General features: G+C 40.3%; 1 long non-coding RNA gene across 1 annotated transcript; it reads left to right on the top strand.

Annotated features, from left to right (window-relative positions):
* The first annotated feature begins 2,670 nt into the window (after positions 1–2,670).
* Positions 2,671–20,114, top strand: LOC144375817 (uncharacterized). Its single transcript, XR_013435682.1, has 2 exons — positions 2,671–2,946; positions 19,959–20,114. It is a non-coding gene; the product is annotated as an uncharacterized LOC144375817 (long non-coding RNA).
* The last annotated feature ends 40,834 nt before the right edge of the window (positions 20,115–60,948 follow it).

The raw sequence follows: 60,948 nt of genomic DNA, 5'->3' as shown, positions 1-60,948 counted from the left end.
GTTTGTGTGCTTGTCTGTGCTTAGAGACATAGAACTGGGTAATTTCCGAGGGCTTTTGTAACCTTAGTTATTTTATGATGAACATTTCCATGGATAACCATATTCTAATAGGAATTCTGGATTTCATTATGCCTTCACTCTGCCATGAGTTAAGGGCATGATAAGACAGGTAAGAGGAATAGGATTTATCTCCTGGCCCCTTTCAAATCAGATCATAAAAATGACTACCAGGCTTACCTATAAACTGACACAATCCCGACGGGTGGGGGGTGGGAGTGGGGGAAGCTGTAGACCTTTATGGTGGACTTTGCAAGACTGAATATTCTGACATACCAATGTTGTCTTCTCTATTGCTACTGGGACTTCTCCAAGCCACACACATACCAGTGTTATCAGCAGAAAAATGTCAAGAGGGATAGCCTGACAATGTGGCATTGTCCTGTGGGATTTATGATAAGGTTCCAACAAATGACCTTTTATCTCATTTGTTTTTCCCTAGGTGGGTGGATATGCCCCCCCCCAACGCAGGTTCACAGGGAACGTGGGGAACACCTGCTTTCAGATTGCTTTTCTGTCTCGACTCCAAGATTTCCGTGCACTTCTTTCCACCCTTGATTGGCACCGTCTTGGCAGTGTCCTGCCGCGGGAATGTTATTTTAGGGAAGTCTTGGGGGTTAGGGAACTTGGCTGTGGAAGTCCTTGTGAGTGGCTGTGATTTGTGGCAAAGAATGTTTTATAGTTGAATTTTTCCCCCAGCACAACTCCTTCTGCAACTCAGCATGGGATGGAATAATGTTATTAAAGCCCAGAGAAAAGAGAAGAGGATATTATATGTCAGCCAGGGTTAAGAGAAAAAGATTTTTCAAAGTTTACAAAAACATTCTTGATGAAATACATCATTGGCTCACATGTGATTTTTCAGAGAACCTGAGTTCAAACCCTCATGTCTTATGCTCTGGGAACTTAGTCGGGACACGAAATCTATATGTTTTCTCATCTATTAAATGGCAATTAACATCTTTCTTTACATCCCAGAGTTGCTGTGAGAGTCAGATAGAAGTTTTCCTTATTTCAAGGTACTTTGGAACACATCAGCAGATACAGGGTGGAGGTTATGTGGTGAGAGACGCGGTACTGCAACCAGCCAGCTCTAGATTCAAATCTAGATTCTGCAATTAGCAATGGTTTCATCACATGCTTCTCAGACATCAGTGTATGCACTGATCACATAGAAATTGTGTTAGGATTCTGGCTCAGTATGTCAGGTGAGAGGCCTGAGAGGCAGGGTTTCCAGGTGACACCTGTGATCCAGACCCATAGTTTGAAGAACAAGAAGAATTTATTCAATAGTTCTCTACCCCCATGGGCCATCAAGTCCACCTGGGAATTCTGTTTTAAAAAGCCTACAATAGATCTTAGATCAATCAAACCAAAATTTCTGGGGATGGAATGCAGCATCAATAGTTTAGTACTAGGACTTAGTTTATTCATCTGTAAAATAAGAAAAGAGAGTTGGTCCTCTGCATCTGTGAGTTCTGCATCTATGGATTCAACGAGCTGCAAATTAAAAATATCCAGAAAAGAATTTTGCATTGATAGTGAACATGTACAGACTTTTTTTTCCCGTGTCATTATTCTCTAAATAAGACAGTATAACATGTATTTACATGGTATTGGGAATTATAAGTAATCTAGAGATTATTTAAAGTATAATATGAAAAGATGTGTGCAGGTTCCATATAAATATTACATCATTTCCTGTAAGGGACTTGAGCATCTGCAGACTTTGGTATCCACAGCAGGTCCTGAACCACTTCCCTGTAGGTACCAAGGGATGACTGTAATCATCTTTCCCTCACAACCCTCTATTGGTATTCAGAATTTATAAGGCTCTTGATACAATGTTTTTGATTCATAAAAGAGCTGCCAAGCCTTTCATAGAGATACTATCATGCTTTTGAATTTACTGGGCACTTGTTCATGTATTATCTCACCTAATTCTCAAAAACAAAACAAAAAAATCTGTGAAATGGTTGTATTTTGGTGCATAGCTCGAATCAATTCACGGCTAGGAGGCAGGATAAGTGGGACGGGGAATATAAGTCTCCTCACTCATTTCATAGAACAACTTTGTGGCCTCTGCAGATGTTTCCAATAATGTACGGTATGACCCATAAACTTCGTTCATGGGACGTAAAACCTGCCTGGACGTATCATCGCCACAGAGGGAGGCATCCACTGCTGGCGTTCATTCACTTGGCGTCACCCTCTCTGACATGTTGAAGTATGGGCCAGAGATGGGGTTGACTTTCTTCACCACCAAAAGAGATGAGAAGACTCTGAACAGAACAACAATGGAAACAGTGTCTGTCCCACTAGTTCCAAGGCATGGATCTCATTTTATTTCAGAAGAAAGAGGCATTAGAGGGCTCAATGTCGGATGAGGCAAAGAGGAATGATGCTTTTTTGCAGGGTGGGAGGCTTTGCTGTTGCCCCTTGGTTTTTGTGTGGTACCAGGGATTGAACCCAGGGCTTTGTGCATGCTGGGTAAGCGCTCTACATCCCTGCTCCTTTCCTAGAAATTTATTTTGACATAGGTCCTACTGAGTTGCTCAGGCTGGCCTCAAATTTGCCATCCTCTTGCTTCAGCCTCCCGAGTCACTGGGATTACACGTGTGCACCATCACACTCCGCTACTCCTCCGTTTTAGAGCAAGCCCACAGCCATTTGGGACCAACCAATCACCCTTTGATTCCCTCTGATTTGCTTCTTCCCTTTCTCCACCCATTTTCCCTTCAAGCAGGGGGTAGAGACAAGCATCCGAGAAGCAGGTGAAAAGTTTGCATCTTACCTGGATGTCGGTCATCCATCTTTCCTGGACCTCTGAAAAGAACTTTCCTTTCATTCCTAAAAGAAGATGTGGTGTCCATTGGTTCCAGAACGGAGGTTAGTCGTGGGATTCATGACTAAGAAGTGCCCATATTGTAAAACACCATGACAGCAGTCTAACCGGGATGGAATAATTTCTATTTGAAATTTTAAAAGAGCCTGAGCGTTGCATGTAAAGATCTCGTTGGATCCCACCAGAGGCAGGCATGGCCCACTTTAAGAGGCTCTTAGGGGATTTAAGGATTTCTCTTCTGGAATGTTCCTCTTTCCTGTTTCCAGCCTGATGAGTGAGTGAGATGGCTCTGGGGAAGAAAAAAATCTTCCGTTTGGCAACTATAACAAGTAATGGATAGAAAATAGTGTTTTGGATGTAATTGATGCTTTTTAAGAATTAATAGAGACTAAGGGAGTTCTTATTTATTTTGAAAGGAAAAAAAAAAGGAATTATATGGAAATACCTTGGTTACTTAAGAAGCCATTGGAACACACAGTGGAATTCACCTTCTACTTGCTAACATCCTAATGTGTGTTTACTTTCCTGTCATAGGCTTAGGATAATGAATCCAGAGCTGGAGGGGGCTGCTAATTTCTGCTTGGAGATCATCTTTACAATGAGAATAACATTTCCTTTTTCCAAGTGGGGAGAGCAATGAGGACACTTTGGGATGTTCTCTTTTGTTCTGGCGAGGTCACCAGAGTCCCTGTGTCATCAATGACCGAATACATGATTATATCAGGAGTAGATGCTAGTACCGTCCCTCTTCCTCTAGTAGCAAGAACTTCTAACAAGCAAGAGAGGAACACTTCACTCCTTTGATGTCCAATTCAAAATTATTACAACCTCTGAAGTTCTGAGGTGACCCCACTGAGGACCATGGCCCACAAATGAGCTTATTGGTCCCTGACAGGAATCTTTCTAAGAGTCAGGGTATACTTGCCTGCTGATACCTGGCTTCAGAGTAGGAATGCACATCATCACACAGCCTTTTTTCTTTGAGAAGACATACACCTTCTTTTCTTTCTCCCTTGTTTGCATTTGTGCCTATTTTATAGAAGAGCTGTAGAGTTGGTATCCCCGACATTTTATGAGCATCATCCACAGTGAGAACAGCCTCTCTTCAGTCTGAGCCTGGCAGCTGCTATAGATGAAATATCCCCTCCAAAAGTTGAGTGGAAGCCTAATGGTTTCATAATAGGTATTGAGGTCATGAGGACTTGGCCCTCATGTATGGACTGATTCTGTTTTTATGAGATAGTTAGTGATAACCTCTTCTACTTTCTTACTTGCAATAATTTTCCTATACTCCCATGTTCTCTCACCATGTGTTGGCTTCTGCCATGTGATGATGCAGGAAGAAGGTCCTCACCAGAAGCAGTCCTGTGATCTTTCACGTCTTAGCCCCCCAAAACTGTGAGAAATAAGTTTCTGTTCTTTACTTTCTAAATTATCCCAGTCTCAGGTAGTATGTCATAGCAGCAAGAAGACGGTTGCAAGCATCTAAACACTAACTAAACACAAGACCCTTTTAGTGGACCTGCCAGGCTTTTACTGGTGAGGCAATTTTGAGTGGCACAGATTCTTTTGTACTAAGCAGATTAGCTCATGGGTTTTGGACTTATTTGGGAAAGGAGAGAAAAAAATACCATTCTTCCAATTTGTGGGATAAGGCCTGGGAGTCGTGATGTAAACATCTAAGAAATATGATCTTCATTTGCTCCTTAAGCAAGTAAAAGGGGAGATATCAATTATCTTTCATTAGGGAGTAACCAGACATCCCAAAGGCATCTCTCTTAATCAAGAGAAAGCAGTTCGTTTTCACACCAGTCCTCTGACATCTTTTTCTTTGCAAAATTTTCCATCAGGGGTGATTTTTCAAATATTTACCAATAAACAAATATTGTGTGCCAGCCATTTCAATGTTTGGGAGAATTCTGTGAATAAAAAAGATCATAATTTCTGCCTCTGTGGAGCTAAGCATCTACTGGAAAGAAACGGATAGTAAATAATTAACACAACAAATCAGTAAATTTTATGCAGTAGTCTCCCCTTTTCTGAAGGGGCTGCATTCCAAAATCCACAGAGAGTAGATAAACTGTAGATAACACTGAACCCTGTGCATACTATATGTTTTTTGTATAAATACATACCTATGACAAAATTTAATTTAAAAATTAGTCACTGAATGAGATTAACAATAGTTAATAATAAAATAGAACAATTGTAATGATTGTAATAAATATTAATTGAGTTGGATCTTTCTCTCTGAAAATAGCTAATTGTACTGTGCTTACCCTTCTTCTTGTGGTTTGAGATGATCTAACACTTGCATGATGAGGTGAATGGAAGTGAATGATATATGCACTGTGGCACATTATAACAGTGATAGACTACTACATAAGAGTTGCTTGAATACAAGCCTTGCAATAGCTCAACAGTCAATCTAACAACTGATATGTCTGCTGAGTGACTAAAAGGCACACCAAAGGTTTCTTTCTAGATGATTCTGATGCACATTGAACTACAAGACACATTGCATCATGTGGCGCCAGATCTGCAATAGATAAAACCCAGAAAGCCAGGAATCAAAGAGCATAAAAAGAATGGCCCATCTCATCAATCCCCCCCATGACCCACTTTGGGAATTTGTACTATTGTCCCTGCAACTTTAGGTTTTGTTGGATTACTGGCCCTAGTTCTCAAGAAAGGGATGACTCTACTAAGGGGCCCAAGGAAGAATCCTTCTATAGATATAGGCACCACCTAGTAATAATGGTATTTTTCAATAAAGTTTTATTTTTGATGACATATTAATTTTTACATATATAGGGAGCACCATGTGATATTTTAATACAAATATAAATTGCATGAGGATTGAATCAGGGTAATTAGCACACACACATACCCACGCCATAGAATACTATTCAGCCATAAAAAGATGAAATCTTGTCCTTTGCAAAGTGGATGAACTGGAGGACATTATGTTATAGTGAAATAATCCATGCACAGAAAGACAGATGCTGCATGATCTCACTCATAAGTGGAGTCTAAAATAGATGTTCTCATAGGAGTTAAGAATAGAATAGTGGTTACAAGCATCTGGGGAGGGAAGGGGTAGGCTGGGCAGAGGTTTGTCAACATAAAAAGTTACAGTGTGATGGAGAATAGATTCTGGTGTTGTATTGCACAATAAGGTGACTATTGTTTACAATAATAATGTTACAATAATGTTTCATGAGATTTCCCCATCCTGCTAATTTAATAATTTAACTCTAGTTCATTTTTTCATTTTCTAGCTGTATCATCATACTATCTTTGAAAAGTGGCAATTTTTCTCTTCCTTTATAATCCTCAAGGTTTTTTTTTTTTTTCCTTGCTCTTTCTTGTGTAAGGTAATAGTACATCCACGGTGGTGTTAGATATAAGTGGAAAGTATATCCCTATTTTACTCCCAAACTAAAAAAAAAAAAAAGAAAACTCTCATCACTTTGTTATTAAATATGATAATATCTAATCCTCCCTTGCGGTAAGCTTAAAGTGCTTCCTCTTTATCGTATTACATACCATATCCCACTCCTGGTTTGCTAGGATTGTTTTCATCTTGGATGACTTGCTTTATCAAATGTTTGTTCTGTCTCTTATTGGGATGATTGTCTGATTTCTCTCTTTGGTTAATTTTCTGCCCAGGATTGTGCTACATATGATCTGGTGTTCTATTGCACAGTAGGGGGACTATTAGGTCACCTTAGGTACCTTGAAATACTCCTAGGATAGACCCTAGAAAGTGATGCATACTGCATACTGGAATCTTCCTGAAATTATATGGAGTTTCTATCATTTGCCTGCTCTTTTTATTGCAAGGTGAGCAATCTCACCTTGCCGCCCCTGATTCTTTATTTTCGTGTCTTTTGGGAGGGTGCTTAGTTCTTACACACATGGCTCTTCCTACCTCTAAGATGACAGCAGGAACTTTATGCTCTAAGTTCTTCAGGCTCTTAGCCTTTGAGGATTTAAAACTCTTTTTCATTCAACAAAAGTCCTTGCATATAAACAGAATTTTAGACTAAGCAATTATCATATAATTTTAGTTTGTGAGTCATTTTTAGGATGAAAAGTGGAATTTTTGACTTTTCACTTTCAAAATGTGGTCCTTTAAAAAATGTTCTTTTTAGATAAATGATATAGTAGAATGTATTTTGATATGTGAAACATGCACGGAGTCTAACTTATTCTAATTAGAATCCCATTCTTGTGGTTGTACATGATCTGGAATTTTACTGGTTGCATATTCATATATAAACATAGGAAAGTTATGTCCAATTCATTCAACTGTCTTTCCTATTCCCATCCCCACTCCCTTTATTCTCCTTTGTCTAATCCAATGAATTACTAATCTTCCCTCTGCTCCCCCTTATTGTGTGTTAACATCTGCATATCAGAGAAAACATTTGGCCTTTGTTTTTTTGGGATTGGCTAACTTCACTTAGCATTATCTTCTCCAACTTCATCCATTTACCTGCAAATGCCATGATTTTATTCTCTTTTATTGCTGAGTAATATGCCATTGTGTATATAGGCCACATTTTCTTTATTCATCTGTTGAAGGGCATCCAGGTTGGTTCCATAGCTTAGCTATTGTGATTAGCGCTTCCATAAGTATTGATGTGGCTGTGTCACTGTAGTACGCTGATTTTATGTCCTTTGGTTATAGACCGAGGAGTGGGATAACTAGGTCAAATGGTAGTTCCATTCCAAGTTTTCTGCGGAATCTCCGTACTGCTTTCCAGAGTGGTAGCTCCAATTTGCAGGCCCACCGACAATGTATGTGTGTACCTTTTCCCCCACATCTTCACCAACATTTATTGTTACATGTATTCTTAATAATTGTCATTCTGACTGAAGTGAGATAATCAAGAATCCATAATTGGGATGGTATCAAACTAAAAAGCTTCTTCTCAATAACGGTAACAATTAAGAATATGAAGAGAGAGTGTAGGGAATGGGGGAAAATCTTTGTCAGCTGTACCTCAGATAGAGTATTAATCTCCAGGATACATAAAGAACTCAAAAAATGTTAACGCCAAAAAAAATTAATAAACCAATCAATTAATAGTCAAAGGAACTGAACAGGTACTTCATAGAAGAAGAAATATGAATGGTCAAAAAATAAATGAAAAAAAGATTCAACATCTCTAGCAACTAGAGAAATGCAAAATTTGGTCCTTTCTGGGAGCTACAAGCCTAATTCCATGTGCAGTATTTCTCATATAAGTGTTAGGAAGCACAGGTGAGCACGTGACAGCCAAGCTTAAAAGTTTTAAATATTATTTTGCTATTTGTTCTTTCTGACCTTCATGAGAATGAAGATAGCAGGAGGTCCCAGGTGGGAAATGTACAAGTGACAAATGAGGGTGGCTTGATCTAGAGAGAATGCAGTGGACACAATGAAAAGGGTTGTGTTCAAGGGATGTTTAGGAATGAAATCCATCCATCTTGCTCACTGGTGAGTTATGGGTGCTGAGGATGAAGAGGGAGTCAAGAATCTTGTTGGAAATTCTGCGTGGATTTGGGTGCCATTTTCTCAAGAGTTGAAAGAAGAACATCATGAGTTCAGTCTTGGATATATTAAGATTGAAGTACCTGGAAGGACATTCACATGGAGATATCTGATTGATAGCTTCGTAGAGAGGGCTAATGCCTCAAAAAAGAAAATTGTGCAAGAGGTAAAATCTGACAGTGAACATATAGATGTTTATTGAAGCCACGAGAATAAATGGAATGGTCAAGGAAAATATAGAAAGCAAAAAGAGAGAAAGTGAGCATTGGTCCCTCTGACTGCTGACTTTTAAATGAAAAACATGTTTAAGCTAAAAAAATTAGATCACTAAACTGCATATATCATGTTGTATAATTTATATAAAAATCACATGATTTTCTTAGGGTTGATTTTCAGCTCAATTATACCCAATGGTGCAGCAGTCAACAAAACTTGATTAATGCTCATGCTATCACAGTATTTAGAATATCACACATTTGTCTGTGTTTAAAGATCAGAAGGACAGGTAGTAATTCTGGAAGGAAAAAACAGTGTTTCTCTCCCATTGATGAGGTGAAGGATAATATTTTGTTTCTCTGTATTTTCTAGAATTTCTGTTAAGAGTATGTTCTTGGTTTTAAGTACTTTAATACTAGGCATGATGTGTGCATAAAATACAAGGATTTGGAGTTAGAGCCATGCTGGAAGGAAAGAAAACATTTCTTTTTCTTTCAATTCTTCTTTACTCACCAGAAAGCCAAAGGTAGAGCGTGTCAGTAAAAATATGCAGGTACCAAGAAGTGACATGAAAACAGTTGAGGTACTTTACTTCAGGTATCCACTGTAGCATATGCATGGACCAGCTACTGGTATAACTGTGAAATTTGGGTGATTCTGCATGGTAGTCAAACGCCCTTATATTTGCATTTAAAAACTGACATTGCTCCATATAAAGACAAATGTTAAAATGTATGCTTATAATAAATAATAACTTTTAAATAGTAAATTTTAAAATCATGACAAATTGAAACTACAGGAGGAAAGAAAAGGTAAATTTTTTTCCCACTTTTTGAGCTAAGGATCCGACATATTCACTTTGTACCAAGTCCCCCAAATGATGTAGTTTGTTCTAGTCAGAAGACTGTAGGAAGTCAACTGTGAATCAAAGTGCCCCCTTTCCTTGGTCCTCACCTACTCACCCCTCCCTCAAGCTCCAAGGAGCCCCAAAGTGTGAGGGTCCAGACACACACAGCTCCCCAAGAGCTGACTGCTGCTTCTGGTGGAGAATTGAGCCAGTGGGGGAAAAAAAATGGCGGGACTTCATTTCCATTGCTGCCGGAATCCTGCCTGCCTGACTGTTTGCAGACAGTTCAGGCTGCAGTCAAGAGAATGATAATGAGCAGTTCCTTCCGAGGATGAGCTAAGTACGGGGAGGAAGGGTAATCATTAGCAGCTCTCTTGTGGATACACGAAGGCCAGCAAAAATGTCTGCAGACAAGTAATTTGGCTGGGCGTGTTTTGACAATAAACTCAAACCAGACAGAAAGCGGGTGGGGAGGGAGAATGTGGAGGGAGAAGCCATGAACTTGACAGGAGAAAATAACTAGGCTTCTTTAAGCTCATCGCCCCAAGCATCCAGCAGCAAAGAGTAAACATCCCCATAGAGAGACAGTGTGGGCTAGTGCTCAAAGACCTGGTCCACTGGGCTACTCTGGGTAGTTCAATCTGTCCTGCTGAGTCTCTGTTAGCATCCTTATAAAATGACATCCATAAGTCTGGATCTAGTCAAATGCCTAGGATGGAGTAATTCAAAGGAATAGGCAAGCTCTTGCCATTCCACTTCTGCCTTATCTCAGACTGGAGGGTCACCGGGGTAACAGCCCTAACTTTGGGCATCAATGGGTGACTGCTCCAGAGGACGATCTTCCCCTAGGTTTGGGCAGTAGTGGGTCATATTGGAGTTACAGACCCCTCAGACACCTGCTGTAGTTCCTGAAGACTTTAAGCTCATTTCACTGTGAGCTATAGCTGTCTGGACTAATTATCTGCTTTGAGAAATCCGCAGATTAGCAAGTGTGGCAAAACACGTTGCTCAGACATAATAAGGTCAGTCCACAGGGAACTCAAGAATGTAAACTAATATTTTCCATCAGTTACTGACAGGTGGTATCCATGTCCGCCCACCCTAGACCCTCATCCTCAAGAGTATTATTCACAGGGCTGCTTCTGTCTTCAGTCTGAGCAGGAGACTTAGTTTCCTGTGGATCCTGGAGCATCCTTTAGTTTGTGTCATTTATTTATTTCTGTAGGTATCATTTTCAAAGTAGAGATCTGAAACTCACAGACCAGAATCTATTGATCCAATAGTCCTAACCAAGCATGAACTTTTCATTAGAAATTTTCTTTAAGATCATGGACCCTAAAGAAGTCTGAAATGGGTCTTTGTCATAAAGCAATGTTTACCATTTAGTTCTCATTATTGCTTCCTTAAAAAGAGAAATTTAATTTAAATTCTCCCTAATAAAAGAAATTAGATAACTAGAAATAAAATTTTTTCAGGAAGGATTGAACTGGAGAGGGTTATGATCATTGTATAATTTAGGTCCCCCCCCCCCACCACACCACACACACACCTTTCAAGAACTACCTAGTTTTCACTCTCTTGGGGCAACAGTGTCCCCAATAAGAAAGCATACCATAAAGGACCCATTGTGTGATCCCACAGAGAGACATGAACAAGGAGACTGAATATCAGGATGATAAAAGCCCCAAGTTCACAATCAGATTTCCGGGGCTTGATTTGGTCTAAGTACTTCTAGTCTTCATTTTCCTCACTGGTCCAATCATGGTTCTTTCCTCCTAATGTAACATGAGAATTAAATAGGCTGATAGTTACACAGCACTTTGTAAAATGCCTGGCATGAAATAAGCACTACATAAATGCCACTTTTAATAAATGGTAGTTGGGGACCAAAATCTGTGTTAGTTATGTATTGCTGCATACTGAGCTCCCCAAACACAACAGTTGATACAACCAACATCATCTCACCCAGTGTCTCAGGATAAGGAATTCAGGATAAGCCTAGTTTGTGGTTCTGGCTCGGGATTTCTCATAAGGTTGGAGTCAAATATAACAGCTTCTACCATGGCCATTCTTTATTTTTACGTGATCTAAGGGAAAAAAAACACCCTGAAAACTCAATATACCTTCAACATAGTTGAATACCTTCTATGTTATGTTAAATTCTATAATACAATATACCTGGATTTTGAGGACCTGCTAGAGAAAAGTACGAGAAGTAATTGTGCTTTTTTAGAGAAGTATTTTATTTGTCACTGAAAGCAGCCCTGAATTATTTACAGTCCAATGTCACTTTTCACATTGTCATCAAGGAAGGAGGTGATGGACCATATAAAATATGTGTGTATTCGCTTCGTGCCTGGGTCTACTAGAAGTCCCTTTCCTTTTTATTTTCTTTAATTTCTTTCTCTTCTTCTAATTTTTTTAATTTTAAATGTTTTTATAAACTTTTCAAATCCATCTGGTACAATATAATTTGTAAATAATATGCAAAACAAAATCTATAATCCTATATCCATAAATACATTTAAATATGACAATCTAAGAATACATTTTTTAAACTTAGTCACACTGGAAATTAAAATAAAATCAATGCCCTTTACCATAGAATAAAAATGTGAGAGAGTTTCGTTAAATTTTATTAAATGTACACAATATCTGCACATTACAAATGACAAAACATTGCTATGAGAGTATGAAGAAGACATGGATTAGAATACATATTATTAAGGTAGCAATTATCATAAAATTGATAAAAAGTGTCTGCACAATCCTATCAAAATGATGCGAACTTAGCAAGACCCTGTCTCCAAATGAAAAAAATAAAAAGGATTGGAGATGTGGCTCTGTAGCTAAGCATCCCTAGGTTCAATGGCTGATATAAAAGAAAAAGAAAATGAGATCAGGCATTTATTTGTAGAATTTGACAGACTAGTTTTAAATTTTATATTAAATTGCAAAACACCTGGAATAGTCAAAGGAACGTTGAAAAATAACAAAACTGGAGAATACGTACTACCTGATTTCAGTATTTACTCCAAAGCTGCAGTGATCCTGAAAGCTGTGGTAACTGTCCAAAGGCAGAAACATAGACCCAGAAAGCAGAGTCCAGAAATAGACACAAGCATAGGTGATAGATTAAGGAAAATTACTAATATAGTTCGTGGAGGAAAGATAGTGTTTTCAATAAATGGTGCTAGACCCACTGGCTATTCATTTTTGCCAATAGATAGATAAACAATTATAGGTGATAAAGATTGATTCATCTCAAACCTGTTTCACACCCCCATGAAAAATCAACTCAAAATGGATCACAGAACTAAATTAAAGAGTTAAAACTAAAACCTTAAGGGGAAAAATGAGAAGATAATCTTTGACACTCTTGGGGAGGCATAGATTTCTCAAAGCACAACTCCCGCCATCCCCCTGAATCATATGAGAAAATACACAGATGATTGGCTCTTCTTTTTTTTTTTTTTAGAATGATGTGCATTTTATTTTTTTTTATTATTGTTGGTCGTTCAAAACATTACATCTTTCTTGATATATCATATTTCACAGTTTGATTCAAAAGGGTTATGAACTCCCACCTTTACCCCGTATACAGATTGCTGAATCACATCAGTTACATCAGTTACATTTCCATTGATTTACATATTGCCATTCTAGTGTCTGATGAATTCTGCTCTCTATCCTATTCTCTACTATCCCCCCTCCCCTCCCCTCCCCTCCCCTCTTCTCTCTCGACCCCCTCTACTGCAAAACATTTCTTCCACTTGTATTATTCTTCCCTTACCCCTCACTTCCTCTTGTATATAATTTTGTATAACCCTGAGGATCACCTTCCCTTTCCATGCAATTTCCCTGAAGACATTGCTTGCTTTCTTCGTGGAAGCCTTTGGACACTCCTACGTTACTGGTGGGAATATAAAGAAGTTTGGAAATCAGTGTGAGAAACAGACTCACCATTCCGCCCAGCAGTTGCTCTCCTAGGTCTCTCCCTAGGAGAATCAAAAACAAGGACACACAAATACATGAATTACCTAAAGCAGCTTGACACATAGTAACCCCAAACTGGGAACAACTAACTGTCCACCACCCAACTGGTGCATGGATGGAGAGTTGGGAGAAAGAATACCTGAGTGCAGGGCAAGCTGGAGGTTCTTGGTGGGAGGAAGCCCAGTTTGGGACAGTAGGAGCCTACTTATCAGCCCCCTTCCATCTGGCCTCCTCCCTTCCTTGTCCCTTCCTCTCTTTCCTGCCAATTCATCCTGGATCTCACCCAAAGGAACAACTTGAACTTAGATCCTCATCTCGGGATCTGGACCGATTCTGCTTAAGGCGGTTCTGCCTGGTTGGGAGTTTTCATTGAATTTCAAAGCATTATTCATCATTCAAAATTTCCCCTTAGGAAATTTTGTGGTTGGGATTCCCCAGTAGCTTTTCAAATGGTGTGTGTGTGCTTTGTTCACGATAAAGACTAAAATGGCGAGATAACAAATGGGAGCAGTAGTTTGTAGACTTCCCCTTAAACAGAATCTGACACTGTAACTAGGACCTTAGAACCATTCCTTTTTTACCCTCATTAGATAGTTAAAGGCTAACACTGGGAAGAATTAAGCTGTATACTTCATCCTGAGAAAAATGGGCTTCTCTTTCGTTGCATGTAATTGTAGACAGATTTCCATCAGGAAGCATTTAAATATCTAAAATTGGTTGAGCATCTACTATGTGCCTGATATTCTGAGACCATAGATAAAAAGAGGAGATGAGGAGATGGAGGGCATGAGTCAAAAGGAATAAAACCAAAACCTTGCAACATTCTGAGAGGCACCAGGTACTGTTGAGTTTTGAAGGACCAATAGGAGCTCATTGGGTAGAGAAAAGGAAGTAAGAGCATTCTAGGTTGAGAGAATAATGTGTGCAAAGGCTCAGAGTGCTTAAAAGCATGACACATTCAGCCATACAAATCCTGCAGAGTGGAGAAAACTTTGCTACTACCTACAAGTGGGAGGGGAGAAGGGTGGTAACAATGGTACCCAGCTAAGGTGACCCAGACTTTACTCAGAAACAATCCTGTGCAGATGGGTGACTTCCATGCTCACCCAAGAGGCCAAGCAAACATATGAATTCTTCCAAACTGGAAAGTGAGCTCTATTCTCATATCCGATGATATGTTATCAGATGCTCAGTAGATGCCAGGAATAGCAAATGTACTGAAGCCCATATATTCTGTTTTTTTTTCTATAATACCTACTTCTGATGAAGCTTAATTTAGGAACTAAGCATAATAAGAGATTCACAAACATAAATTACTATAGATTTCAGCAACCTCAGCATATGATTTTTTTTTCTTTTTGAGAACTTTCACCTTTTCACTTTAAAAAAAAATCTTTACAGCTTCTCTTTAACATATCGGAATTTCCAGCATCACTACTCTTGTGTTTGGGGGCCATTATTAAGAAAAATAAGGACTGCATGGGCATAGGCTTTGTGATACTGTGAGAGCTGATCTGATAACTCAGTAAGTGACTAACAAGTAAGTAGCATATACTATATGGATACTCTGAACAAAAGGATGATTCACATTCCGAGCAGGAATGAACAGGGAGGTGTGAGGTTTCATCACGCTACTCAGAATGTTGTACAATTTAAAACCTAGGAATTGATTATTTCTGGAATTTTTCATTTAATATCTTGGGACTATAGTTAGCCACGGGTAACTGAAATGGAAGAAAGCAAACCCTGGATAATGGGGAACTATAGTCATAGCCATGAGCAATGCAAGGAGCCAGGGGAGTCATATCCTTGAAATAGAAGAAGCTTGGAAACATACGCATCCCTTCTGCCACCCCTTGATCTCAGTCTCACTGTACCAGCTCTACAGCTACCACTTGAGTAACTACAGCTTTCTTTCTCTTCTGCTCAGAGTGGGAAACTCTCTCCATAGGTCTTTAATGATTTTCAAACAATGACAGAGTCTTGACTGCCCATTGCCTGGACTGTCAAACAGCACACTCGACTTGGGGAGGATTGTAAGAACAACTTGTATATTACTGGCCATGTCCCTTTTCTTCTGACAGTGTCAATAGTTCTGCCAGATGGCCATCAGCTGTTTTATGGGACCTTAGGCAGTTTTGCCTGCCAAAGTACATACTCAGATGGAGTATTTATGGCATTAAGGAGATTATCTCCTCAATGCTAATGTTAGGCAGACAGACATCAGACCCACCCAATCGGATTCTTTGGGATTGATACAGTTGCTCGAAGGAATTCCACTAAGGGCGAAACCAAACTTGACGTTTTCTCCATATTGAAAGATACCCACATGCACATCATTTGAATATTGAGAGTCAGATAGGAGTCAGCGTTTTGATTGACTTCCGTGAACCTCCCCTCTGTCTACCTTTGAACTTGGAAAATTGCAAAGGAGCTGCAGGGTTTCTTTGGTTTTGAGTGGTTTTGTTTTTGTTTTTGACACATTGAGGTTGGAGTGAGGTTCATGATATTGGAAGTGAACAACTTACCTTCTTGTTTCTCTGCTCAAAAAGGTGGATGCCTTTTTCCCCCTATTTCCTTTCTTGCCTCTCTCCCATTTCATACTGAACAAGAATCTCAGTTTTTCACTAGTAAAATGGAGATCATGACACCCACCTTACTGAACCCATAAGCTGCTCATAAACATCAAACATGCTAATGTGCATAAAGAGGAGTTGTAAGTGGCAAAGTTATTGCCAATGTAAATTGTAATTAAGACGCTAGGCAATGGGTGGAAGTTGACAGATGATAAACCAGTTCAGAAGAGATGCACTGAAGTTGAATACTGTGCATGCTCCCAGAACACTGGTCCTAATCTTTAAACCCAGGAATATAAAGATAAAGACCCGCTTTGTTCTGCCTTCAAGAAACCTGCAGTGTCTTTAGGAAAACATGAAAATTTATACTGCAAAGGGTCTTACTGTCCTTCTTCACTAAGCACAGAGACAAAGAGTATCACTTGGATGCAGCTAGACAGGTAGAACCTCAGCCCTGGGCCACACCTCCTGAATCAGGGTCTGCATCCTAACCAGATTCCTCGGTGACTCACGTGAACACTAACGTTTGAGAAGCATTGTCCTGGGTCTTGAAAGCAGCAAGATATGCTTCTTCAAAGCACATGGGATGGAAATAGAACAACGAGTTTTGGAATCAGTTTTGGAAGTAGTTTCTGTGGAAACAAGCAGCCAACTTTGACAAAAGTTCAACATGAATCCAAGGAACTGAAGAAGAGACTGAAAAACATAGCAACAAAAGTGAGGGAACTGTAAAATCAAGCAAAATGGAGAGAGATTTGGAACAAAATTTAAAATTAAAAAGAACTTGCTTTTATCACTTTCTAACCATTTATTACTGGACAAGAATCTCAGTTTTTCACTAGTAAAATGGAGATCATGACACCCACCTTACTGAACCCATAAGCTGCTCATCAAACATCAAACATGTTAATGCTCATGAAGAGGAATTACAGGTGGCAAAGTTCTTGCCAATGTAAATTGTAATTGAGACACTAGGCAATGGGTGGAAGTTGACAGATGATAAACCAGTTCAGAAGAGATGCACTAAAGCTGAATACTGCACATGCTCCCAGAACTCTGGTCCTCAAACTTTCTTGTGAACCAGAACCTTGAGCCCATCTCCAGGTACCTGATTCAGCAGGTGGGTGTAGGGTAGATCTAATAAGCTCCCCATTGCCCTTGATGATACTCTTCTGGAAACCACATTTTTGAGAGTCATGTCTCTAGAATGTATAAATTGAAAAGAAATATTGATTGGAGCTTCATAACAGCCTAGCATTCTGTTCTGACTTTGAAAAGGTTTCTTCTGGTCCTTCGTCACATCCAGAACAAGGCCATGGAAGGTGACCCTTTTAGAGTGCCAAGGCAGACTGTAGCTTCTGATAGGGCATGAAAGTCACGAGTGGGGGTGTGGCAGGAGCCTTGAGCAATGAAGCAAGTTGGGAACACCTGGTGATCATCATCTACATAAGCACTTTATTTCTAGAGACCCAGCGAAACCTCACTTAGTCCAGAGACTAAAACCTCAAAGTCTTACACAGTACAAGAAAATGCAGAGTTTGAAGTGAAAAATCTCTGTCCCATAATCCCCTTTGGAAAAACCACTAAGAGAAATAGACTTCCCTGGTTTTCTTACTTGTTAGAGTCTGTAAACAAGTCAGGATGGTGCCTGGCATTTTGCCAGGGGAATATTAGAGTCTGTAAACAAGTCTGGATGGCGCCTGGCAAAATGCCAGAGGGAGTGTTTTGTGAAGTAAGGCCAGCGAGCCATTAAGTGTGGAGATTTCTTATTGGTTGACTGATGTATCTAGTTTATGCTAATTAAGATAAGCTGTGTGGAATGTATAAATACCGCTCCTGTGCTACAATAAACGGCTCCCACTCCTGCTGTATCAATGTACACAAGTTGTTCGTCACCCCCCCCCCCCCCGTTATTTTGCTGCAGCCGACATTTTTTAGATAAGAGCATTTCCACTAGAATTGAAGAACAATTCCACCCTTTCTTTCCTGAACAGTTATTGAGCACCAACTGTATACCAGACATGTTCTGGATGTTTCAACACGATGTAATCTTGACATAACCTCCTAACCAAGACCAAATCTCCATCTGCACTGCACCTCCATTCTCTTCACAAGTTCATCTTGGCCCTTGCTCATTTCCATTTATTCTTTCACTTAGCACTTGCAGGCTCTCTTCCAGGTCTGGGACATAATCAAAGATGATTAAGAGCTCTGTCACTGTCTATAACAATGTCACAGACCAGCAGTGGCGATGAGATATGCACAGGGTGATGATGTCACAACCAGACAAACAGATGATTTCAACTACATATAATTATAGACAAATTTCCATTCTGATGGCTTTAAGTAGTTAAATGTATTGAGCACCGACCATGGGCCTGACATTCTACTGGGTCCTGAGACCAAGAGAGAAAAGAAGAAGATATGAGGAGGTAGAGGAGATGGTTTCAGAGAGTTAACAAATAAAAATGTCAAGCGAGTCCAGAGACAGGGCAGGTCACTACCAGCTGTGTACTTTATCAGTTCTTGGAAGAAGAGTCTAAGATTAAATCTTGCGGGGAGAACAGAGTTCTTCTTTCCCTCCTCTGAATCAGCCTGTAAGACTGAGCTGTGTCTTCTGAGCAAAGCCATCAGAAGAGTCAATAGGAGTGACAGGTGGGGGCCATCTCTGTGATACACTAAGAGTCTGACTTCACGTCTCCCCTAGTTAAATGAAATGGGATTTTTGTTCTGGATTTCTTGCAAAGATATGAAGATAGTATGCTTGCTTCCTTGTGCCCAGTCCCTATACCCTTCCCACCTGGACAAGTTGTGTTGCTCTTTTATGGGATGTCAGGGGTTGGAGTTCTCCTCTCCTAAGATGTGTAATGGTCAAAACAAGAGACGGAGGAGAAAGTGGCTCTAGTTTGTTAGTGAAGAGCCTGGTCACTGCACCAGACCTTCTTCCTATTTCATTGTTTTATTCTTTCATTCATTCAATCCTCATTTGTTGAGTAGTAGGTACTATCCAGAGATCGGGGGCTCAGGACATAGCAGGAAACCAGAAAATCAAGTTCTCCTTTTGTTTCTCATGAAATTGTATTTATTCTGGACAGATAGAAAAGAAACAAAGAAACTAAAAAACACAAAGACGTTAAATAACACTGACAGTCCTGAGGACAATAATTCCAGATAAAACTGGAAGTTCAAGCGTCAGGACTGGGCTCTTTTAGCTGGTCAGAGAAGATCCTCCATGAAAAGGCCATTTCAGGTGAGGGCTGAATGATGATCAGAAATCCTGTGAAGACCAGAAACTCCTTGCTGTGCCCTTGAAAACTTTGGCTTTGTACCCCTGAAATGGGGACAATGATACTAACCTCATAGAGTGGTTATAAAAATCAACAGTGGTGGTGCTACAAGTTTTCAGTGTGGTGCTTCCTGAGTCTTGCTTCTCTTCTATCATCCCTTCCCCTTGAAAATGGGGAGGGGGTGTCTGAGACTAGGTAATGACCTCATCCTGACCCCCTTCAAGGTGGCTCCTCAGACCCCTGGATCTCAGATGCTCCACGTTTTCCCTGGGCTTCAGCCAGAAATGACTCACCAGAGGCCGGGAATGTGGTGACTCTCTTGGCATTTAAGCAGATATTAGAAAACACTCAGACCTTTTTCTCAACCCTCAGAAAAGATAAGATCCAGAATGTGCCAAAGGGGTCCTCCATATCTTTTGGATGATAGATAAGGCTGGGTGATTCCCGATGATGCTCTTGGTATCTCTACTTTGTAAAATTGGAAACAGGTTTGTATTCATGATTTACAAAACATAAATGGTGTGGCTGTAACTGATTGGATCCTTCACAGATAATTCCAGTTTTTCCTGTTGTCTCCTTTTTTTTTTTCCAGGAACCTTGGCTGAGTCCTGAGTCAGGGAAGGAGAAGCTAATTCTCATCCATGGAGGGGTGCATTATTATTATTATTTTTAATGTGGATAAAGTGTTGCCAGGGCATGAAGACCTGTTGTCATTGGGATATTAAATAGAAATCAAATGTGCTGTTTATTCAGGGTCTTCTCTCAGTACATGTCTGAATACTTAGGAGGTAGAAGAGGTTGGGGGGGGAGGATCGATCTACTTCCTATTTCAGTGTTGACTCTTTCATTCATTCAATTACCATTTGTTGAGTACTGTCCATCAAGTAGGTGCTGTCCAGAAGGTCAACAGGAGGTAAGGAGAAGGGACTACTAAGAGCCAAGGCCATCTCTTTAGGCCAGGGCTGGGATTGCAGAAAAACATGAGGTGGACGCTCTGGGAACCTATGTAAGGCAGGATTTCTGGCCCCGAAACATGGGAGCAACCGAGTGAACTGAACCCCTGAGTAAAAGACATGAAAGGCTGACATGAAAACAAGTCTTTGGAGACAGACAAGACAGTTTCCCAGTTCTACCACAGTCCCTAGGCTTACCCCCCCAACTCTGCCACCCACCAGCTGGGTGGCCTTCCATAGCAAAGTTACTGAAGATGGTGAACCCTCATGCAGCTAAACTCCCCAAACATGGTGCTAAGAGGAGACATTGAAAACCAGCCTGTGGTCATCAGCTCTAGGCTGTGTCCCTGAAGCTCACTCCACTTCTCAAGAGCACACAGGACCCCTGAACTGTGCAATGTGCATGATCCCAAACCACCTTGCCAAACCACTGTCAGTCATTCTCTGCTTCACTTCCCTTCTAGGATTTTCCAGTCCCCAAGAACCACCCCCCCAAATCCTTTTCTTGGTTCCCTTTAAAATCTTCAGTCACTTCTGTCTTAGTTGGAGGGGAGCTCAGTTCACACCAGAGTCTCTGCCTCGTCTTGTAATAATCTAAAATAAGATCTGTCCTGCCATCTTTTTAAATTTAGTTTTGTTTGTTTTTAATTGACACATAATCATAGGCATTAATGGGGTATGATATGTTTTTTAACACCTGTATACATTGTGTAAGGCTCAAATCAGGATAATTAGCATATCCTTCACACTAGTTTGTGGTGAAACATTCAAAATCTAGTAGCGATTTAAAAATGTACACTTATTATTATTATTATTATTATTATTATTATTATTATTATTATTATTATTATTAACTGTAGTTAGTGAAAAAGAACATCAGAATTATTCCTCCTAATTGTAATTTTATATCCAATGGCCAACCTCTCCCTATCCCTCTTCTGCCTTCGCTCCTAGCTTCTGGTAACCACTATACTATTCTCTACTTTTGTGAGATCAAATTCTTTAGGTTTTCACATATGAGTGAGGTTATGTGATATTTTAGTTCTGGCTTATTTTAGTTCACACAATGTTCCTCTCTGGGTTCATTCATGTTGTCACAAGTGATAGATTTTTAGAGGCTAGGGTTGTGGCTCGGTGGTAAAAGCACTCACCTAGCATGTGGTGCAAGGCCCTGAGTTTAATCCTTGGGACCACATACAAATAAATAAAATAAAGTTAAAAAAAAGAATTCAAAGAATGAAAGATTTTTATTCTTTTGTGACTAAATAGTATTCCATTGTGTGTGTGTGTGTGTGTGTGTGTATATATATATATATATAGATATATAGATCTATCTATCTATATATCTATATATATATCACATTTTTGTTATCCATTCACCCACCTAGGTTGATCCCACATCTTGGCTACTGTGAATAAAGATGCAATAAACATGGAAGTACAGGTAGCTCTTTGACCTATTGATTTCTTTCTTTTTGGATACATACTTAGCAATGGGATTTGTTGGGTCATTTTGTGGGATTTGTGGTTGTATTTCTAATTTTTTTTTTAAGGAGAGTTCGTATTGTCTGGCAATCTTTAATCAGTGTTCAAGTGCTTCTCTTTGATGTTACTAAACCCTTCAAGATGGGTTTTCTCATTAGAAAAATGGAGAGCATTATTGAAACCCGAGGGTGAGGTAAGCTAGAATCTTCCCTTCTGCTGGTTGGTGGGTCTGAAAGCCACCAAGTTCTGCAGCTGACCACATCAGGGGACATCTGACTGGCAAAACCCGTCGCAGCTCATAATGACAGCTGTGCCCTCCAATGTTGCAATGGCCCTCAGCAGTGTACCTCTGATTTATTTGGGGATTCTTGTCTTGAGAACTCAAAAACTGCAATCAGTAAGGAAAGGTGAGAGTGAAAGGAGTAGGATTTATTCAAGTTAGAAGGAAAGAGACAGATCTCTCCTGGGGCAAGAGGAGACCCCTTAGCAGGTAGCCGATTCAGCGTGCTAGTCTAGAGGTTTCTATAGCTCTTGGGTCAATGCGATTGGTCCCAATACATACAAATCAGGTTGGGAAAAGTTTCAGTACAATTTCTCCAAATTTGTGCTAATCAGGGTTTGGAAGACTACCAATGCTTGGTTAGCCCTGCAATCTCCATTCAGACCTGTCCCACTTCTGTTTTCTCACTGCTAGTAGGAAAGCGTGAAGTTGAGGTTGGGTGATTCAGGATGCAGCGTTGTGTGGAGTGAGCCTTGGCCCGGGTTGCCACTTGGGACACGTTGGCGTGTTCTGGCTTGCCTTGGCTGTGGCTTGCCATACCTCAGGACGCACCGTGGCAGGCTTCTTGTGGCTGCAGCCTGCACTTGCTGTCTGCATTCCAGCCCACCCATCTGCCACTCAGAATCTCCACTACCACTTCTCAGCAAGGATTAGTGGGTTGGTGTGCAGCATAGTGGCCAGGAAGCCATGTCATTATGGTATGTCCATCATAATAAGAAATAAATTCCAATCAATTCTATAATGCAATGTGCGTAATAGTATCTGGTCTGTGTTCTATGTACACCAGACACATGCTGGTTGTAATTATTTTTTTTTCTTTTCAAATACATGACAGTGGAATGCATTACAATTCTTATTACACATATAGGGCACAATTTTTCATATCTTTGTATATAAAGTATGTTTATGCCACTTTATGCCTTTATATATGTACTTTGTTGGGGGTTTTTTTTGCACTACAATTCTTATTACACATATATACCACAATTTTTCATATCTCTGGTTGTATATATAAAGTATATTGACACCAATACATGTCTTCATACATGTACTTTGGATAATGATGACCATCACATTCCACCATCCTTACTAACCCCCTGCCCCCTCCCTCTCCTTCCCACCCCTCTGCCCTATCTAGAATTCATCTAATCCTCCCATGCTTCCCATCCCTACCCCACTATGAGTCAGCCTCCTTATATCAGAGAAAATATTCGGCATTTGTTTTTTTGGGATTGGCTAACTTCACTTAGCATTATCTTCTCCAGCGCCATCCATTTACCTGCAAATGCCATGATTTTAATCTCTTTCATTGCTGAGTAAAATTTCATTGTGAATGTATGCCACTTTTTTATCCATTCATCCACTGAAGGGCCTCTAGGTTGGCTCACAGTTTAGCTATTATGACAAGGGTGGACATCTTACCTGGGAAGATGATGGTGTTCTTTCAGCACAAATTGATCACTGATGAGACCTGGCTCAGAAAAGTCTCAAGAATACCATCTGCAATTTTCAAGGAGTCTGGAACATGGAAAATAAGAACGCATGGAGGTTCTTAGTCTTGTGCAATGTCTTCTTGTTTTTGCAAGTGACCTCTTGCATTGCAACAATGCACCCTGGCTGGCCTTCTCTGCTATCTCTCAGGGAAACGAGTTCCTTCACCAGAATGCTGACATAAACAGAGAAAGCAAGAGCCACAACAGAATGAAATGCTTACATCTTTGTCCAGAGGTCAAAAGTCTTTACCACCCCTCAGCAGAGACAAGAGCTCACTGACAAAAAGTTTACAACATTTGCAATTAAAGATGAAAGCTTTTTTGCCCTTAATTGCTCAAACTCTGAAGATTGAGAGTGAAAACTTGGCTGATTGGGGGAGAGTAACCTTGCTTCCTGATAATGCACGGCCCATAGTTGTGATATCTTCAAACTCTGAGGAACAAAGCTTCAGCAGATGCAATGAACCCGTCTTCACAGACCTCCTCAGGGCTGGTGGAGTGAGAAAAAAAATGTGAAGAATTCCCTTTGGTTATACAAAAATTATAGAAGAATGTTTAGTCCTTTCTTCCAGAAAGCATGGGGGTCTAAACATGACATCTGTGCATGTCATTGATGGGGGAGAGCTGGTGTTGACTCAGTTAACCAGAAAATAAGAAAAGATGTCCTAAGATGGACTTGGAGTCCCCTCTCCTTACAGGACTGAGATGTGTAGAAAGAATGTGCTAGGTAGAGGAACATTCTAGAGAGATCTCTTTTAAAAATTCACTATTAATTTCTGCTTGTCTCGGAGAGGCTGGTTTTCAGAGTATGGCCCCTGGACCAACAGCATCAAACATCATTGAGAGCTTAGAAATGTCATTGCTGGAGTCTCACTAGAGCGACTGAATCAGAAATTCTGGGAGTGGACTCCAGGTACAAATGTCTTTTAAAGGATTATAGATGATGCTGTAGCACATTCAAATTTAAGATCACGTGCTCTAAGAGATCAAGGTCCTCTCTCAGCTTAGGACCTCTTTCTTTCTCTCCTGACCGTGATGGTTCAAATTTCAGAAAACATCCAATCAATGTCTATCCCTCAATGAATTAAACAATAAGAAACATATTCTTTTTTTTTATAATGTTTTTTACATACTTGCAAATTTCTTTTTTTTTAAAGAGTGAGAGAGGAGAGAGAGAGAATTTTTTTCAATATTTATTTTTTAGTTATCAGCGGACACAACATCTTTGTTGGTATGTGGTGCTGAGGATCGAACCTGGGCCGCACTGCATGCCAGGTGAGTGCACTACTGCTTGAGCCACATCCCCAGCCCAAGAAACATATTCTTATTAAAACAGGAGCCCTAGGGAAGATGTCAAGAGAAGATGAAGGACAGCCAAGCATTTCACTGACCATCCTCCCCACCAGCCTCTCCTCATTCTTGCTACATAGTTATTGCAGTCTTGATGTTTAACCTGGAAGAATCCAGAGAAGAAAAAAAGGACAGTGTATCCAGAACTCTAGTCATGGTCCGATATACGGCTCCCTTGTCTCAGGTCCTGGTGCGTTAGGCAGTTTTCATCACTGTGACAAAATACCAGAGAAAATTAAATTAAAAAGAAGAAAACTGCAAAGCTAGTTAGTATCAAGAGAGGACTGGCATTTGCAGTTAAAGTGGCTCACGTAGTTTCTGAGATTTCAATCCATGGTCAGTTGGCTCTGATGTTTTGGGGCCTGTGGGGAGGTAGCATGTGGTGAAGTAAAGCTGCTCACCTAGTAGTGGCCAGGAAGCAAAGAGAGAGGGAGGGACTGGGGTCCTCAAATCTCCTTCAAGAGAATTCTCCCAATGACCTAACTACCTTCCACTAGGCTCCACCTACCAAAGCTTCTATCACCTCTATAGACTGGAGACCAAGTCTTTAGAATAGGGGCTTTTGGGAGGACATTTAAGATCCAAACCATAGCACCATTAACTACATTGTGTGTGTGTGTGTGTGTGTGTGTGTGTGTGTGTGTGTGTGTGTGTGTGTGTGAAGTTTTATGGTTTCTAGAGAACTAGAAGGCTGAATCTCAAAATAACCTCTGCCTACTCCCTAGTGTTCCCATTGAGAGTATGATGCAATCTGCCTTCTGACTTTCCGCAACAGAGGATGGATTCCTGAAGACTGCAGGGCCTGGTTTTCAGATGGGAGAAGAAAGTAATGAACTGCTCCTATGGCAAAGCTACTGAGCAACAAAAGAGGACAAGAGAGAGAGGACGGTATTTGCAGCTAAAGTGTCCCTCTCCCTCCTGAGACGTTTCATCAATATCTTTTGGGGTTTGGAACTCCTCCACTAAGGGTCTGACTTGTGCTCAGTGAAATAAGCCAGACACCAAAAGGCATTGTATGATTCTCGGGACATACCGTCGTCAACCTATAGAGACAGAAGGCGTGAGGATGATTACCAGCGTCTGGGGAGATGAGGAAAGGGCAGCTAGTGTTTCATGGTCGCAGAGTTTTAACTAGAAATGGAACAAAACGGATCCCAGTGGAGCCAGCGATATCTGCTGGCTGTATACCTGGATATCAGGACACAAGGCAGGCCTCTGCGTCCCAAATCGGGTTAGCAGCTCTGAGATCACCTTGCCTTTCTTTTTCACTGAAATACCCATGAAGATAAAGAAAGCTGAGTGTTCCAAGTAATGTTAACAAAATCAGGCAATTCAATGCCAGGATCTAATGGGAATGGATACAGATAGTATGGTTTGGGAGTCAAAGAATTTACTCTAGCTTCCACTTGTGACATACCTCAACTGGCCTTCTTAATACAGAGGACCCCAAGGACAAGGAGAGAAGGCACTTCCCAGCATCTCTGCCCTTCCACCTTTCCTGGACTCCAAGTCCACCAGAAGGTTCCGTAACCAATGGGAGACAGATGGGCCTCCCGCTCTGCTCTCGTCCTTCCTCTCTCCACTTCTCCCTGCAGAATTAAAATGAGTTCAGTCTTCTGGATGCCGATCGAGTAAAAGGTTTCCAGAAGCCTATTCCGTGATCCAGCAATACTGCTTTGAGTTCTTTATCCCAGAGCTGCACTGCAACCAAGGATGGAGCTCCAAAAAAGCTTTTAAGATGTTCCTCTGTTGCTATTTTTCTCCCCGAAAAAAACAGGGAAACAACAAATCTTTCCAATTCAGTGTATATTGTTGCACATCTACACTGTGAAATAATATTTGGCTTTTAAGGATGTGGCAGTAGGTGTATGTATACCGACATGAAAACGTTGGAAAAACAGGTGATCATGCAACATGTGTCTAGGATAGATTCAGTCTCTGTTTTGACGACCCCCTCCCCAAAGGTTGTCCGTCAAGGTGCTGACAGAGGTTATTTCCAGGTGGTAGGATCATTTTCTCATTTATTTTCCATAGCTTATGTGTTTCTTTTAAAATAAGAAAATAAGGCAAGAAAAGTTACTAGAATTTTACACTGTATTGCAAGTGGTGAGAGATCCCCAGTGGTGCCCTGTGAGCAGATAAAACCGTCCTCCTGACTTAACTGGGAAACCGGCAAATTCTAGCAACCCAAGAAGCAAGGTAGGAGGAAGGCTCCTCGGAGCCCAGTCTGCCTCAGGCAGCTTTGTTCCGGTGGCTGTTTAACATGTCACATCAAGGCCTTTGCCTGACGCTCACTGATCTGCAAATCAGATCCCCTCTGAACCCAGTTTGAAGAGTTTCCATATAAGGACTGGTGGAGGTCTGACATAAGCTGACACTTGAACTTGAAGCACCCAAGAATCGGCTTGAAAAAAAAAATGGACATTTTAAGAGTGAAGGAGAGACACTGGAGGGGAAAGTAACCTGAAATGTCCCAGTTGGTGTTCCAGGGATCCCAGGGCACCGCCCAGACCCTGCCAGCAGCACCTGCCACCTGAAGGAGTCACAGCAGACTCTCCTGTTGTTCCCATGGGCTATGCAGGGATTCGTTCTAAGTGCTGGAGATTCAAGAAAAAGGTCAACGTTCCCATTCTTATATGGCTACAGTCTGAATGTTTGTGTGCCCCCAAATTCATAGATTGAAATCCTAATCCTCGAGGTGATGGTATTAGTAGGGAGGGACTTTAGGAGGTGATTATGTCACACAGGGCGGAGCTTTCGTGAAAGTGATTAGTGCCCTTGTAATGAGAAGTCTGGGAAAGCACCCTAACCTCTCTTGTCATGTAAGGACACAGTGAGAAGATAGTCCTCAATAAGTCAAGACTATGGTCCCCGCCACATACCAGTGCCCTTGATGTCAGATCTCTGGCCTGCAGGATTGTGGGAAATAGATTTCTGTCATTGATAAGTCCCATGGTCTATGGTATTCTATTTTAGTAGCCTGACATAAGTAGCCTTTTTAGTGGACTAAGAGATACAAGGTAATAAATAGATATACCTGTATGACATATGCTAGTGTTTAGAGATTTCTTTTTTTTTACAAATATTTTTTTTCACTTCATTTTTGCAAAATCAGCGGGAGAGAAATCAGCACAGGTTTTATCTTCTCTGCTTTTGAGATAGAGAACAGGAGGTGAGTGGAGGCAGGAAGCAGGTGGAAGGCAGAAGCAAAGAAAGAGAGGAAGAAAAGCTAATGCCCGGGGCATGTCCTCTGTGCTAGGGCCTCATAGAGTTGTCTCATCTGAATTGTAACTTCAGCAAGGCCACTGTTTCAGATCAACATTCACCCAGGCACCATTGGAGGCTGGAAGGCTTTCCTTAAAGTTCCCAGACTCAGATAGGCAAACCTTGACTCCCCAACTGGCCTTTCATGTAGGGTCACATTCTCCCTGAATAGCCAGACTCAATTAAGTTTGTCCAGGCACACACTGAAACTGGGATCTCCACGCTATCATTTAAGATAAAAGTTTGCAAGTAAATAGTGTTTGCTAGCTTCCGGCATACTTAGCTGTCCAAAATTTACAACAACAGATAAGTTCATTACAAAGGAGCTTCATCAATTTTTCTTGTTTGTTTGACTAAGGCAGATCCAGGCAATTCTGCATGAGATAATCTTTTTCATGTTCACCAAAGAAATGTGGCTACTTGAAAATTGCAAAGTGGATCTTACAGACATGATTCCTGAGGGGTCACATGTTGCAAAGAAAGCCCCGGCTGCAGAAAAGTAGGAAAAAACTAACTAATGACCTTCTTTCCCAGAGTCACAGGGCTCCGGGATAAAAAGCAATCATACCAGGCAAAAGCAATCATTCTCATTCAGGGAACTGGATGTGGTTCTGCCCAGCTAATGCTGGTTGGTGATAGCAACTAAAAGAAAAGAAATGTGTTCATTCACATCTACAAGGACAAATATGTTCTGTATGCACAAAAATACAGAGGAAAAGTGTTGGAAGGAACTACCATCAGAACAATATTCTCAGTGATTTGAATTTTCTTCTTAATTTTCAGTGTTTGCTTATTAAAGTTTATTCTTTGTTTTCATAAAAAAATAAGTTGGAAGGTGTTATGATTTGCATCTGGAATGATCCCTCAAAAGCTCATGTGTTAAGGATATAGCAATGTTCAGAGGGAAACCAACTGGGTCATGAAATCTCTGAACTCATCAGTGGATTAATCCACTTAATGGATTAATAATCTGAATGTACTTACTGAGATAATAGATAGGTGGGGCTAGGCTGAAGGAAGCAGGTCACTGGTGGCATGGCCTGGACTGTGTCGCTTCCCCACCCCTTCCTTTCCCTCTCTCTGCTTTGCTCTTTCACCATAATGTTTCTATGATGGAATCAGCTGACCATGGGCTGAGACCTCTGAAACCATGAGCCAAAATAAATCCTTCCTCCTCCGAGTTGTTCCTGTTGGGCATTTTACTCACAGGGGCAAAATACAGCTGGCTAACAGAAGGAGAAACTGGCTGGCGTTCATAAACCATGTGAAGATTCTTTTCATGAAGATTCTACTCATGACCCTGCAGTCATGGAGGACAGATCTAAACTGCAGACGTTGTTTATTGTTTTTTGAAACTTCTGACCAGAAGAACGGCCCCAGAGCACATTCTGCTTCACTTTCTCCACTTTTAACGGAGCCCAGGCAGAAATGCCACTGTCTCTTTTGTGGCCCTTTGAAAATGCAAGTTCAACAGCAGTTCATTCATGCGTGACCTGTGTTTTCAGGAGGAAAGAAGCCTTCACCAGCCTAAGAATGGAGATGGCGCCAGGATTCTCTAAAATTCTATCCCAGTAAAGAGCAGAAAGAAGGTACTGAGAAGATATAGAAATGGCCATATGCTGCAGTCTGGCTGGGCACAAATCACGAGCCACTGAATCAGGAACAAACTTTATTTCTGAACTCCACCAGCACACTCCACACACACTCCCCGGGAACTATCTTGAACCCACGAGGCTCCTCCAGGAACCAACAACCGGAAATCCCTCTTCCGGAAATTGCTCCTCCTGCACTTCCCCAACCAATGGAAACTCTCCGGGAATCCCCACGAGAACTCCAGAGTAGCCCGAGAACTTCAAAGTAGCAGGCCGAGGCAGACAGCAAAGGTCTAATGTACAACCGAATCAATCCAGCATCATCTTAGTGGCTTGCCTCTCAACTAATACTATTGGCAAAATGCCAGGGGCCATTCCGACTGGGCTGTGGCTCTCAACATCCATGGTAATTTAATGGCCATGGGGACTCAACCAAAATTAGAGAAAATAACCACTTTTTGTCTTACTCCATTGGGGCTACTATAACAAAAATACCACACACTGGGTAACAAACAATAAACAATGATTTATCATAGTTTGGGAGGGTGGGGAGTCCCAGATTAGATTGTTGGCAGCGTTGGTGACTGGTGAAGGCCACTTTCTGGTCACAGTTGGACCTCTCCTCACTGTGCCTTCACATGGAAGAGATGAGGGAGACCTTATAGGGAGCTCTGTTCTAGAGGCACTAATAATCTTTCATGAAGATTCTACTCTCATAACCAAATCACCTCCCAAGGGCTCCACTTCCCCACGCCATCCGCTTGAGGGCTAGGGTTACACCCTATGGATTTGGGTAGGATGTGAGGTTTCCGCCCTCGCCATTTTTTTTTTTTTTTTTACCATTTTATTCAAGAATTTCTGAAGTTTTCCCTGCATCCTATTGGGGTACAATTTCAATCATCTTTTAAATTCACCATGATTTGGCTCACACTCTGTAAGGGAACATGGACTTCTCTATCTATAACAACAATGGTCTCCAGGGCACTTCTGGAGCAGGATGGTTCCAGAACCCCTGTTGGATCTATTCCTCCAGTGGCAGGCTCACCGCACACCCACCCCCTGACTCTCCCAATGGCTGGGGCCATGCACTGGAAAGACAGCCCATGGCCCAGGGCCCTGGGTAATTAGCAGTCCCTCCTGGGGCCAAACCAGCAAAGTCGGCCTCATTCACAGGAAGCCCCTAGTTAACACTCCATTTGAAGGTATTTCTTGTAAAACCACTCCATGTCTGGATGTCTGGTTCATCCTTTGACTGAATTAGAAAGTAAACTTCTTGACACGGAGTCCCTGGAGGCCCTTTGTAATCACAGCAGAGAAATGTGACAGATTGAACTGGGTCAAGAGGTCACTGTGAAAGTAAGGCTCATGTCATCAGCTCGGTACTGACAAAGAACCCTCCCCCAGAGGAGGGGGTAGGCACCCAGAGAGTCGCCTCCCTGGATTAGCTAACCTTGGTGTTTTTTTTCCCTTCCTTTTCTCTTTATCGTAAAGGGAAGTCCCAACAATGTCACTCCAAGTTCTTTTGCAATCCTTTCTACGAATAGAAATTCTTTAGTAGGATGTCACCCCAATACTCATTTATTCCATAAGCGCTAATTCAGTAAAAGAAACAATAATTCCTAATAATGTATAACAAAATCCTAGGGGAATGGAAGCAGAAGAACAACAAGTTACAGAGAATTCCCTAATAGACTGGATGTGGCAAACTTCAGTTCTCATTACAGAGATGCCGAGAGAGATACCCGATATCATTCATGCTGGCGTCCCTGTGTACAATAAATCAATCTAGTGATCACTGGCCAGAGCAGCAGGTCTTTGATTTCACACTCCATGCCTGATGCTCCAGTGGTTCTTGCTGTCATCTCTACTGTCATATTTAATGGGCTAAATTATAGCTATCATCTTTTTTTAATTAGTCTCCCATTCAAGGATGACAGTTACAGTCGTTTCTTTCCTATGACGTCTTGGGCAGTGCACAACGCCATGGCTAGCACACAGTAGGTGTTCACGTAGTATTGATTGACTGGCTGAATTGGATATGTATAATTATATTCCCAACACAGCCAGCTTCGGCAGCCCTTCTCTACGAAATCCACAGCCTAATCATGCAATTGCAATTTGATGTTCACCCAGCCATACATGTGGGAGTAATTAGTACGTTGTAAAGCTCCATGTATATGTGAGATGTCATTGCTCACTCCTTTGCAAAACAAGATCTACAGAGAAAGGACCTTGAACTTGAACTTTCATCCTAATGTAGACCATATATAGATTCACTCCTAGGTCCTTTGTCTCTGAGTATAATTCCTCATCGAGTCTCTTTTCCAAGTTCCTCTCCAAGTTACCAAGAATTATTTGGAAAGCAACCTTTCTGCCCTTCCGGTTGAGGGTTTCTTCCTCCCAGGGAAGGACAGGAAGGAGAAAGGGGAGACTTAGGTAGGTAATCGTGGGCAATGAAAGAAACAGCTGCATCCAGGGCAGGTGTTCAGCACGGTGAATATTTGTTTTGGGTGGGGCCCTTCCTGGATCTGAACCCATGTTTGAAGATGTCTCCACCATGAGAATCAAAAAATAATCCCAGAAGCCAAAAATAATCCAGATGTTTGCATTCCCAGTCAGCAAGTGGATGATGTACCCCAGGTACTTAGGACACCTGTGCCCCCCTCAACTACTTCTCCTGGGAACTAGCTCTGCAGACACACAGGAAGTATGTGAGAGTCACTCCAGGAGAGGCAGCCAGGCAGTTCTAGGCAAAATTTAGGTCCAGAAACAGTCATGTCGAGAGAACTATCTATACCAGGGGCTGGCAGCACCATGCTCCCCCGAGTCTCCTGATTCTTTGCTGGGAATCTGGTTCTGGCCAGTCTAGCATTCCTTGGCACCTGACTCTGTTTCCTGCCTGGCTCTTCATAGTTTCCCATCTTTCCTTGAATTGCCAACATTGCTATGGAAATGACCCGAAAGGTTGAAACAGAGATACAAAAAAAGCATCATGGAAATCCACAGGAAATAAACCAGAGACAGATGCACGCAACCTAGGGAACAGGCTCTGTAGGTGTAAGGTATTCTCAGGAGTCTGAGGTTACAATGCTGCACGCCAGCAGAGGACAGAACCCTTGGAAAATCCCAGCCTTTCAATCTGCCACGATAGCTCTCTTCCTATTTCTGACTTGTGTAACATCCTCCATTCCAAAGGAGAAGCCCCAGTTATGAGGATTTTTCTAGTATGAGTAGTTAAATTTTTGTGGCCATCTCTGAGTCTGTCCTTTGGAAAAGCAACTCTCCAGTCCCAAGGTATCCACATTTGGAAAGCTTTTGAGGTATGTTGGCAAATTTCCCTTCAAGAACACCCATTTACCAATTTATACTTGGACTGGCAGTATGTTAAAGGACTGTCTCCCTGCATCCTAGCTAATACCAGGGATTTTCATTCTTGAGTTTTCACCAATGCATTGGGTTTAACATGGTATGTTATTGCCGTTTCAATTTGCACTTTTAAAATTACTTATGAAGTTAACATATTTTCATGTTAATTGTCATTTTTTAAATAAATTGGCTGTTCTGTTTTATTTTTAAATGATTTTTGACATTTTTAATTGATTTAGAAAAAATAGATATATGTAATGTTATTGTCACTTTTTAAAAAATAAACTTTTTCTAATTTGTCATTTAATTTATAATTGGTAATGTTTCTATTACTCTGTTTAGAGTTTAACAGACCTCTGATCATCAAGGTAAACAAAAATACAATAATATCTTCTGAATCTCTGTGTCTTCCAAATATTTAGATAAAGAACTGAATAATTTTTATTACTCCATTTTCTCTTACCAATTAATTTTGGTGTTTTAATTTGGAGATTTAGGCCTGGATTATTGTTAAATTATAGTTTTATATTGTTCATCTTTTATGTAGCTGTAATTTTTACATCTGCAATTAATTTTATAAACAAACACATATAGTTGGGTCTCCATATCTGTGGGTTCCATAACTGTAAATTCAGCCAATCGTGGATCAAAAAATCATCAAAACAATTACATCTGTGTAAAACATGTACAGTCTCTTGTAATACCAATACAATACAGTATAGCAACTATTTACATAATAGTTACACTGTGTTTGGTATTATAAGTAATCTAGAGATGATTTGAAGTATATGGATGTGCATAGGTTATATGCAAATACTACACCATTTTACATAAGGGATTTGAATATCCTGGGATTTCAGAACCAGACACCCAAAGATCTCAAGTACCATGTGCAGAACGCTAAGCATAGTGCTTATCACATGATAAATAATAACTAAATACTGGCTCTAACATTACTATTTTAGTAAATATTTTGAATTAATACCATGTTCAATTATTTTACTGCTCACCAACAATTCTTTTATGCACAATTTCTTGAGTTTTTAATGTTTTTCCATACTTCACATGAAATAAATTTTTTCAAGTAATTTCTCCATTCAAAAATAAACTCAGGCTGGGGATATAGCTCAGTTGGTAGAGTGCTTGCCCTGCATGCACAAGACCCCAAGTTCAATTCCCAGCACTACACACTCACACACACACACACACACACACACACACACACACACATACACACACCAAAAAAAAAAAAAAACCTCTGGGAGTATATTACTAAACCTTTGGATATCTGGCAAACCTTTTGCTGTTCACATGGATAAGAAAAAATGTGTTTTTAGTATTGTTTAGACACAACACTTTTATACTATTCTTTCTCCCCTTATCTTTTACTGTTCGGCATAAAGCAGGAGAATTTTGTATTTCTTTGTGTTTAATTTTTAGAAAATTTTTTATCAGATTTTTAAAATTTGTCTTCACAAGAAAGTATTCACAATGCCATGTGGATTTTAATTTTGCCCTTAAACTTCTGTTTCCTTGCTATTTTTTCCTTAGTTCTGCTGCCAATCTTTCATCTCACTATCTTTTTATCTTAGATGACCCTCTCACTGGGCTTCCTTACTCCTGTCTGACAGAGACCAGGTAACCTTGTATTCTGTTAAGAATATCAAGTATTTACTAGGAACTAATTTTCTGGATTCTGGGATAAATCACCTTCAGGATCTGCTCCTCTGTTACTCAGGTGGGATGAGATCTATCCCAATAGGGGGTTTGGGGGCTGGGGATATAGCTCAGTTGGTGGAGTACTTGCCTTGCAAGCACACCACCCTGGGTTCAATCCCCAGCACTGCCAAAAAACAAACAACAACAACAAAACAAACAAACAAAGAAACAAACAATAGGTGGTTTTCTCCAGATCCTACATAGGTCTCTTCTCTCTCTCTCTCTCTCTCTCTCTCTCTCTCTCTCTCTCTCTCTCTCTCTCTCTCTTCATATATTTAAGGTATACAATGTATTGTTTGATATACGAGTGTGTGTGTGTGTGTGTGTGTCACATTGTGAAATGATTACTGCAATCAAGCTAATTAACATATCCCTCATTTCACATAATTTATTTTTGGGGGGGGGGTAACAGGGATTGAACTCAGGGTACTCCACCACTGAGCTACAACCCCAGCCCTATTTTGTGTTTTATTTAGAGACAGGGTCTCACTGAGTTGCTTTGCAACTCGCTTGTGCTGAGACTGGCTTTGAACTCACTATCCTTCTGCCTCAGCCTCCCAAGTCAGGAATTATAGGCATGTGCCATTGCACCTGGCAGTTATCTTTATTTTAATGTGGTGCAGATACATAAGATTTTTTCTCTGAGCAAATTTCAAGTATAAAACATATTATTATTATTATTATTATTATTATTATTATTATTATTCATATCTACCAAAATGTACATTACATCCTTAGTACTCATTTATAGTTCTCTGCTTTTTACAACATTATTTTCTCATTCTTTATATTCCTCCTAACTACAGTTACATATCCTCTGATGAACCTGTCTCCCACACAATGCCTCCCGCAACCTCTAGTAACCACCATTCTACTTTCTACTTCTATGAGATCCAGTTTTATTTTACATTCCACATATGAGAGAGAGGATGCAATATTTCTGAGCCAGGCTTGTTTCACTTAACACAATGTTCTCCAGTTCGTCTATGCTGTCAAAAATGACAGGATTCCTTTCTTTTTGGGGTTAAATAGTATTCCATTGTGTACATAGACAGAACCCCTAGATTTACTATATACCTTGGCCACTGTGAATAGTGTTGCCATTTATAAGAACTTGAAGATCTCTCTTCCACAGACTGGTTTAATTTCCTTTGAATAGATACTCAGTGGTTACAGAGTCATATGGTAGCTCTATTTTTAATATTTTGGGAAACCTCCATACTGTTTTCCATAATGACATAATGACTTTTCTCCACATCCTCACCAACATGTTATGGTTTGTCTTTTTGACAACAGTCATTCTAACAGGTTTGAGATGATATCTTAATGTGGTTTTGATTTTTATTTCTCTGATGACCAGGACATCTTATGCATTCTCCAACACAATCCTCATCCCTAGAAAGCATATATATGGGGCCATTTCTATATTCTGAGGTGGGCAGATCTACTTCCCCAAGGGTGCTGCAACATTGTATAATATATTGAGTTCATGGCATATATGAAAAACTGTAGTCTTCAGCATTCTTTATTAACAGAAGCATTGCTCTCTCTCAATTCCTCTCTCCACACCCACACACCCATCCCTTGCTTTGAAGGATTTGAAGATGTAAGGACATTGTCAACCACTTCACTATGCCTACTACTTATTTAAAAAGAGTTGAAGTATCTTTACAGTGTATGGAATAAGAAAGAAAACCTGGGCTGTGCCACTCACAAAAAGCAACGTACAGAATACATAAAGTTGTTCAGCTTCTGTCTAGATATGGAAGTAAAGTAGCATAGTAGCAGAGAACACAGGCTTTGAAGTCAGATGATCTGATTTCAAATCCTGGGATGGATAATCAGACCAAGATCACTCAGGGACTGGGTGACTTGGGACAGTTACTCAACCTTTTCCCGACTTATTTGCCTCATTAGTAAAATGAAGGGTGAGAATAACAGAATCTCTCAGACTATTGCTGCAAAGATGGTTACTACAAATGAAAGACTCAGAACAGTTAGTCTACGGATGCACTCAATAAATACTAGTTCTTTGAACAGGCATGAGGGATCTAATTAAGCTACAGAAATTTTCTACAACTGGTTTATGTATAGGGTTTCAGAATTAATGACTGAATTACATATTTGGAATCAGTGAATTTTCCAATATAAAAATACACCTCAGCATAATTACTTTGGAAATAAATAAATATTAGTTTCTTGCATAGTCACACCGTCAAGGAATTGATTTTTATGTATTAATTTCTAAGTTTTTTTATATTTTTCTCTGAGACTTTTTGAGTCCCTTGAATATGTATTATTTACTTCTACAGGGAAAGGTTTGAGGATCTGAAAATAATGTTGTAGAATATTCCTTGAGTTTCCAAATGAATGTGCTATTCTCATATTGCTGCCCCAGTTTATCAACATTTAGTTTATGACCACGCAGTGTTCAGGAAGTCAGAAGACCCTAGATTGCATCCTGGTATGGATGTTAACTGTGGGATTTAGGTATCTTCCTTCCTCCAGTTTCAAATTATTCCTCATCTGCCTAAAAAAGAGAAATGAGGGGCTGGGGATATGGCTCAAGCCCAGGTAGCACCCTTGCCTGGCATGCGCGGGGTGCTGGGTTCGATCCTCAGCACCACATAAAATAAAATAAAGATGTTGTGTCCACCGAAAACTAAAAAATAAATATTAAAAAATTTTCTCTTTTTTCTCTCTCTCTCTCTTAAAAAAAAAGAAAGAAAGAAAAGAAAGGGAAATGAACTAAGTGAGCTCTACATTTCTTTCCAATCCATGAAGCATCACATCTTATCATCTTCTCTGTGTTCTCAGATTGAGTAGAAGATTTATATAAATGGGAATTTTGTTGACATGACGCTGTGCCAATGTTTGTAGCTGTGTCTCAGTCTAGCCCAATTCCCATCTTCCCTCTGTTCTACATAATCCCCCACGTGAAATGTATTCACAGGGGAAAAGGAAGAGGAAAGTAAGAAGTACCTCCTTAACTCCTAGATCTCAGCCAAAAGTTTAGTGAAGCAAGACTTGAGCATGTGAGATATCCCTTATGCCTATGCTATCTAGACCCAAGTAGCCACAAGCCAAAGTCCACCCCATTCTGTCAAGACACACGTTGAGAAGAGCAAACAATTTAGTATCAAAATGCAAAACGGGTTCTGCCATTTATTCAAGAATGGGCATCTTGGGCTCGAGTCTCTTAGCTTTTCTAAACATTAATTTCCTAGTCTTTAAATGGGGTTAATAACCCATATCTCACAGTGTGGCTATTACAATAAAAAGACATACAGGTAAGAACGTGCCACACATCCTTAGAGCTAACAAGCATTGAGTAGATGAACCAACGAGGCATTCACAAAAACAGAATGGACCAAAGGGATCACAGTTTTCCCAGGATCTGTTGTGGTGAATTTACCAGAGCTGGACAGAGTCCTAAAATGGGACGGATGTCTAATTAGGCTAATGAAATAGGGACCCTTTTCTTTTCTCTTCTCTTCTGTTTTTCTGTTGGCTCTAATAGAGAGAAACGAGTTAATGAAAAACAAACATTTCCTAGTGAGCCCTCCTTCAAACAGCTGGGGGTTGTTGCAAGGTTGAAAAAAAAAAAAAAACAAAAAACCAACTGCAACTCCATTCAAAAGGTTAGGAATTAGGATAACCAAAACAATCTCAGGACCTGAGCCAGTCCCTGGGAAGCCAGGAGTGACAGCAGCCCAAGGCTATCTAACCAGTGTGAAAAACAGGAAGAGTCCCGGGAGCAAAGAGAAGCAAATCCTCCTCAAAGTTTGTTTCATTATCTCCTCCTCCTTCTTGAAGGCCACCAATGACTTTCAAAGTAATGCAGAGGCACGAGTCCCCTGAATTCAATACCAGAGGTACTCCTCTTCTCAGTCTCAACAAGTGACTCTCAGGTTCAAGTCCTGTTCAAGTTCAAAAAGATTGCAGCTCTAGTTGCTAAAACTGTGGTCACTTCTTCACAGACTTAGGAGACTTAGGATGTCCCTCAAGACCTCCAGGGTAATAAACATTTGCATGAACTCGGGAGGCAGACAGGAAGGTGAGTAGAGAATATCTCGCAACACTACACCAGGTGAATACAAAGAAGAAAAGTAATAAATGGAGTCAAGGAATTTGGAAGACACCATCACCATTAGATAGTCAAGGTTAAGATCATGGATGACAGCATGAGTGGACATGATATTCCCCTTGGTTTGAGGTACCAGTAAAAGCCAGGATCAATTCTGTGTTTCCTATCAAGAATCCAAAAACAGGGGCTGGGGATGTGGCTCAAGTGGTAGCCCGCTCGCCTGGCATGCGTGTGGCCCGGGTTCGATCCTCAGCACCACATACAAACAAAGATGTTGTGTCCGCTGAAAAAACTAAAAAATAAAAAATATTTTTTAAAAAAAGAATCCATAAGTAGAGTCTCTTCACCAAGAGACTCAAAAAAACCCAGGTGGAGGGTCACCTTTGAGAATAAAAGTTTTGCACTTTAACAAAATCAGAGGACATAGTCAATAGGGAAAGACCGAGAAACTATTCCAGATTGAAGGGAGATATGAGACACACACACACACACACACACACACACACACACACACACACACACACACACAAATGGAATGCATGCTCCTAAACAGGATCAGAAAGGATAAAGAGAGTTGGTTGCAACAGTTGTCAAAATTTGAACAGTCTATGAATCATCTACCACAGTGAAAGCTGCCAGAGGGTGATTTTTTTCACTTTCGTTCGTGGCTGCACCTACATGTATTTGCTGGCACCGTGCTGTAAGAAAGAGCATTCATTTCCTCCGTCATTTACCAGCTGGTATTGGCACGTACTTGTGGATTTCTACATTATTCAGTGGGCAGCCATCCAAGGGTTTGGTTGCTCAAGTTGTCCCTTCTTTGGTCAGGGAGATCCCATAAGCAGGCTTCTGTGCCCGTTTGATAGGAGCCTCTGGATTCTCCAACTCCTTTACGATTTCTGTTACCGTCTATATTCCAGGCTCATCTTGTATTGTCCTGCCCCACCCCTCCATCGGGTCATTTTCCCAAGGATTCCTGGTGTCTTATAGCAAAGTATTCAGGACTAGTCTGGATATTAGATGTTTTCTGCCTTTAGGAAAAAGAATGGCTGCTTCCGGGCCCTTATTGTGACTTTAGGGGGAGAATATATGCGCACACACACATGCACAAATTATCACTTTTTCATAATGTGTAACTATCTTGTTAGCAGTCATGCCCAGTAGGTTCACATGCTGTTTAAGCCCTAATTACTTGAAATATGTAAATGCTGTAAACTTACAGATGTAAAAGTTGAAAAGTTTTCATATTTACATTTATCTTACACTCTCACACACACGTGTATGTATTTATATATATTATATGTGTGTGTGTGTGTGTGTGTGTGTGTGTGTGTGTGTATATATATATATATATATATATATATATATATATATATATATATATAATTCAACTTCCAAATGATTAAGTATACTACCATTGTAACTCCAGTCTCCCCAGATAGATTTTAAATGCCTTTAGGACAAAGAAGAGTATGTTTTGTTTTGTTTTGAACAGTATTTTAACTCAACATATATGAATAGAATGGAGCATGTATTTATTTCCTCAGGCCTTGAGAACAAAGATAGGAAGCAAAATATATTATTTCAACGGCCTCAGTTTCTCCTTATGTTTAAGAATTTCCTTCTTGTTTGATCAAGGGGAAGAAATTCATCAGGTGTTCCTAGTTGCAAATTAGAAAACTTTAATAAGAATTGTGCTTCTGATTAAATGACCTTCGATAGGGTAGAAGTCTTTCCAATGCAAGCACAGATTATTCGACTTATAGATATTTCTTTAATAGTCAGACTCAGAGAAGTGGAAAAGACTCAGGTGCTGTCTTTGGATATGGCTTGGTATGTCTGCCAAGAGTTCATGTGCTGGAAGTCAGTCCCCAGTGTGGCAGTGTTGAGGTGGGACCTAGTGTAAGGTGATTAGGGGCTCTGCTGTTGTACAGAATTAATGCTGGTCTCATAGCATAGGTTAGGTCTGGCAGGAGAGGATTAGTTCCCAAGGGAATGGGTTGTTATAAGAAGAGCAAGTCCAGCCCTTCCAGGATCTCCTGTCTTACCTTGAGAATTTTTCTGCAGATTTCTGCCATACTGTGATGGGGCCAGACAACCTTCACCAGAGGCCAAACTGTTGGAGCTGCCCAGTCTTAAATTTCAAGACTCCAAAAGTGTAAATTAAGTAACTCTCTTTTCTTTATAAAGTACTCAGCCTCAGATATTTTGTTTCAACAAAAATGGACTGAGATAAGTAAGACAAAATATTGAAAAATATTAAAATGACTCATTCTTTGTTTCATGCTATCATTGGAAATATGTGTTTATCTAAGATCCGGTTCACATGCTTTGACCCATGACAGGAACTTGTGGTGGAGCAAAACCACTCACCTCAGGGCCAGGGAGCAGTGTGCCTTCAAAGCCACATCCCCAATGATCTCAAGACCTCCCAGAGACTCCAACTCTTAAAGGTTCCAACACCTCCCAATAACACCACTCTAGAGATTGAGCCTTTAACACATGGGGCACTGGGGGACATTTAAGATTCAAAATATAGCAATGATCATCCCCATATTCTAGAAGAGCAGCTGAGGCTCAGAGAGGTTCTCATGTAGCTGAGATTCAACAGTCAGTCCACAATAGGGCTGGGAAATGAACTGTCAAGTCTGGCTCGTTCAGAGCCTGATTCTTTCCATGAGGCCCTGCCCCCTGCTCCACCCCAACACAAGGAGGAACGCCTGCACACAATAAGATTCAATCTGTGATCATGGAAGGGAATTGAACTAGACTGGGCCAGGAGCAACAGCACCAGAAGCAGCACCCAGCAGCCCCTGCAAACTGGGAGCAGGCAGGCATAGGGAGTCATCTTTTGAAACCGTAAGCAAAACTCCAGGTGCTACCACCACCATCTCTCATTGGAGACTTAAAATGAGCAACTCCAACTTATTTTTTAGTTTCCAAAATGTGAAAATGAGGTAGTTGTGCTTACCCACCAGGGAGGCTTCTCATGTTACGATTCTTTACTTTTAATTGTCAAAAAAAAAAAAAAAAAAACTTTTCTTCTGTATTCTGAGGGGAGATGTTTGAAATTCCTAATCTCACAAAACCCCCTCTAACGGCAAACCTCAATTTCTCCCTAATTTTAGAAGTAATTTTTATAAAAAGGGCTTCAACCAATTGGCTGCTTTTGGAAAAATAGATGCTTAGCAAACAAAGGTGTGATACACCAGCCATTCCCACTGAGAAAGTCGATGTCTTCACAACATGACCAAGAATTTTTCTTTTAAAGGTCCATATTTACATTCTTCTTTATCTCTCCTGCTTTAAAACAAAGACAGAATGAACTTTTTTTTTTTTTTGCTAATGGGGAAGTATTAGCAATGAAAATCAGCACCCACTGTAAATAAAAGCCAAATTTCCTGTAAAATAAAAAGGCCTTTAGATAGATGACAAAAGCTATTCATCCTGTTGTCATTCTCCCATGAAAGACCTAATGCTATTTTTCACATCAAACACTCTACCTTGTGCACATGTGCTTGGTAATAAAGTTGGAGGGGGAAATACTGAACACGGACTTATTTCAAATGTATCTACTTCTGATTTCTGATCATCCATATGTGAACCGATATCAGGTACCAGGCGAAAAGTTCGGGGGGGGGAAAGGCAAATGCTAAACCTCTTGGGAAATGAATGTATTTTCCACACTGGAGCTTGAAAATTAACACTTTCAAGAACCAGCAATCGTTAGCACATCAGGAATGAGTGTGATACCTCCATCTTTCAGCCTAGTTAATGAAACAATTCTCTTTTATTTGTTTTTTTTCGCAGAATGCAGCATTCACAGGGCTTACAGAGGCAGAATTCCATGGAGGTCAATGGAAGTTCACCTGTCAAAAATAGAAGTACTGACCTATAAAGAATTTTTTCCAATGTAATCTTTTCAGGGGCTGGGAGTAGTCAAAAGAAATAACAACCGACAAGGGCATAAACTGATGCCTGGAGAATGGAGGGCTGTCAAATACACATCCTCTACTGGAGCCCAATAGGTTCTCTGCTTAATTGCATGCCCCTGCAGAACCCAGCAAGCTGGACTGCAGCAAGCTGATGCCTTCCTCCTAGGCATACTGAGACAGAAGCTCAAATTCATTCTCAGAAGAGAAAAACAGAAAACTCCAAACTATCCCCTCAGTGATTAAGTTAATGGAAGGAGGCTACATAATTTGAGGAAGAAGTAGCTTTACTTTTGCAGGACTGGAGATGGAATCCAGGGTCTTGCACATGCTAGGCAAGTGCTCTACCATTGCGCCGCATCCCCAGCCTGAGCTTTTCTAGGTTAGAAACAAAATCCCCTTTGCAATAATGTCTCTCTCACTTCTTCATTGAAAATGCCTACTGGAAGCAATGGAAAGTACTACTAATTTCCAACTTGCAAACAAGCCTCTTAAGGAATAGGTATGTTGTGTATTAAGAAAGCAAGTATTTGATTATTTGCATTACAGGGCTGGAGATGTGGCTCAGTGGTAGAGTACTTGCCTGATGCAAGGCCCTGGGTTTGATGCACAGCAAAAAAAAAAAAAAAAAAAAAAAAGAAGAAGACAAAGAAGTAATTTGCATTACAAAAAAGATTTTTCAACTTCTAAGGAGTTTCACTGCATTACTTTGTTACTTAAGTTTTTTACAGTTTTACACGCTTCTTGTAGAAAAAAAAACCCTAGAAAACACAAATAAGAACAAAAGTAGAATAAAGTCTCCATCATCCAGAAATAAACACTGTAAGTGCTACTTCCCCCTAGGTATTTTTTATCCCCCTTTGTATATAATTCCGCATATATTCTCAGGCAAGAATTGAATCACATTAAATGTAACATTTCATAACCTATTTTTCCACCTACTATACATTATTGACATCTCTTTGTATGAAGAAAATATTTCTACAGCATCATTTTGAATGGGTATTATGGAATTTGGTCATTTTTATGTTTGCCTTATTTTGAGGGTCATTTATATTGCTTTCAGTTTTTTACACTTATAAAGTGAGCTGGGATGCAAATAGTGCAGCTAAATATTTCCCTTTAGTCAAGTCCTTATTTAAAACCGAGTTCCCAATCTGGGACGCTATGGGAGAGGGCACACACAGACAGCATTTGTTGCTTTGTATGTGTGTGTCGGGGTTGGGGTGGAGGTGTCTTTTTGGTTTGTTTTGCAAAAGTGTCACCAAGAAATCTGCCATTAAAATGTACAGTTTTTAATTACCACTTACATAGAACACACTTTTTGTCTTACTTGTCTTTTTTTTTTCTTTTATTCCAGCATGTCTCTGCTTATTTGTAGGCAGCCTGCCAGCTGGTGCAGGTATGTAGATAGTGATAAAATTAAAATATTGTGATATCTCATTTGGAAAGCCTTTTAGGAGTAATTTCCCATTGTTTCAACAAAAACTTCTTGATCCTGTTTTCACTTGTCATTTTCTTTCTTTTTCTTTTCTTTTTTTTTTTTTTTTGCTATTGCCTCAAAGATGTTTTAATTATTGAGATGACAAGCCAGCTCCTTCAGTCCCTATGACAAACTGGTGAGGGGGCCACTATTGTTCGCGGTCCTGGAATTCAATGAAATCATGCTGAGAATTACCTTTGAGTAGCTTACTTTTGCATTATCTGTGAAAAGGCCACAGTGACTTAGTACCCAAGCATGGCGGTAGGGACATCTGCTGCGGGAGGCATCTCTCTGGTTTGCTCCCAGATTCTTTGTGCAGGACTGTGACGCTTGACCAGCAGCACAGAGCACGCTGGGAAATGTTAGAATTCCCCTTTCCTTAGAATAAATTCCCTTTTAAAATTTATTAGTTTTAAATGATATATTTTTTTATCACCTACATGTTGTTTTGAAGAAGGTATGCACTGGAAGACAGTTGAACCTGGCTCATTAACAATTGCATCACCTCACATGATTATCATTCTTTTTATGGTGAGTTATATGAGTCCTACTTGAGGTGTCCCCTGAAAGCTCCTGTTCATGCAGGAATAATCAGAGGTAAAGGGATTGGATTGGGAAAGCTGTAAACTCATCTGTCCATTCTAGTTTGAATGGACTGACTGGGTGGCTGGCTGATAACTGTAGGAAGGTGGAGGATGCTAGAGGAGGTGGGTGCCCTGGAAGGGTGCATCCTCCCTGGCCCCTCCCTCACCCCCTTGCTCTCTCTCTCTATACTTCCCGCCTTGCCAAGAGCTGAGCAGGTTTCTTCCACTGGGCATTTCCACCATGATGTACTGCCTCACCTTGGGCCCACAGCAATGGAGTTAACTATCTATAACTGAGACCTATGAAAGCATGAGAACCAAAAGACTTCCCTCCTCTAAGTTGTTCTTGTTGGCTATTTTGGTGACAGCCACAGCGAAAAGCCAGCCAAAACAGTGAGAGTGCAACATATCCACTCTTGGTACATTTTTCAAGAATACAGCCACCTTGCTGTGAAAGTGATCTCTTGAAATGCATTTGTCCAATCCAACTACAACTATGTACTGAAGGCCAGGGCTTCCTGGTCCTCTTCACCCTCCTAACCACTACTAACACATGGAATCAAACTCGGTGTCCATCAGTGGATGAATAAAGAAAATATCGTAGAATAATATTCAGACATAAAATCCATGAAATCCTATCATTTTCGAGAATATGGATGAGCTGAGAAGACAATAAATAAAATAAGCCAGGCACAGAAAGATAAATAAATACTATAGGATCTCACGCCTATGCATTTCAAAAAGCTGATCTCCTAGATCCCTTTCAGAAAACGCAGGATATAGTTTTGTTGCTTGAAATCAAAATTCCTTGAGGTAGATTAGCTTCTTAAAGGAGTTTACTAAGGGAAGGTATGATGCTCTCCAGGGGATAAAGGACTGATTTGTTGAAAAATTGAAGTGCTAAGAAGATCCTCAAAATCCTATATTCCAAAAAGTCAGGTAATAACTAAAATAAATGTCAGGTAATTTAAAGATAAGATTCCTTCCATTTTACTTCTCATTTCCCAAATCCAAAAGATCAAATAACCTTAACAATTATTTGTTTTCTTCTTACCTGTCAAAAGTTTGACAAACCAACCACATTAAGAACAAAAATTATTTTTTAAAAATTTCATGCATCTTATAATTATTAATATATTTTTAATTGACACATAAAAATTTTTTGGAGTTCTACATGGCATTTCAATACATGTGTGTGAGTAATGATCAGATCAGGATAACTGGCAAAATCCATCACCTTAGTCATTTACCATTTCTTTGCACTGGGAATATTCACAATCCTCTCTAAGAGATATTTTGAAATATTGAATTCATTGCCATCAACCCTAATTATCCTGCTGTGCTGTAGAATATAAGAAGTTACTCCTATTACCAACTGTACCCCTGAACCCATTCACCATCCCGTCTCCATCCCCTCTCCCCTATATCCTTCCCAAGGCCAAGGTAATCGTAATTATTTCCCCTATTTCTCTGAAGTCAACTTTAGCTTCCATATATAAATGAGAAGAAAAGAGAGCCAAGTAATGAGGGTGAAGAAGATTTGAATAAATTAGGAACGAGGGATACAGGGGCCACTTGATGAATCTGGAGTACAGTGGATCTTTAGACAGGAACTTTGGGTCTCACTCAAACACTGGAAGACCTGGGAGTGTGAAGGACAGAGGATCTACCTCAGTTATGAACTGAATGTTCATGTCTCTGACAAATTCCTATGTGAAGTCTTAATCCCCAAAGGCATGTGGTTTGGAGGTTGGGCCTTTGGGATTTGATTTTGAGAATTAGATAAGAAGATAAGGGTAGGGACTCCAAGATGGGCTGGTGGGATGTGGCTCAGTGGCAGAGTGCTTGCCCAGCATGCATGAGGCACTGGGTTCCATCCTTAGCACCACATAAAAATAAAGATGTTGTGTACAAACTGAAAAATAAATATTAAAAAATGAACAAAAACAACAAGAAGACACACCAGAGCTCACTCTCTCTCTCTTTGCCATGTTAGCACACAGAAAGGAGGTGGTCATCTGCAGGGCAAAATAAAGGCCCCTACCAGGAATTCCAGGAATCAAATTTGTCAAACATCTTGACCTTGGCCCTTCCAGCCTCCCAAACCATTAAAAAAAAAAAAAAAGTTGTTTAAACCACTTGGTCTTCGTGCCTAAGAGAGCATCTAAGATAACCTAGTGACTTCAGCCTAGAACACCAATGTGGGGGTTCTTAAGAATATTCTAGAAAGGTGCTGTACATCTCACGTCTGCTCCTCTATCTGATAGCAGCTGCCTCTGGGAAGTAAGGATTCTCCTTCTCATCCACATTCTTGTGAGTGTCACTCCTTGGCTGGGCCTCTGTGGAAAAGGAGATTTTAGAAAACATGTAGTTGCTAGCTTATCTCTCTGGAGCTTAAGCCATACTATGGGGTGGCAGAGAATCCCAGTTAATAACAGGCAATCTAGCAGATAAGGGACTTTCTTAGCTCCCCTGTGTTGCTGGGGGATGTAGGGCAAATCATCTGGGATAGGAGGTGGACTTGGATCAAGTATGGAGAGAAGGGACCACAAGTTTACCAGCTGCAGAAACAAGAAGCCACTAGTATAGAAGGGACACCAATGAAAGAGTAGTTAAATAAATAAATAAATAAGTGTAAACAGACATAAACCGTTCTGGGAAGACACCATGCAAACTTTGAAGGTACTCAGTAGAGTGACCAAATAAGTTGTCCTACAAGAATTTGAAAAATGACTTCTACTTAGCACAATGCATTGCCAGGTGTAGAACAACCTAGAACATAAAGAATCAGGGAAATCTCACCGCATCCAACCACAGGACTAGAAATGGAGGAGTCCTCAGACTCTTCAAGTTCTCCTCTTATTTATTCACTTACATCTTGTGATCTCCTTCTCTCTCTGCAGACCAAGTTCACTGCTTAGTCATCTACTTGTAATTAGCCATGATAGTGACTCCACAATGAGTAACCTGAACTCTGTGTCCACAAAAACCTTCCCTTCCAAGGTCTAACATGCGAACCTCAGTCTCTGCCTCAACCATGAAATAAAACCTGTCCCTGCAGTGGTGGGTGGAATAACTCTAGATTATTATGGTGAGAGAGGGAAAAGATTATTTTCCAAAGGCATTGAGAGTAAGAAAAAAGCAATTTTCCAAGGGAACTCTTAGCAGTCTATGGTATTTTCCTTATCATGGCACAATGAAACCACAACCCTTGAGCTAGTGTCTTCTCTGTTTGAAGCCCATTAAGCACCCATCCCATCAGTAAAGGAATTGTTAAAACATGCATTCTGGCCAGACATGTGGCATACATTTATGCTCTCAGCAGCTCAGGAGGCTGAGGCAGGAGGATTGCAAGTTCAGAGCCAGCCTCAGCAACTTAGTGAGGTTCTAAGAAACTTAAGGAGACCCTGTTTCAAAATGAAAAATAAAAAGGGCTGGGGATGTAGCTCAGGAACTTGTTTGATTTCTATTTTGTCTCTGGTTGCAACCAGAGATATGAAAAAAGTGTGCTCTCTCTATATAATAAGAATTGTAATGCATTTCGCTGTTACATATAAATAAAATAAAAATAAAGAAAATAAAGACCCTGCATTTTTAATAAGTCTGTAAGCAAAAGTAAAGCTTACCCTCTAGTAAGGAATTGGCATTCCAGCACAATTCAGACAAAATAGAAATCAAACAAGGACAAGGCCAAATCAGATCAACACAAGCCAATGGCTTAGCCAATTGATCATAATTTCCCAGTAGTTCCTTTGTGAGGGGATCAGAATTTCATTTCTGAACCCAGGGTACATCCTTCAGATATCATTGTACATAAAGATATACAGTAAAACTGTGTACATTTATTTTCACTAGCCATGATGATCAAATCCTTTGATTGTCTAATATAGTCCTGAGATTCAGGGTCTGCCATGTATTTTTATACATAGATATTGAAATTGAGTAGACTTCTGTCCCTGCAAGGGTGTGACTGTGCCTTCTCCACAGTTCCAGTGTTACCAATGTGACCGTATTAAGAGAGAGACTCTTCAAGAGGTGATTAGGCTATGAGGGTTTCTCCTTTGTGGATGGGATCAGGCGCCCTAATCAAAGGGCATGACAGAGGGAATTTGTCATGTTTACCTATCTGCCTTCCACCATGTGAGGATGCATAAAAGTGTCCCCCACCAGACCCCAAATGTCAGTGCCTTGGCCTTGGACTTCCCAGCTTCCAGAAATGAACTTCTGTACTTTATAAATTACCTAGTCTCAGACATTCTGTGGTAGTAGCAGAAAATGGACCAAGACTATTCCTTTATGAGAATCTCTTAATAAGCCTTACTTCTGTCCTGACAGAGCTAAATCCTCTTCCTCTTCCTACTCTAAACCAATAGGCTTGTATCTAGCATATACTAGAAGCTCAGTAAATAGTTTTATTTTACAGTTTAAGAACTACTTGGAACCACATTAGTTGATTTTATCATTACAAGAGACACCTCGGGTAAGAAGGTAAATAAATGGTATTTAAGTGCCTCAATATTCTCTTTCCTTCTTCTGGGTTGTCTTTAGAATCCAGGATGAGCACAGATGTGCTGAAGAATAACACAGATGTGATCAATTGAAATAGAAAAAAAAAACAGATTCTATCAGTTTGCATTTTAGGCTCACCTCCAAATTCTGCCTAGCTTGAAGGCTTCTTGCGTGGTCAGATTGGAACTTTCTTATGGAATAGATGTTGCAGGTTAAGAATCTGGATAAAACGGTGTGCTGGAAAAACAAGAGCAGAATAAATCAATAAAGTTTATGGATTCATGTCAGTTCCTGGAATCATTCATTCACTCATCCTTTCATTCAGCAAATCTTGATTACATCAGGCCCAGGGTTAGCATTGAGGAACTGCTATCCTTGATCATGGCCTCCTGGCTGAATGGAATCCAGCATTCATTCACATAAAGGAATGGCAGGGGGAAAAAAATATGTGAATGGAATTATAATCAGAGACCTTGTTTGAACAGTTAGATACTGGCAGGAATTATCTTGTTTAGTGATAAAATTTCTCCCAGTAAAACCTATCTCCCACGGGATCAGTTAGATTAGACTTTGGTTTACTGTTTCATCTCCAGTGGAAAAGAAGCTCATTATTGAGTACAGCGTATTGCAGCTGTGAATTTCCTGGTTATCCTACTAAATCTCCACAGACCCATCTTCTGCTTGGTACTTCGGCAAATCTTCCCTATTTATTTCTCTTCTACCACTTGCCTATTGATGCTACGATAAGTATATTAGGGAGAAAGGACCTTCAGAGGGTCCTATCAGGAGTAGGTGCCTTCAAAGATTTAAATCCACCTTTTCTTTTTCCTTTTGCAAATATCAGTTCAAAGTGGAGATATGTAGACAAAGCAGACCCCCGAGACAGAGAGTATATAAGTTTAATAAAAAAGGGGGGAAAATGACTGTTTCCTCAAACTTAAAAAAAAAAAGTGAGTAATCTTTTTTGTCTGCATCTTCAACCTACTTTTGACAAAGAATGGTCTGAATCCCCGGGGGGGAGGGAGATTATGGAGTCCAGCTTTGGGGACTTTTTTCTGTGTGTCTGATTATCTTCCTATGTGATGTGTATCATAATCACCTTCTGACACCAAAGAAAGGGGGCTTCCCTTTCTGGAGAAATGAGAAATGCTTTCCACCTGCTTGTCATTGAGTAATTCAGAGTTCTCAGTCTTGTCTCAATTCCTACACCCTGTCTGCTGCCCACCCTAGTGGCCCTAGCTGTTCGTCTCTCAGGCTTCCATGTATGCACCTGCACATTCCTTTATTGCTGCCCTTGTGATACTTGTGGTCTACACTTGACTAGATTCCTTCTTTCTACACTAGTGTTGGACATCAGAGTTGGCACCATCTCCTAAGGTGATATTTGGAGAACAGGTTGGCAAGCAGGAGGTGATTTATTTATTTATTTTTTTCTATTCACTGTTACAATGATCTGAAGGGTACCGAGGACATTGAGGGAGTGAGAACAAGGGAGGTTGGACATCCTGTAATGCAAGGGACAAAGAATTACCCCTCATCTCACCTGACTTCTGGTGGCTTAGCTGTATGTTCACAGAGAGTGGACATAGGGGGGTGCATCCTCTATGGGTCCTGCTCCAGTCTGATCAACACGTGCTGCTGGCAGAGGCATGGGAGGGATCTATGCCGAAGTCCCTCATAGGTGTGGTGTCCACAATAGTGTTATGTCCCTCTACCGGTCCATGGGAATGAGTACCCTGCAATAGGACTTGAACCTCCCACCCCCACCCAAGGCAGGCCTACTTGGGAACAGGTTATCCCTATTCTTTAAGTTGAAGCATGTGCCAAGGTTTAAGTAGGACTAGGTTATGGCTGGAGTCAGTTTCAATTTCTCTTAACTGGTCAGTGGCATTGGGCTACAGGTTTGAGGTGCTGGGCTGAATACCCACCTCCACTCAGAAGAAAGACAAGACACAGCTTAACACCCAGAACACGAAAACCAGCCAATATAGGATTACAACCGCCATCAATGAAGGCAACCACAAACGCAACACCAATAGCAACAGAAAAGAAAGGGGAAACATATTATAGAATCAACTAAAAAAAGGTAAAAGTTAAAAAAACAAAATTAATTTTAAAATGAAAAAACAAGAGACGATAGAAGAGAGAAAATTACTATTAAAGTATAAAAAAAAGTAATGAAAAATCACAAAGATGATAAAATAATAGATGAAGGGAAAGGAACATAAAAGTCAATGCTGAGGTGTTCGGATTGGAGGTTGGTTCTTTCTTTGGAGCATGCGCACACTGGCTCCAGAGACCCTGAGCCCCTAGGGGCATGATCAACCTTTGGGCTATAATAAGCCCTTTTTTCCCAGCTGAGCTTCAGCTCTTTGTGGGCTGTGCTGGGAAGGCCTATATGCAGCTCTGTGGACTTGTTTTGTGCACCCAGGGGCATGGCAAACGACCAATCCACAGCATACACCCAGGATGCCTCCGTGTGAGGGGCAGCACGCAGACCACAGGGCCTGAGTGACTTGCCACCTCAGTCTCGGCTCTCTCAGACTGTCTCGAGACATCACATGCAGCTGGTTTTGCTCTCCACCACAGAGGCCAAGACTTGAACCTCCTACCCCCATTGTTTAGATTTCCTATGACTGCTTTGTCCCCCACTCAGCAACCTGGCCTACCTGCCCCACGGTTCAAACCACTGGGTGGCTCCTGTCCATCCTCACTCCCCGCCCCTCCCCCAGCCAGGACCCCCGTCTCCTGTGGCTGACTCCCTCCCAGGCAATGCAGTGGGGTAGATCCACAGGGCCCTTAAATGAGATTGCTCCAAACCTTCTGCTCCCCAGAACAGTTTAGTTCCCAACTCTAGGACCCAAATCAAGACAGCTAGTAGTACACTGAGATTTTGCTAAGCAATGCAGTGACTTTCTTCTCTAAAACCAGCTTTCTGCTCAGGACTCACTCTCAGACCACAGCCTGGAACTGGATTTAAAGTTCCTATGAACTGTAGATTTCTCAGGGTTGACTGCACCCTCCAGCTTACCTGCCTGCAGCATCGGCTTCACCATCCCTTGCCAGGGAGCCCAGCAGTTCTGACTTGCTTGGTGCTTCTCTCTGCCTTGCCTTTCTGATTCTTTGTGCTGTGTGGACTTCCCATCACTGCTTTATTGATCCTCAGAATTCTTCCTGACTTGCTCTTCTTGGAATGTAACTTCTCCTTTGTTTCTCTGACTCTTCTGTCTCAGAGTTGCACACAGAACTTTTATTCTCCCATGTTGCCTCCTCGGAAGGATTTCTTAAATAACACTCAGAAAGCGCAACTCATAAAGAGGCATGAACTTGACTACCTTGAATATCAAAAGATTATGACCTGGAAGATGTCATAAAGTTTCGCATTTCTTAATGCAGAAGACTTGAAGGAGATAGTAGTGATGCATACAACTCATGAAGTATCCAGAAAATACTTTTCAAATTTATATAAGTTGCTAAGAAAAGAATAAAATAGGCAAAAGTGGGCAAAGGCCAAGAATAAGTAAGTCAATGACTTGGAAATTCAAAATTGCCCAAAGATCCTCAAAGTTTCTCAACCTCACAAGCAAAAAGAAAATGAATATTGAAATAGCATACTGTTTTAGTCTTGTTAGGTTGAGAAAATTAGCACGTCTGGAAAAGGAAGTAATAATAAAAATTCAGACTTTCAACTGTAATTGATAAGAGTGTAAATTGATACCACCAACTGTGGGGAAAAATTCACCATACCTAATAAGTTAAATATGAACACAGCATATGAGCCATCAAATCCACCTCTAGGTAATTACCACCGGTGGAGCACATTGAAAACTGTTTTTTAAATAATCCAAAGTAGGCAGTATGTTTTCCAGGAACCACCAGCTACATTCATACATATGCATTTTTAAATAAAACATAATTTCATGAAATTTTCATTGCCCTAAACTATGTGTGATGCTTCCCTGTTTGTCAGACATCCCCATGGAGACAATTAGGAGTGCATTCACTGTGACACTGTTTGTAACGGTAGAGCTCTAATATTCATATTCTTAGATTTGCAAACTTTCTGAGATCATGGGACGTAAGAATCATTGAATCACTTGGTACTTCTCGACTTTCATCATTTTGTAACTGAGGGAGAGAGAAATAAAATAGCTTAGCCAAGAATATCCTTAATGGGTACTGAGTCATCACCAGAACCCTATTCTCCTTAAACTATCCTTAATGAGTTTCGTCTCACAGATCATCCTGCAAGCTTTATTGTATTTTATTTCTTTGAAAACTAGCAAACCATCAAACCATCAATGGTTGTTACAAAGCCCCATGTGCTACTTTTTGGCTCTAATAAAGTACTTTTGTCAAGGAGTCTTTGAAGTTCTTTGAACTCCCTGGGAAAAAAAAGTAACAGCTTAATGTGATGATGTTGCTCCCTTCCAAGCCAGGCTCCACGTCTTCAGTGGTCGGTCGTCTGTGCATCTTCATGTGGACTTCAGAGTGCTTGTGTTTCTCTCTCAGCCATTAGGCACCCTCTTCCTGCCATGGCAATTTGAACATGTACCTGAGGCCAAGTTTCTGTTGTCACATAAATTTCTATTTGAAGAGCTCTGTTTAATCATTGGTGATAAAATGTCTCATCTGGCAAATTCTAATGGTGGTAGAATTACACCATTGATACCAGGTCATGAGCAGCAGTAAATCTAGTTATCAATTGAAGAGCCCAAATAAAGGGGCACAAAAAAGAGATCTGCTCAAAAGCAGGGTTGGAAAATAGACTCAATATGGGCTTCTGAAGAGTTACAGGTGAATGCAATGAAGTGAGATGGGTACATTCCAAATCTCTTGGAGTGCATTTTCCAAACCAGTGTCTCACGACTCCTTTTTTTTTTATAGGATGTCATTATACATATTATAATAAATGTGTCTGTGTTCAAATAATAGCATGGGCTATGATTAAATATAATTAAGCAGATTATTTAATTGCTGAAATTCTACTGTTTTTGTATTTATTGTGGATCTTCCAAAACAGTCCCCAAATGTTTCCACGTCTTGTTAAATCACAGCATATGTTGCTTCTTTTTTTCCTAGAGCATCTATTAGCATCTCCTTGACTAATTTGCAGAAGTTTCTTTGAAATTTCTACACGGGGGGAAAAAAAGTACGTAAAAAAAGAAAATGAGCAATGAAGCAAAACACTGAAAGCATGATACTAACAAGAAAAGTATGGCTTTTCTAACACTAAATATAGGTAGATTAAACACTCTTTGAAATCAAAGATTCTCAGATTAAAAAGCTGGCTAAATGTGAATGTCAAAAGATGCAGCGGAAATAAGAAAGAAGAACTGACAGGGAGAAGCTTTGGGTTTATATTATAAATGTTATGTTGTAAAATTTAGAAGGGGAAGAAAAAGGAAAATGGCGGAGAGAGAGAGAATGATGGAGGGAAGGGATGAGGAACAGAAGAAAGAAAGAAAGAAAGAAAGAAAGAAAGAGAGAAAGAAAGAAAGGAAGGAAGGAAGGAAGGAAGGAAGGAAGGAAGGAAGGAAGGAAGGAAGAAAGAAAGGAAGGAAGGAAGGAAGGAAACTAGGAAGGAAAGAAGGAACAAATGAATGAATGAAGGCAGAGTGGGCAAAAGAAAAAGAGAAGAGAAATTTAGGTTGACAAAACAATTATCAGGAATAATAGAATTCAGGACCAAACTGAACTTAAACCTTGGAAAGAAAGAACTAATCCACAATAATCTTTTCATAGTTATGAACCTATATAATCCAAGTGACCTAGAAATATATAAATAACAACGTTATCAGACATAATTGACAAAAGCACAGCTCTGGTCGTTACATGGAATCATTGAAATAGTTGACTAGGCTAAAATATGGAATAACACAAATGATTTAAGGGATACAGTAAAGTTATTTTATCAAATATGTTTACATATCACACTTTATGCCCAAGAGGATATAATTCTTTCCAAAAATCAATGAAACAGGTAAGTGGTGAGCCAGAGTAGTTTCTACATCTGCCATGCCAGTCAAGACTTCAAAATGGAAATGCAACCGACCGACCGCACACCAACCACTGAGCCACCAAGTTCTCCGTGAGCTCCAGAGCTAGCTCTAGGCCTTCTCAATGAACTCCTAGTTCCACGCCAACCCAAGTACTGCTACATCTCCATGGTCACACATGGCCTGCCCAGAAAGTGCAGAGAAACAATTCAAAAAGACTTTTGAAGACCATTAGGGGAACTGGAATATGGCCTAGCAATTAAATGAAATGAATAATTATCACAATGAAAAAAATGAGTAATATTAGCAAAAAAAGTTACAGCAAAATATGTTCAATATAAACTCATTTTGTTGCAAAAATCATAAAGAAATCTGAAAAGGCATGCACCACCATGTTAAAGGGGTATTCTATGACTAGTAAGGTACAAAGTTTTTATATTTGTGTTTTTGTTCTCTGTATTTTAGAATTTTCTAAAAAGTGCATCTCTGCTTTTGTAGTAGTGAAACGTGATTCTACAAATGCAATATTTGTGCCCCATGTGGGACAATTTTCATTTGTTCCAAATGCAAAAATGTGCTCCATGTATAAGACTGCCCCAAATAAAAAAAATACATAAAATAGCATAATTATGTGGAGCTTTGATCATCTAAAAAAATTTAATCTGTAAATAATGAATATTCAGTCCCAGTTTCAATTAAGCAATATTTTCATCTTCATTAGCAGAGTCTTAAAAGCAAGAGCCATAAAAGAAAATGAACAATTAAACAAAAGTGTGTATCTCTTATAGTTTAGAAGTAATCGAGTGGCAAATGTTGAACAAGGGACAATATCTTACCACATATACAACTTAATAGATATAAAGCATTATTTTAAATCAATGAGAGAAAAAAAATAGTACTCCACACTAATAAAACCCAATGATATTAACAGGCATATCTAAGAATTACAAAGTCATAGTTAAGAAAGATGGTGATCCCCAAAACACCAAGGACAGCTTCTGGGTGAAGATGAGCTTACTTCACACTGAAGAGTCTCTAAATGCAGACTCCAGTATTCCAGGAATGGCATGTCCATGGGACATACAGAGGGGACGAGAACTGGGTGCATAAGACTTACCTGAGGCTGTCAAATCACAAGATGGCCAAGAACTTCTGGAAAAGACACTGCAAACAAAGAATCACATCTTTGAATAAGGAATAAAGGAGAAAGTAAAGATACCAGTGATCTCCTTCCAAGACCAGATTTAAAAAAAAAAATATATGCTGGTGATTCCAGTAAGCACTAGACATTTTACCTTCAAGAAGATTCTAACTAGGTAAATGGAGGCCTGGGGTGATTTCCAAGGGAACAGACGCAGTAGAACTGCAGAGATACTGTTTAGCGGGAAGAAAAGAAGCTAGGAGAGCAGGACAAGAAAAATAGATATTTTGAGAGAGCTTGTTGTGATTTGCTGTAGAAATTGAGTATGAAAGGACCTAGAGCAATAGGACAGGGGGCACAAAACCATAGGGAAAATTTTCCCAAGATAATAGTTGTCGTCTGTGGAACCAGTTGGCCTGGGCCTGCTAATTCTCCATCTACATTTTCTTATTTTTAAGGATAGCCCTGCACCAGCTTGTGTAGGGTCTACCTAAAATTCATAAGAATGTGATCTTTTTTGGAAGTATGGCCTTTTGCAGATGCAACTAGTTAAGAGAAGGTCATATTGTCATATTGGCCCTAAACCCAATGGCTAGACTCCATAGAAGAAGGCCATGTGAAGATCCAGCAGATATACTGACAGGTGGGTTTCATGACATCCTATGGCACATGATGACAGGGTGACATCGTGGGACCACAGAGGTAGAAATCGGAAGCAATGTAGTTATCAACCAAAGAATGTGAAAGATTTTCGATAGCCACCAGACTACAAAAGGAAGCAAGAGTGATTCTTCTCTGGAGTTCTCAGAGAGAACAGGGCACTACCCACACCTCAATTTCAGATTTCTAACCACCAGAATTGTAAATGAATAGGTTTCTGTTGTTTTAAGATACTCACTTAGTAGTGATTTGTTGCAAAAGCCTTAGGAAACACACACAAGCTTCATTTTTGCCAGTGGAGAAGTCAGAGGCTGAAAATGTTGGTATGGGTTTGAATGAAAAGACAGGTCCTCCCAATAAGAAAGTCCACAAGATTTTCCTGAAGATACACAAATTGATACTAAAGTTCCTATGCAAAAGCAATCATGAAGCAATAGCGGGGGTGGGGGTGGGGTGGGGGGAAGAATAACAAAAACACTTGAAGTGGTAGATTTAGCTCTACCAGACAAAAAATTTACTAAAAATCTTCTGATGAAATTACTGCAGTACTGGTATATGAATAGACTGACAAGCCATGGAATAGACTGGAAAATCCAAGAATAGATTCACATTCACATTGAAATTTACTACCTGATTTATCTTTTGTTTTTGGTGCCATGCTGTTTACTTTTTTGTTGTTGTTGTTTACATATGTAGTCAGCTGAAAATATTTCTCCTACAAGAAATGGATTGGTCATAAGGTGAAAAGGAGGGTTGATCTCTACTATGGCCTTCAATGTAACGGTGTTAAGAGACGATGGGACCTTCAGGATATGATTGGGTCATGGAGGCTCTGGACTCATGAAGGATTAATATGGTTCTCATAAAAGTAGGTTCGTTATCTTAAGAGGGGTTTGTTATAAAAGCAAGTTAAGTTTACTTGGCCTTCTCTTAACTTTTTATCTTGCCCTTCTGCTTTCTACCATGCTACAAGGACCCAACCAGAAATTAAGTAGATATGGGTGCCATGTTCCTAAACTCCCCAATATCTCGAAGCACAAGCTTAAATAAACTTTTATTATTTAGCAGTTTCCCAATGTGTGGTGTTTTGTCATAGCAACAACAACCACACACAAAAAAAATAAATAGACTAAAACCATCTTCAAATAAATTGAGAGAGAACTATTGACATCTGAAAGTAGCTTATGTGGAATGTAGAGATCCAGGAAAAGATGATGTTCCTCACTGAGCATGGTAATGAATCTCAGCCACATGGGATGCTGAGGAGTGCAAATTCAAGGCCAGTCTCAGCAACTCAGCAACTTAGCAAGACCCTGTCTCAAAATGAAAATCAAAAAGGGGCTAGGGATGTAGCTCAGTGGTAAAGCGCCCCTGGGTTCCATCCCCAGTGTGAAAAAAACAAAACAGAACAAAAATGATGGCATTCTTTTTCCAAATGAGATCTCAAGGCCATTGGTAGGAAGGACAATCACTTAGAACAAGGGATAAGCATGATGGAAGGATGGAGCCAACCCTGTTCAGAGGGTTCCAACATCCGCATGTGCCCTAATGGATCAGAATTAAACAGGTTTGTGGCTGAAATGTGTGGGGGTCTGGGGCCACAGAAACCATCAGCCAAGGGGTAGACTGGGATTGAAGAGCAGATGAAGACTTGACCAAAGCAAGCACCATGTTTTCTTCCACGGCCCCCATAACACGAGGCTCCATCAGTGAAGGGAAATGCACACTGAAGGAACTTTGATCCTGGAGAACATTGAGACTACATGCTCAGCTTGAAGCTCCTGGTCTGTCCTGGATAGAACCTGATCTCAGGGAGGCCCTGGTGCCTAGGGAAAATGCAGCCTTCATTCCACTGTCCACCATGCCTCTCCAAGTCCATGAGCTTTCAGGTCTGATCAACTCCTCAGCCATTCTGCCCAACTGATTTCTCCTGCAGAATCTACCACAGACAGGCTGGACCTCAAAGCAGAAAGGAGAAAATCTGGTATGAAATCAAATAATGATGGACATGTGTGCTTTGGGAAGGTCTAGTCGCCATCTTAGTTGTGTAACCCCGGGAAGTGTGGGAAGGATGGGCTTCTCGTTCTCACTTGCTCTTTGCATAAATCAGATACATTGATTAAGTTGTCTGCAAGGAAAGAGTAAGCAGAGGGTAACAGGGTCTTAGTATTAGAACAGCGCCTTTTAAATGTGGGAAGTAACTGACATCTCTTTGGACATGTTAGAGAAGAACTAGTTAGAAAAAAATACCAGCGATTTTTCAATCCAAAACCCTGTGGGCTACACAGTCAGAAACTGAGACCTTTTGAGTTCACGCTGTGCTTTGTTTTGGCTTTTTTTTCCATTTCAGAGTCAATGTTCTCAACTTGAGTTGCGGAGAGCAGTGACAAATGATATACTTCAATTGATGGCAAATGTAACATTTTTCCAATTGTTTCAGAATATGTGCTTAGAAAGGATTTCGCACATTTGGATTCAATTGACTTTTTAGCAGAAAGAAATTAATTGCTGTTAATAAAAGTGTCATTTCTTTATGTTTCATTCTTTCCTAATTCATTAAATAAGAGTCATTTTCAGTCTTTCCCTTCCTCTTCAGGAATTCTACCTTCTTCAAAGAGACAACTAGGCAACATAATGATCCCTTTCAGTTCTCTGACCAGAAGTGTCATATCACTGATTTCTTATTTACTCTCCTTTATATACTAGGTCAATAAAGCTCTCATAGCTTTCTTTTCCATGTTCAAACCAAAACCAACAAATTCTCTGCTTTTGCACCCTCATTTCTCTAAGGAATTTGCTTTAATCATAATTAGATTAAAGCTCCTGAAGTTCTATTCAACCAACAGTGCATGTTAGAAGGATTCTTAGCAAATAGTTTTCCAAAGCCTGTAATTTGCACGGTAATGCAATCAGCTCATCCCTGAGATTTGCAGCAATGACTACTGTTTAGTTCAGCATCATGCCTAAAAAGCATTCTAATGGGCTCAAAATGACCATAAGTGGTATTTGCAAAAGGCCTGTAAATTGTGGATAATGGTATTCTGTGCAGGAAATCATTCTCTTAAACTAATTCCACACTCTGTTCATTTTGTCTGCCCAGGTTGTGCATATGTCTGCTCTGAATTGCATATATTGTCGGGTCACAAGCCAGTGATATTGTTGGAACTCTTTAGTCTTACTGGGAGATGCTTGGCACAATCTCCCCAAACAGAGAGTAGGATCAATTTGCTGAATACTTCAAAGCAAATTAGCCATATCATCATCTTCACCTTCTACTTAACTTTGGCTATGAAGAGCAAACTGTGTCTATTCGTACAACCAATTGGATCTGGAGCTTGGAGTTACCATTCAGATGAATCAATGGGTCAATTTAATTTCATTGAACTGCATTAATCAGTTATTCTTTCAGTCTACATGACTGAGCTCATAGCCTGTCCAAGTTCACTGTGCAATTTACACAAGCCCCCTTTCCATAAAAAACTGTCATTGATGAGGCCAAAACAACTGGGTGATTCAAACAATTCAGTGGGGGAAAAAGGGGGGGGTCATTTGGTGTTTGTGTTCCTGTCAATCACAGATCAGGAGTATCCTGGCCTATGCCAGTGCTGAACTCTGTCAATCATGGACCATGAGTGTCAGTATCCTGTGTTCCAGGTTGACCTTTTAGACTGACGTAGCTGGTTAA

The sequence above is a fragment of the Ictidomys tridecemlineatus genome, chromosome 3, assembly GCF_052094955.1.
Source record: "Ictidomys tridecemlineatus isolate mIctTri1 chromosome 3, mIctTri1.hap1, whole genome shotgun sequence".
Lineage (NCBI taxonomy): Eukaryota > Metazoa > Chordata > Mammalia > Rodentia > Sciuridae > Ictidomys > Ictidomys tridecemlineatus.
This window is presented reverse-complemented; position numbering and strand designations above follow the sequence as displayed.